General features: G+C 34.5%; 2 protein-coding genes across 2 annotated transcripts in view; both read right to left on the bottom strand.

The window, feature by feature from the left end:
• Window positions 1-9596: 9596 nt before the first annotated feature.
• Window positions 9597-35551, bottom strand: LOC129226719 (uncharacterized). The gene is made up of 3 exons (XM_054861348.1): window positions 35422-35551; window positions 33506-34356; window positions 9597-9767 (listed from the first exon to the last, which is right to left on the bottom strand). Exons 1-3 carry the CDS (start codon window positions 35549-35551, stop codon window positions 9597-9599), a joined length of 1152 nt encoding a protein of 383 aa, XP_054717323.1.
• A 36256-nt stretch (window positions 35552-71807) lies between these two features.
• LOC129226434 (HAUS augmin-like complex subunit 4) overlaps window positions 71808-72089 on the bottom strand; it is a 35297-nt gene continuing 35015 nt past the window's right edge. The window contains exon 8 of the mRNA XM_054861037.1: window positions 71808-72089. This exon is cut by the window's right edge and continues 94 nt beyond it. Within this exon, the coding sequence (XP_054717012.1) occupies window positions 71988-72089 (102 nt within the window). The 3' untranslated portion in view covers window positions 71808-71987.

Here is a 72089-nt window from a genome sequence, read left to right on the forward strand (position 1 = left end):
TTATGCCCTGAAAATAGCTCATTACGAGAAGCAACTTTACACTTGAATGCCACTTGGCTAAATTTCCATGTAAATTAAAACTACTTTTTTCCCCAATATTTAAATCTACATCCATTTTATGAAAAATGTTATTCAACAGTACAAAAATGTAAAACATGATCTAGAACGCTTAAAAATCAAAGAAGTTATGGGCTCTCTTTCCTTAGGCAAAAATGCACACCATAAAACGGGATGAAGGTTGGGAGGAATCAAGAAAGATTTTACACGGAACAAAAGATTTTGCTCTTAAACTTTCACATAACAGAATGCAATAAATAATATCGTCTGTATCTTTCAGCGAAGAGGAAAATATATCTTTTTTTATCACTCATTCTTTGCATTTTCTTCTCTTTCAAGGGGCACTTGCAGAAGATTTCTTATATAGCGAGATTTCAAAAAACACTTGATTTATGCAAGGTTGAGTTTCAACACAGAAAAATTCTTGATGGGTGCACAACTAAAATTGATGGTTTTGGAAGGAATCTTTTAAGAACAACCATACACAGAAATATGCTCGTAAAAACAGAGTATTTCTTGTAATGTTTCTTCAATGTTCAGTCAAACATCACTTTGTTCTGAAATAAATCTCACTCTGCAACTCTAAAAACCTTATAGAGACTCTTAAGAAAGAAGTGTTTCGAAAAGACACACGAAAGAAGTAAAACTTTTATGTTTTCGTTTTACTTTTTTTCTTTTTTATATTCTGAACTATTACTTCACCCGCACGTTCTCTAACGTCACGCTCTTGTTCTTTCTGCGCCTGACTTTGGCACATTCACAATAAAATTGTGTATTTTAAGGGAGAAATTTTGTTATAAACAATGAGAGAACTAAACAATACTAGAAATCCGCCTGTTAATTGTTGCCTAAAACAATGAAAAATAATAGTAATTAAAAAGTTAGTTTTGTTAACGAAAGTTATAAAACTAATTTCAATGCTGAACTTAAAGCAATTTGGATTACACTTTTAAACTGATAACTTGATTTAAAGTTTAAATCCAAAATATCTTCAGAAACCTTTTTTTTTTTAAGTTTAAAATTCCCAAAAGCTACAAATATCTGCTTGCTTAAGTTCAGCCTTTGAAATTAATTTGTTAAATTAATTTTATAACTACTACTATTTTTATTGTTTCTGGCAACAATTTAAAAAAAACTACGTCACTTCCGTCACACAAAAAGGTTGTGGATCAGAATTTGAAAGCCTTCGCATATAAAGGTTCACTTCAAAATGATTACAAATTGGTACCGATGTTATCAAATGATTATGATAGTTAGAGTCACCTATTATATGGTTACTAGCTGTGTCGCCCCGTTTTGCACGGTCTACCTCGAAAATAAAAGTTATGTCATGTGAAGCGTGTTCAACAATCAGGCTTGAACAAAAAAAAAATCAGTAAAATTTTGCGGAAGATTGCGGAAAAATAACCAAAGAGGAAACATTTAAAATCCTCCGATTACAGGAAAATTCTCAACATAAAAGCCAGAATTTTATTTGTTCGTATTCTAGAAAAAAATAGCAACAGATCCTTCTTCTTAATGATTTTCTTCACACTACAAATTTTAACAAAAGCATTGTTACGGAAAGTTGAGATGAAGCACTGAATAATAATTAAAATGGAAGAAAGCTTTTGGAAAAATAGAGATTTTCTGTCGAAATCTAAGTATCATAGTTAATAGTTTTTAATTGATATATCCGCTAATTATTATCAGAGAATTATGTTAAATAGCCAAACATAAAGACGAGAAAATTGCAAATCTATCGATACCTAGTTCGATTGTCAATTCACTGGCGTTCGGGAGAAGTAACTCGAACATAAATAGATAGATAGGTACATACACTCAGTTTTAAGTTATGTAAGATGAGCAGGTTCCGACAAGAGTAATAAAACCTTAGAATCTGGGAAATATTTTTAGGTTTGAGAAAAGTTATTTCTCAGATTTTGTAGGAAAATTCAGTGTGAGAATGACTTGTCTACTGTTCAACCACGGATTGCATGGAATTTTCAAACGTCCTGATAAGACGAATCTATGTGAATAAGGGGGGAAAGTAAAAATTTGATGCGCGTATTCCGCTCATTTGAATGAGACTCTGCTTCTGCAAAAGTTGACATCGGTAAAAAATAATAGATTCGTCCATTTCCAGCAGTAAAACAGATGTTTGTCTTTCCATACAATCCGTGGTCAGACAGTACACATAATTAATTGTGTGCTGAATAACTTCAACTCTTAAACTTAAAAAATTAGATTAATTAATTTTTTCAAACAATTGAAAATAAAAACTTAAGCACAAAAATTATCAACATTTTCAAGAAAAGTTTTTTATGTTAGCAGGAATTCTATATCCATGTTCACTCAGCTTCATCACGACGACTAGATTTTGTACCCTCACGACTAATTTTTCATGTAATACATCCAATGTCTTCCTAACCACTTAGGCAAATTTTGATTAGCATATGTTCCTTTTCCCGCATTTTCCTGCAAGTTCTAAAATATATGAAGTAAGGAAGTTATACCGACAGACCCATGAAAAAAAGTTCTTATGGAAGCCAACTTACGAAGACTCCAGTTGTTTTCTCTTCTATAACACTACAATAGTAGTGAAGCAAGTTTTACAGAGAGTTTACGGGTAGTTCGAAAAAGTCGATTTTTTTATTTTAGAATCGCGTTACCTCTCAATAGTTGTAGTTTGGTATTCTCACACAAATGGGGAAAGAATAAAAAGAAATTAAAAATTAATTTGAATTTTGTTATCTGGAATTCAAATTATGTTTTTCGCAATCACGAGTGTGTGTGTGTGTGTGTGTGTGTGTGTATGTAGGCGTGTGTGTTTGTGTCTGTGTACAGGTATGAGTGTGTGGGTAGTTGTGTGTATGAGTGTTTGTGGTAGGGGGATGTGTATGTGTGTGTAGGCATATGTGTTTGTGTCTGTGTGCAGGCATGAATGTGTGGATAGTTGTGTGTAGGTGTGTGTGTATGTGTATATGTGTGTATGTGTTTGTGTATGTGTATATGTGTGTATGTGTTTGTGTGTGTAGGCGTATATGTGTGTATGTGTTTGTGTGCGTGTGTGTACGTGCGTGTATGTGTGCGTGTGTGTACGTGCGTGTATGTGTGCGTGTAAGTGTAGGATATTGACGCAACCTGGAGATGGCTTTCGCTAGAGGAGCAGCATCGTGAGGAGCCGGCCGACGGTGATGCTGCAGAGGGTGCTGGCGGGAAAATAAAATGATAGCACATCAAAACATTCAAATGAAAGCAATAAGCAATCGTTATTGCTCAAAAAAAATCTAAGTTGACATCTTCGGTTCGCTCATGAGGCTGAAAGTTTGAAAAAATATGTTAAAAATTGAAATTTTCAGAAAATAATAAAATTAGTTTTTTTTTTTTTTTTTTTGAGAAATCACGATTGCTTATTGCTTTCTCTTCACCGTCCTTGATGTTGTGGTTCCTTTTTCAGCTTGAACCAAGGACACCAGCACCACCGCTCACCGGCCTCTGCAGACGCGGCTCCGAGCACTGCTTCCTGGAATCCGTTTCTTCTGGTCGGGGGCATCCATGTCCTACACACACGCGCGCTCACACGTACACACACACACACAAAAGCCTTTGCAACCATACACACACGCCTACGTGCATACACACAGGTCTAGGCACCACACAAGCCTACACATGCACGCACACGCGCCTACATATGCACGCACGCGCGCCTACACATACACACACACGCCTGCACACACACACAACTATACACACGTAACCGCCCAGGAGGAGGGGTAGGCTTGGGGGGGACAGGAGCTGTTTCTAGAAACAATAGCCCCCAATGAGTAGGGCCTTGTGATTGTGAAAAACATAATTTAAATTCAAGATGTCAAAGTTCAATTTTTTTTTTTTTTTTTTTTTTTTTTTGTCATTTAGCAACAGCCATAAACTGTCAGTATATTCAGCGTAGTTCGAGCCTAAAAAAATATATTATAGCTTTTAAATAAGATCTTTAGTTTATGCATGCGCCATAAATTGAGCTTCCAATTTCAGGAGATTTTAGCCCAATTTAAGGCGTACGCGCAAACGAAAGATCTTACGTAAAAGCTATAAAATATTTTTTTAGGTTCAAACTACGCTACATACTGAAAATTTATGGCTGTTGTGTAATGACAAAATACTAAAAATCTAATTTTATTATTTTCTGAAAACTTCAATTTTTAACATTTTTTTTAAACTTTCAGCCTCATGTGCGAACTAAAGATGTCAACTTTTTTTTTCCCCCGCAATTGAGGATATTGAATTACAACTTTTGAGAAGTAACGCGATTCCAAAATTAAAAAAAATCTTCTTTTTTTTTTTGGATTACCCTATTGTGTACGCAATCAAGATAGAGGTTTATAATCTTCACGGCAAGTGGTACAACAGAAAGATTCGAGGAAAGGTCGCCCCGAACTTAAACTTTTTTTTGGGGGGGGGAGTGGAAGTTCTCAATTTGTGAATGAGCTCCAAATTTGGCCAAATAATCATACTTTTGCCGTATGGAAGTCCAAGTTTTGCCGAATGATGATAATTTTGCAGAATTAAACTTCAAGTTTTGCCGAATGATGATAGTTTTGCCGAATAAAACTCCAAGCTTTGCCGAATGATGATAGTTTTGCCGAATCAACTCCAAATTTTGCCGAATGATTATAATTTTGCCGAATCGTCACACAAAATTTGCCGAATAAGGACATTTTTGGTAGGTCAGTGACCTCTTGTGACCTCCGATCGGAGCATCCCTGGCTCGAGAGATACACAGACAGATTTGATTGCAATACGTATAACGAGCTCTCAAAGTAAAAACATGGCCACACATGTTTTAGAAACACCTAACCAATGACGACTTGATTTATTGCCGAAGCAGCATCGGTGTTTTTTTTTTTCCTCCTTTTCTTTTTTGACCAGTTACTATTTGCTAATTGATATCGCTTTTGATGAGGTTTAGCTGTCAATCCATTCGCTTTGTGATTGGTAGATAGTGTTTCTCATGAATCTTTGCTTCACGGGGCGAGTGGACATTGGGTCGATGTCGTCTTGCTTACCTAGATACAGTAGATGCGGTAAGTATTGTTACAAATTCTGTAAATAGTAATTACTTTTATGATAATTTGTTGTGATCCAGATAAATTTGGCGTTTATTCCATTATTTTTCATCTAAAATTACCTGTAAATAGTTTCTTGTAATGTATATACAACCCCCTAACATTCGACTGAAGTATATGGTCCCCGGATAACATTTGTGAATGGAATAAAAAGAAAACATCGAGAAGCATTTCGAATTTTGTCGAAACTTCTCTAGGATTTACAAATAGCCTCCGCGCGTGTTGAAGTTTTAGTTTTGCTTTTTTTAACTGTCTGAGCCGTTAGCTCTGTTATTGTGCCTTCGCACTGTGTTTTCGCGTATTTGAATGTAAATACGTGTGTAACCGTAGAATTTACGGTGTTACTTGATATTTTCCTAATTGCTATGGTTGATTTAGCAGTTGCAACTACATTTCCTGTACATAGCTGTAAATAAATCTCCTGTGCTTTTCTCAAGAACTGTGTCGTCATTTAAAGGAAGTTTGAAATTGTATCACGAACTCTTAACAGTATGAATGACTCGTCTTTAAATCATTATCTAACTGTAACAAATGTATTTAAATTAATTGATTTAGAATGAGATTTTCATTTTCATAAAAATGAATAGACATATATTTTTTTAATCTCCATTTTTTTCAATAGTATCTTTTATTTTTCAACATCACAACTACGCAAATTTTATACTACATAGAAAGTTTTTTTCTGATGATTGCTATTTCGTGATACTCTATTGGCTAAACCCACCGTCCGTACCATTGAGAATTTTACGTATTTTACCCCCATGATGATGATGCAGGAGCTTTCCTGTGTCCCCAAGGAACACTTATAAATTTATCAACGACCGTATGTGAAGTGAATTCAAGTGTAAGACCTGGTCCGGTGTCACACGTTGCCTTCCTAATTTACCACCCACAAACCGCTGACTTTTACATATCTAGCAAAACATTTAGGACTAGTAGAAAAATGCATAACTTTTGAAGCATTACGAATTACTAAATAGTTCTCTTTTTGTGATGTTTTATAAAAATGAAAAAAAATCTGAAAAGATGAACTGAAATTTATGCAAAATTATAACTTTGCTTTATGTAATTTGTATGTAATTTTGTAACTGTAATTTTTGCTACGTGATTGCTTTATGTGACTTTTAGAAACATAAAGCAATCACCTAGCTTCAATTTCTTGGGTAAACGTTAAACTTATCAAAAACATATTCATTTTCACTTTTTTTTTTTTTTTGATCGGGGGGGGGGGGCATTTTTGTAATTAACAGTTAAACATATGAAATATATGTGTTTCAACCTCACATACTTAAAGGGAACAACAACGGTGGGAATATGGAGCTTTTAATGTTCTCATAAAATCGATTGTTGTGAGTGACGACATTTTTGATGTTGTCTAACGGTCCGGAACGGAGTTTTATGAAGACATTGTTTTGGAAAGATAGTTTTCCAGAAATGTTTACGATCAAAGGAAATGTTCCAGTATAAAAAAGAAAGTAAATATTACGGTAAGTCCAATCTATATTTGTGCTTCAGACAATTTGAAGATTTTTCATCGTTTGAATTCTTATCAACTCTTTATTTTTCATGAATGGGGTTGTTTCTTTCAGTCAAAAGTAATACTTTTAGTCACTGAAATTGATAGAACGAGTAAAAAAAATAACAATGACCCAGAAAATACTTTCATTTCCCAACAGTTATTTTTTAATTTTTTTTTTTTAATGTCCGATTTTGAAAACAAGGCATGATCTTTATGACGTCACAAATGATGCAGAATTGGCGCATCTTTCTATACGTTTATGATAATCAAGAAGCGAATTAAATATTGCGCTCTGCACTTGCTATCAACCATATCGTTGCCAATACACGTGAGTAAAGATACGGATTAAATATTTTTCTCCGCGAATGGCAATTCTGAATGGCATTTCATCATTTGTGATGTCACACGACAGAAACGTAAACAATAAAAGCGTACCGATTTAAGTATTTTTTTTAAATATTAAATTTGAACAAATTATTTAAAAAATGGTCAGATCCTATATTTTTAAGCTTGCTCTTTCAGGAAAAAATACTTTTAAAATTTTGGAAACGACCCCATTATCTGTTTCAGGAAAGAGCAGAATAAGAAAGAGTACATTGGCGATTGGCAACATCTTTACTTTCTACCTTGGCGAAAACAGAAAAATATCATTTATATCGCAGCCATGTTTTTGCCATTTAATAGAGCTTCTGTTGCTTTTAATTAAGTGATAAATTTGTTTTGTGGACTATTTTAAATTGAATAGAGCTTTTAATATTGTTCCATTTAGTTAGCTAATTAATTTATGTTTTAATGGAGCTATTACAATGGCCTATTTTAGTCTTTTAGTGAACTATTTTACATTTAAGACTTCAATTTACTCATTTGGCTAATTATTTTATATATAATGGAGCTTTTAATCTTTTTTAACGGCTTGTTTTATTTAAAAGTAACTTGTAAGGAAAATAATGCTTGTTATCTCTAAACAAGTAAATGCTTTCCTTGTAACTTGACTAAGCATAAGGCAAATAATTTGGTTGCCATGCAGTTGAAGCATGACCACTAGTTGAGGCAAACCTAATCTTCATATTTAAAGACCTAAATTGCTACATGTCTCGATAAAGTCCCCTCGCATATCAGGTCCCTTTTCTTTCGTTCCGGTTCATTGAGCAGGAATTCAATGATAATGAATTATTATTATCGGATATATGGTGAAGTTTTGAATATAGTAATCGCTTCTAAGGTCACTTTTGTCTGACTTTCTTTGGGTAGTTTCATTGTCCCACTGATTCAATTCCAAAGAATTTTCCGTGGTGCGCGATCTTTCATAGGTAAAAAATTATTTTTTCCACTAACGTAGTGTAATTTGCAGCTAATGCAGTGGAAGATGGATATAACAAGTGATACTAAAAGGTGAAGACACAACCACAAGCATTTATTAGGTCCAAATGTCGTAGGACATTTTTTTAGTACTGATAAGACCTGAACAAATTGTTTCCAAATAGATGAAACTTAAGAACGTTGTACAAACATTAGAAAAATTGCTGCTGTCCTGTACTATGGATTATTTTGAGTAAATAAAGTTGTTTTTGAATACTTTGCCTGAGCATACTTAAGTACAACTTTATTCCGAAACAAAAAAAAAAAAATTTTTTTTTAACTAATTTTATTTATTTACCAGAAAGTCGCCCGTCATGGTATGACGGGTGAAAATTGCTTTTACATTTGAACGAAACCATTGCCTGTTTGGAGATACTTTGATACTTGAAATTGTAACCCTACCTCCAGTGGATTAACCCTTAACTCCAGTAGGTAGCGTTCACTGTTGACCATTCTGTCGTAGCTTCATTCCCCTGAAATGACACAGTCTTACCAGTAAAACAGTAAAGTTACCGGATCCCGTTCAGCCTTGTCACAATAAAGCCTTGCCCTGCCAAGTTAAACATTATCAAAACATATTATCAAATTATCATGCTGTGGCACGACTTTCATTGTTGAAACTCGCGGGTTACTCGATCATTGGCTATTATATATATATATATATATATATATATATATATATATATATATATACATATGAAATAAGCAAACAAAATTTCAAATATTAAACAAATTATATAAAAATAGTTAAAAAGGAAAATTTCAAATAGCTATTAAATAGGAAAAGTTAAAGTATGAATCCAGAGCTCATCAGCCGTGGAGGATTCATTAATTATGGTCAAAAGACCAAAAATTTAACAATTAACTAAAAGAGAATGTTTAAGCTCCAGTACATGCAATATAGAGTAACATTGGGCAAATGCACCACTTGCTAAACTATAAACAATAAACAAGAGCTCAAACTTTAAAACTAAAAGCAGGGGGTTTCGCCTCGACTAATTAGGAAAACAAGTTCCGATAATTAGCCATCCACGGGATTGCAATTTTCTTTTTTATCATCATTATTTTCATATAATTTGTTTAGTATTTGAAATTTTGTTTGCTTATTTTATATTTACTTATATATATATATATATATATGTAAGGATCTCGGCTGGTCTAGGGGTATTCTTCACACAACAAAGCATGATGAAGGCATCGTACACTAATAAACATTTAATAATTGACAGCACAAGACGAATACAGGAACATAGAACAAGAAACATTAAAACATCGAGAACAACACGTCTTCCACCACACTTCCCATCATTCCTTCTCAATCCGCCAAAACTGGTCGCGTCACGCACAATCTCACTCCGCGCGTAGGAATACACAAGAAATCAAGTTCTTAATAAAGTGTCTTAGAAAATAATACATCACCACACTCGTCCATCCTGATTATTCACGTCCTCGTGAACTGGTAAAATTTCGATGAGAGAAAAAAAAATTAAATGTTCTAGTTTCTTGGAAAGAGGTAAAAAAAAAAGGTCTGCAAATCCTTTGGAGTCGAGCTGGCATCAAGTCGTTGCTCCTCCATCGTCGTCAGCATCATCATCGTTGTCGTAATCTTCATTACGGTAGTCATCAGCATCGTTGTCGTCATCATGGTAGTCATCATCATCGTTGTCGTCATCATGGTAGTCATCATCATCAGGTGGAGTTGAAGGCAGCACGACGTCAGTTGCACGCTCCGATCATCATCAAAAGCAGGATTTAAACAGGAACACCGAAAAAAAAAAAAGAAAAAGAAAAACACTAATATTTTTTTTCTCCCCCTTTTTTTTAGGGACAAAGTTAGTCGGTTGGAGTTGTCGTCCATTTTTTCATAAAGTCAGCAGCAGATGAAGTCGAGTAAGGGCCTTCGTGTGTGCCAACTTTGGTGACCTCATACCGATTGTTTGGGTTGACTTTCGTTACTCTGTAGGGACCAAGAAATTTAGGTCGTAACTTCATACCTGTACCAAACTGAGTTCTTTGTATGGCAACGAAGTCGCCTATTTGATACTGAGTAGCAATTTTTCGTTTTTTATTAAAATTCTTCGTATTTTCCCCTTGAATTTTAAGTATGTTTGTTTTTGCTGTGTTACGAAGCAATTCTCTATCATCATGAAATTTTTGTTCATTTTCTTCTTCAAGTAAACTAAGTATTTCTAGATCTTCGTTCGAACGCATTTTTACACCTGTCAAGAGTTCGAATGGTGAAAATTTCGTGCTTCTGTGTTTTGTGGAATTCAGGATTTTCTGCAGTGCTGGAACAAATGTGTACCATTTTGTGGGATTATTTATCGAAAGTTTTGCAAGAACGGGGATCAATGTACCGTGGACTCGTTCGACTTGTCCATTTCCCCTAGGTATTCCAGTTGTGATTTTTACATGTTGAATATTTTGTTTTATACAATAATCGCTAAAGTCTTTTGACGTAAAAGCTGGGCCTTTATCGGTAACTATACGAGAAGGATTTCCAAAAATACTCTCCTGAAATTCTAATTTTGAAATAACGTCATTTGTTGTAGTTGATTTTGTCGGGTATATCCATGTAAATTTTGTAAATGCATCAATAACAGTCAAAATGTGTTGATAGTTCTTATTTGTAGACATTAAAAGTCCTAAGAAATCGACGTGATAAGTGCTTAAAGGGCGATCATCTTTTGGAATTGGATTCAAAAATCCATCTTGCTTTCCACGTTTTTTATTTACCAAAATACAATGCACACAATTGGAAATAACAGTTTCGACAGCTTGTTTAAGGTTAGGGATAAAATAATTTTGTTGTACAACATCAACAGTTTTGGCTACTGCAAAATGACCATTTTCATGTACATGTTTGATAATCTCTGTTTGCATACCTTTGGGTACAACGAGCAATTCGCGATCATTTATCAATTTATACAAAACACAATTTTTAACTACATAGTCATTTACTTTATTTACCTTGACTAGGGCAATTACTGTTTTTAAATTTTCATCATTTTGTTGAGCTGCAGCGATTTGATCTGTCAAGCAATTTTGAGTTATCATCATTACAGGATATCTACTTAAGGCATCTACATGGTTCATTTTTGTTGCGGGGCGATGAATTATATCGTAATTAAATTCTTCAAGCAACATGGCATATCGGGCAATTTTAGGTGATATATCTTTCTTAGATAATGTTTTCTTGAACGCGTCACAATCAGTAACAATCATAAATTTAGTATTCAAATAATGTCGAAATTTTTTAATTGCTTCAATGACTGCTAACATTTCAAGTTCATAGCTTGAATAATTTTCCTGCTGAGGGGTCGTTTTTCTACTAAAGTAGTAAATTGGGTTATAGTTGTTATTCGAAGACTCTTGTAGGAGTATAGCACCAAATCCGTGTTTACTTGCATCAGTGTGTAACTGAAGTTTTGCGCCAGGACGAAAAATGTCGAGAACAGGATAAGAAGTTAACTTTTCCTTCAAAACAGAAAATGCCTGATGTTGTTCTGGTCCAAAAACAAATGGAGCTGATTTCCGAAGCAAATCACTGAGTGGTTTAGCAATTAATGCATAATGCTGAATAAATTTTCGGAAGTAACCAGTAAGTCCTAAAAATTTTTGTATGTCTTTCACATTCTTCGGCAGGGGAAAATTTTGAACTGCAGAGGTTTTGCAAGAAGAGGGCATTATTTTTCCATTTTTAATCACATGACCCAAAAATTCTATTTCTCGCTTGAGAAATTGGCATTTCTTAATATTTAGGTCGAGTCCATACTCAGAGGCAATTTGAAGGACTTTTCTCAACTTGTTTATACCATCCACTTCATCAACGGAAGGAATAAGAATATCATCCATGTAAATAATGACGGTCTGATCAATTAAAAGTTCACGAAAAATGCAATTAATATATTTCTGGAATAATAAGGGGCTTCCACTTAATCCGAAGGGACATTTCTGGAATTCATACTGGGCATTATGAGTGACAAATGATGTATACTTCTTACTGTTTTCTTCAATATCAATATGAAAAAATGCATTTTTCAAATCTAATGTAGTAAATGTCTTTGCTGAACTTAAAGAGTCTAAAATTTCATCAATTAAAGGTAAAGGATAGTGATCTTTAATTGTTTTACGGTTTAGTTTGCGGTAATCAACACATAAGCGATATGAATTATCTTTTTTCTTACAAAGTACGATCGGTGAAACAAAGGAACTACAACTAGGTCTAATAATATCTTTTTCAAGCCAATCAGCAATCTGAGAATCTACGATTTCTTTTTGCAAAGGGGATAACCGACGGGGTTTGCTTACAACAGGAATCTCATCTTCTAAATTAATTGACATCTTTAAATTGGTCGTTTTAATTTTATCAGGCTTATAACTCTTAATTAAATGACTAACTTCTTCACGTATTTGAGGGGTTTGAATATGTGCAAGGTCTAATTCAGGTTCATTGGGCACAATATTTGCGACATTCAACAAAAAATTTTCATGTTTTCTCAAGTTACAACCATTTTTATCAACACATAAAATACCTTGATTAATAACATCAGTACCAATAATTGCATCCACATTTAAAATATCATCATCAACTACATAAATCAATGTCGAGAACATACAGTCATCAATTTCAATATCAGAAAAGAAAGTGCCAATGGGGCAATAGGTTTTGTTTCCCAAGCCGGAAAATGTTGCACTTGTAGGTTTTAAACTTATATTTCGGAAATTTTTAAAAATTTTATTTGAAAGCGCGGTTAGCTGTGATCCAGTATCAATTAGAGTAATTATCACTGAATCATTTATTTTAGCTGACTTCAGCATGTTGGAGTTAATTTGGAAAGAATTACAAGTTTTATGAGCATAGTCGGTCGTTTCCGTGGGTGAAAATGGAGTCGGATCGGCCTTGCATTTCGAAGAATTCGAAAAAGATCTCTTATCAGTTGTTTTCTTTTCACAATCTTTACTAACATGGCCAAAGCCTGAACAAAAAAAACAACGTTTTCCTTTGTTTTTTGTTGGACAGTCATACTGCAGGTGGGAATCATTTCCACAAAGAAAACAAAATTTGTTCATCTTTCTTTCGTTATGTTCGTTATATCTGGCTCCTAGTGAATTTTTTTCCGATCGAGTTGAAACTGGAAAAGGTTTAAACGCTGTATTTTTTCTCGAATGTGCATCAGCAGACATTTCAGAATATATCTTCAGCTTATTTCGAAAGTCATGAATATTCAAGCAATTATACAAAACACTTTTATTAAATGGCGTATCATCTATTCCGTTTATTATATAATGCATTAATGATGAATCATCAATATTAGCCGTCGAACCAATCTGACGCATCTTAAAAAAATATTCTTCGACACTTTCATTATAACGCATTTTTCTGTTCGAAAGCAATTTGTGTACCTCAGCCGGACAACGACTGTCGGAGAATTCCGCAAGCAATAATTTTTTTAACGTCTGCCAAGACGTTGGCAAAATTTCGCTATCAATGAAAAGTTTTGCTTTTCCTACTAGTAATCGTTTAGAAAATAACAAAGCTTGCAAATCACTGAGATGTAGAAGTATGATCGCTTCTTCAACGGAATCTATCCAAATGTTGACGTCAGACATTGCGTCGCCATTGAAACGTTTAACTAGAGTTTCGAAATCAGAAAATGTAACGTACGGTAATGCGGTGTTTGGATTATCAACATTTGTTATTATATTTGTTTCGTTTTCGTTAGGATATTCGGTTTCAGTTTGCACTGTAGCAGTTGCAGCGCCTTTAGGTTTTTGATCTCTCTTTTTGGACTTCATTTTTTCCACACCACGTCTGTATGTTTTCGAAATAAGGAATTGAAAATTGTGAAAAGAGTCACTCACCGCTTAAAGTTGAAGGAACAGCTACACGTTGAAACTTTCAAAGGGGCGAGGTTTCGGAATCAAAGGCCGTGCCCCCATTTGTAAGGATCTCGGCTGGTCTAGGGGTATTCTTCACACAACAAAGCATGATGAAGGCATCGTACACTAATAAACATTTAATAATTGACAGCACAAGACGAATACAGGAACATAGAACAAGAAACATTAAAACATCGAGAACAACACGTCTTCCACCACACTTCCCATCATTCCTTCTCAATCCGCCAAAACTGGTCGCGTCACGCACAATCTCACTCCGCGCGTAGGAATACACAAGAAATCAAGTTCTTAATAAAGTGTCTTAGAAAATAATACATCACCACATATATATATATATATATATATATATATATATATATATATATATATATATATATATGTAATATGAAAAATCCTTTGCTAGGCCTTTTCCATATTAAGTTCTGTTCACTTATAAGTCAGCTCGTATGAGTCACAGACATTATTTATTACACACTTAAATGCTTCTCATACCATATATGGTTATGTTCTTGGCTCAGATGAGATTCCGATTAAAGTACCTACCAGACACTTTTTTTCTCTCCAGACTTAAGCCAGCCTCTGTCTGCGGTGCAAAACCCAATAATATTTCGTTATTGCAATCTGCTCCTCCTATATAGATCACGTGAGATCACATGATCGAGGGATAATTATCTGTAATCTTTTAATGATGTTCCCTATATGAAAATCGTGGCGCACAACTAAACAAGGGGGTTAGTTAAGAGAAGTTCCTACTGTTATATTCTATGTAAAAATAAAGATGTGATTTGTGAATGTAGAATTGTCCTCTTCCTACGTGGTGGATTATCACGGCACAACACTGCAACTTGCGAAAACCAAGATTCGTAATAAGAACCGAGCGGCGGTTCTTACAAGCCGGTAGGATGATAAATGAGGGCAGAGCTGTAGCATTTTAAAATTTTTACAGCATTGAGTGATTTGCGTAAGATAATACCATACTTCATCCGCAAAAGAATTTTTTGCTTCAAGACATCGAAACAGTATCTTTCGGAGTTAACCGCTAACAACAGTGAAACCACTTCAGAATATCCTAAGAAAGAAAAAGAAAGTTTTAAGTGCCAGATGGAGACCAGAGATCATTTCAGTGGAACTCCAGCGAATATTTTTCCGAGTGTTGGTGCTCAGCGCATCTGCTGAATGTGTGTGTGTGACCCATCCAGTGTGCGAAAACATCATTAGGATCCACTTGCTGGTGATACATTGTGCCACCATATGGTTTACTGTGCTGATCAGATGAAAGGGGCCTCGCTCATTGAAAGTTCGATTTACAAGGATCTTACGGATCTCTCTGATGTGTTTTTTTTTTTTTTCTTTCGTTAAACTGAAATCTTGAGATCAGGCTGGTGGTTGAGTTACATTTGTTTTTAGATTTCGGAATATGATACTTTTACTTTCTTGAAATAAGTATTTTCGTTTATATTGTGATTTCTAGGGAAACGTTTTCATGATCTCTTTGCATTAATTATGGCTAATATGTATAATATTTATCGGCCAAGCTCTTTAAAAGGCTCATGCCGTTATGGTAGTATTTTGTTTGGTTGCCAAAAAATGTTTCATGCAATGTAAATGTGTTTTCTGTTCTGATTTAAAGTAAGATAGTCTCTTTTGTGATACTATTTTTATATGTCTTTAATTTGTAGCATTTGTTAAAATTTTACTACACTGTTAAAAAAAAACTGAAAATTCAGGTAGTTTTCTGACTGATTTTAACAGAATATTTCCGTAATGCTTCAAAATGTATTTTTTCCTTACAAAAACGTAAACATCCCGACGAAAACGGAATTTTTCCATTTCTAGGGTTGCCGCTGTGCTGTACTTTGCTCCGATTAGTCTTCAAGTCATGATAAACATCACTTATTGATAGTGCTTATTAATCGCACTGTTACATTTTGCTAAAAAAGCATATTTAGAATAACAAACTCAGATGCTGTAGACAAAATAGATAGCTTGCTATTTCATGTCTGGAGAGTAATATACTCGTATGTCGAAATTGTTTATACGCCTTTGAGCTTTGTAGGTTTGGAAAAATGTTCGCGCCATTTTTAGACTGGCAGATGTGTTTTGGTAGCCCTGGTGATTCGATGTGGGTTTTACTGAGTCAGTATTAGAATATTTTTGTGGTTTTAATATTTTGCTCAATACTTTGAACAATTCTATTCGTTAGTCATATTGTGTGCTCTATCAGTGAGAATAGTTTAAGGATCTCGTGTTATCAATTTAAAATAAAACCTATTGGATTAGCTGTATCCAGATGCATTTAGCACCGCTGGTCATATGTAAGTGTTGTTGAATATATTTGTACATGTTAATATACAAATGTATTTTCCTTGTTAATATGCATTTGATAGAATTCCGATGATAGTTTATTTAGAATTTATACAACTATTATAGAGTTACTTTTTATTGCTCTTACGCATTCTTGAAAGTCATTAATACGCTAAATACCATTTTGTATCTATACCGGAGATTATCGTGGTGTGCGAGCAAGATAGGAAAAATCACTCAGTTTTTTTTTGGGGGGGGGGGATTCGCTTCACAGTTTGGAATACTTAAAGTAACTATTTTAAATCTCTAAATAAAGGTGTATTGTTGATCTTTGATATATACATTGAAAGTTTTGGCAACAATAAGTACTTAATTTAATTTATTAAGATCTTATCCAACAACTTATTTGAGATTATTGCAAGTTTCTTGGAAAAACAGTTCGGGTAAAACGAACTGATTGATATTGATATGTGCTTAAGTAATAATGATTATGTACCAAAAATTCTATGTTGCGATTCCAATGAGTGAAAAATTTGAATATCATTGGGGGGGGGGGGGGGGGGGGGTAGCATCTGAACCAAAAATTCTTCACGTGCATGTCAATGATTCTGTTTTTAAACACAATAGATATGCGGTACTCTCTATCAGGTATATTATTATTAACGTCAACCTGTTTTAATAGCATTTTATTTGACATATTCTGCAAATAAAAATATCATATTTTTCATGTATGTTTTTCCATGCCACCCCAGACAATGTACGACGAAGGGAATATCGAACAGTATCAGCAGGGATAATTGGTGTCCTATTCAAATCCATCAATTTTTCTGCTGTTACTATTTGATTAATTTGACTCATCTGAAGTTGATATAAAAAGTTTTGGTCAGCAAATGGATGCTTGATATGTTAGGTAAGTTCTCTCTCCAGATGTTAATTTAAAAAATCTTTGAGTAACAAATGCAAATAAAAAAAAGTAATAATTTTAGAACAGTTAACTATCTCTGTATTATATATCATTTTAAAGAACTAAATTTTTAATGAAACGAAAAGTCAATACTTGACATAACTTTTTAAATATTTTTTGAAAATAAAATCTTTTTACTTAAATACGGGAAAGTGAGAAATGGAAAAAATATCGCAATGAAAAAATAAGGAACGTAAATTCTTTAAAACACAGAAAGATCGTAAATGAACGGAAAAATAAGAAATGGAATTTTCGTTCAGTCACGAGAAATTTATAAACGGAAAACTACAACTACGGAGAAATAAGAAATGGAACTTCTGTTAAATCACGGAAAGTCATTGAACGTAAACGTAATATTTACGGCAACTTTGCTGCCGGTACTTTCTCCGTTATTTTCAGGAAATTTTTTTAACAGTGTAAATAATTTGAATATGAATGCGGAAAGTAGAAGAAATGCTTTAAAGTTTGGTGAAATTAGAGATAATGATATTGCGTAGTGGCAAAACTAGTCAAAACCTTGAAATAGAAAATGACCCAGAAATAGCCCCTTCTAATAAAAATAATTCAAAAATGGAAAACAAAGAGTCAAATCGAAAAGATGCAGAAACTCAAGCTGAGGTACCTCCTGAATTAAACGTAAATAACACAGATGCGGAATGCCAAACTGTTACTGAGAGAATACAAGAACTAAATTTAGCCGGGATTTCTGCTTCTGAAAATGAAGCAAAACAAACAAATACGGGTAGTAATCCAGAAATCTTATTGTTTGAGCCAGAGTTGAGAATAAATTTTTTAGCTTGGTTAGCTCATTTTAACCAACAAACGAACCTAAATAAATTAAACGAAAGCTGGAAATTAAAAAAATTTCAGAAATTTATTCGCGGATCCGCCTTAAAAATCTATGTTAATCAATGTTTGTGTTGCACTTCTTTTCGCGAGATAATAGACATTTTTGAGGAACATTATTTCACCCCGATGAGTAGTTTCACAGATTTCCAGAACTTAAGATTCTCGGAAAACGCCAAAGAATTATTCTTTATTTCACTGAAAAAGTAGAACTGGGGAAGAAAATAAATCTCAGTAACAAACATATTCTAGAAGGGCTCTCAGTTGGGTTACCGCAACAAATTAAATCTTTTCTGCTAATTAAAGACCCGCAAACTCCCACAGAATAGCTTCAAGTGGTCACTAAGATAATTAACGAGGTACCACATGAAATGTCAAAATATGAATTTAAGACCAAGACACAACAACCAAGTGCTTATAGGGGACCTACCCAATTTTATCAAAACTGGGTACCGCAAAACCAAATGCAAAACAATTTTCGGCAAAACCCTATTTACGCTTACCAAAGTAGAAATAATTTTCCACGAAATAATTTTAGTCAACCACAGGGCAAACGTCGTGTTTTAAACCAAAACGAGGAAAAGAACGCCCGTAAAAACAAACAACACATTATACACTGGAGCTACCTCCTAATCCTTGTAAATTCTGCTCACAACAAGGAATTATTAACGCATATCATTGGGTACAAACCTGCATAAATAAACCAAATACCTTGACGGTTGAACCATTACTAGAGTCCCCGAATAAGGATAAACAATTTAGGGAAGGAGAGGAAAATTCAAATGCAGCATGACAATTACTAGTGCCCGGGTATATAGGAGGCGAAATAATCTACAAAAGTGAAAAGAAATTATGTAATGAAAATAAATTATATAATGAAGTGTACACTAAAAATAAAAGAAACTCGAGTTTATTACAAAAGATGTGTTTAAATTTAGATACAGGATCAACCTTAAACATTATTCCTAGTGTGATTGCAAAAACATTAAATGTCTCGATTGAAGAAAAAACAATCGTGAATGTTAAGCAAAGCCCAATAATATTTCGTTATTGCAATCTGCTCTCTCCTTTACCGGGTCGACTTCTTTAGCAATATTCAAAGCATCAGAATTTGCTATATCCTGATTCGCTGGGCTCACGGCGAGGATAAGACTGTTTGGTTGTTCGATGTACTGTAAAACCATGTTTCGCACTTCCGCAATACTAGTCTCTGCCTGATCTCCAACAACATTTTTGATCAATCCTGGTAGGTTCACGAGAGTAAGTTTCAAAACTTTAGGTGAATAAATCTTCAACGAAATAGGCTGAGAACTGAAACCGGAAGTTCCAGGATCTCGATTAGTTTCTCTTTGGATTTCGTTTTTTACGTCCTCAAAGTTCGTAAATTTTTCGTTTTCCTTGTGGAGAAAAACTGCTACGCTCACGTCAGCCAATCAACGGGGACTCGGAAAACGGAGAAAATGCGGATCTGAAGGAAATGCTCCAAAATTATGACGATATATTTCGATAAATAAGTATGATGTTGGAACTATTAGAATTGAACCACAACGGGTAAGGTTAACATCAGACTTACCGGTGACATTAAGGGCATATAAAACGTCCCCTAAACAACAGGAAGAAATTGACAATCAAATTCGAGAATTGTTAAAAGCAAAAATAATAAAAGAGAGCTCAAGTCCTTATAGTGCGCCTGTTACCCTAGTTTTTAAAAAAGACGAAAATAAAAAAAGTCGATTATGCATAGACTACAGGAAATTGAACCAAATTACAAAATCAGATGCAGAACCATTGCCCTTAATAGAAACATTCATAGATAAATTAGGAAAAAGCCGATATTTCTCAAAATTAGACATGGCGTCGAGATATTGGCATATACCCGTACATCCCCCAGATACAGAAAAGCTTGCATTTGTCACTAACAGTGGCCTATATGAGTGGAATAAATTACCGTTTGGTTGGAAAAATTCCGGAAGTATTTTCCAGAGAACTCTGCGCCGAATTCTGACAAAACAAAAAATTAAATTTGCAACTAACTATTTTGATGATACAATTATTTTTTCTGAGACTCTTACAGAACATTTAAATCACCTTAAACAAATCTTTGAAATGTGCAGGACAGAAAACATTAAGCTAAAAGCTTCTAAATGCTCTTTTTTACAGACAAAAATTGAATTTTTAGGTTATGAAATTTGTAACGGAATTGTTACCCCAGATAATAGTAATATTGAAGCTATTAAAAAACTGCAACCACCAACCAAATGTCAAATCTCTTCAAAGATTTTTGGGGTCAATAAATGTGTATCGCAAATTTATAAACAAGTATGCGACTATTAGAAATTTATTAAATCGGTTGCTGAAAAAAGACACAACTTGGCAATGGACTGATGAATGCCAGGAAGCGTTTGAAGTTTTGAAAAATTCATTAATTTGTAAACCTATTTTAAAAATATTTGATCCCAGCAAAGAATGTCATATTTGTGTTGACGCGAGTCAAACTGGTGTGGGAGCAGTACTAAAACAGCCTGATGATTCTGGTACCTTACATCCTATAGATTTCCATTCCCGCTCTTTAAAAGATTATGAAAAAAATTATGGAATTACGGAGCTGGAATGTCTGGCTGTAGTCGATTCTTTAAACAAATTCCATCACTATCTTTTTGGTCGAAAAATTACCATACATACTGATCACGCCTCGTTAGTTTGGCTCAAAAATGTAAAAAATTTAAAAGGACGTTTGTTCCGATGGTCCTTGTTATTAAGCATGTATGACTATGATATTAGGTACACGAAAGGTACCATGAATTTTGAGGCTGATATGCTCTCAAGAGACATACCTAAAAGTAATCTAAAAGAGGAAGATGCAGTAACAGTTACTGGAACCCAAGCTTCACATCTACTGCAATTGGAGGAAATTAAAGAGGCTCAAAAAAATGACAATTTAACGGGTAACTTCATTGAAATTAATAATATTTTATGCCTGCGTAGAAAGGGTTTTACAAGAATTGTTGTTCCATTCTCCTTAAGATATAAACTACTCAAAACTGTCCATGAAAAATTTGGACATCCAGGAATTCAAAAAACAATTAATTTACTTAACTGGCGCCTGTTTACTATTGGCAAAATATAACAATAGACATAACTAATTTTAACAAGCATTGTCATACGTGTCAGGTAAATAAAAAACCTCGGCAAAAAAGATTTGGCCTGCTACAATCCATGCCTCCGGTTGAAAAAGCATTTGATCTTGTTGCAGTAGACAGTGTGGCTGATTTCAATTACTACAACTCCACTAAAAAGTATATGACATTACTCATTGACCATCATTCAAGATATATGTGGTCTTTTGCGTCAAGATCAATTACTTCTGAAACATACATTAACTTTCTTAAGCAAATCTTCAGCGTACAAGTGCCTAAAAGTATTTTGAGTGATAAGAATTCGGCATTTACGTCTTCCCATTTTAAGAAGTTTCTAAAGCGCAATAAAATTAAACAATTGTTAAATACAGCACACAGACCAGAATGTAATGGCAAAGTGGAAAGACTAAACCAAACAATTGTCACTCGATTAAAGTGTAAAGTAAATGAAACTTCTAAAAAAGTTCCTTGGCCTAAATTACTGGAGCAGGTGACTCAAGAATACAATTTGACTCCACACTCTGTAACAAAGTTTCCTCCTTCATATTTAATGTATGGTATTGTACCTTTTGAAAATCCAATAAAAGAAGATATATATCCTCCGGTCGAACAAGCAAGGAAATTGGCAGTTGAAAGAACTAAAGAATACCACGAAAGAAATAAGATATACTACGATGCAAGATTTGTGGACAAAACTTTTAATACAAATGACACTGTCATATATGAAGAATTAAAATACCCTAATTCTCGAAAACTGTCTCAACCATTCAGTGGACCATATAAAATTCTTCAAAAAATTTCAGATGTTAATTATGAAATTAACAAACCGAATGCGCATACCAAAGAAAAAACACAAACAGTTCATATATCTAAACTGAGGAAATATAATATACCGAGCAACTTCAAGTTATCTCACGAGTGAAATAATATTATTGTTCATCTTTGAGCTAAAAGAAGAAAAATGTAGAGTACATATGTTGAATTATGTAAAGAACTTATAAAAAGTATTGAGTATTACATAATTTTACCTCAAACCACAATGTCATTTTAATTGTACTTTGTTTTTATTAGTAACTGTAGTGTTACTGTATGTGTAATGTGTAAATGTTATAACATTTCAGATTGTAGAAAAAAAAAGGAAAGAGGTTGCAGATAATTTCCCGTCTTCATTTTTTTCCCCTATTCAATCCTGTCGTATTCTTTAGGAGAGGGGGGATGTAATATGAAAAATCCTTTGCTAGGCCTTTTCCATATTAAGTTCTGTTCACTTATAAGTCAGCTCGTATGAGTCACAGACATTATTTATTACACACTTAAATGCTTCTCATACCATATATGGTTATGTTCTTGGCTCAGATGAGATTCCCCTTAAAGTACCTACCAGACACTTTTTTTCTCTCCAGACTTAAGCCAGCCTCTGTCTGCGGTGCAAAACCCAATAATATTTCGTTATTGCAATCTGCTCCTCCTATATAGATCACGTGAGATCACATGATCGAGGGATAATTATCTGTAATCTTTTAATGATATTCCCTATATAAAAATCGTGGCGCACAACTAAACAAGGGGGTTAGTTAAGAGAAGTTCCTACTGTTATATTCTATGTAAAAATAAAGATGTGATTTGTGAATGTAGCTTTGTCCTCTTCCTACGTGGTGGATTATCACGGCACAACACTGCAACTTGCGAAAACCAAGATTCGTAATAAGAACCGAGCGGCGGTTCTTACACACACACACACATATATATATATATATATATATATATATATATATATATATATATATATATATATATATATATATATATATATATATATATATATATATGAGGATTCCATTATTTTAATTAGTTTATCCAAACAAAAAACAATTTATCCTATCATTTGTGTGCCTCCACATTTTTAATTTTGACACTTACACATTTTTGCTTCTGGGTACTTCATTTTTTTAATAAACGTAATAAATTTTCCTGACATTAAAAGTTTTCATTCCTGAAAATTGAAAGCATTAATTTCAAAAACCAAGTTTCAAGCCACAAACGGAAGAGATCCGATCAATCTATTTTCGGTATCTCTTGATCCTGACGTCATGATGGAGGACGTGTCACTGGGTATCATTCTTCATTTCTAACAGCGAAACCCATTCCCCAATTCTCCGCTGGATTAGCCTAATGGAAACGAAGATAATCAATTCATCTCTCTGCAGTGACGGATTTTCAGTCATGTTCATTGGACAAATTAGTTTTTTTTAGGTTAATTTTTTATATCATATATGTATTTTTTAATTTTTTAATTAATAAACTTACCTGTTGTGGCAGAGATAGTGTCCAAATAGATTGCAATAATTCTTATTTTTATTGTTGTGATTAATGTTGTGGTTGTGATTTTGGGATTTTTAACCCCCGACGCAAAACGAAAGGGGGTTTTGTATTATTTTTTATGTGTGGTCTATCTGTGGCATCGTAGCTCTTAAGCGGATGAACCAATTTTAACCATTCTTTTTTTTTTTTTGAGTCTATGTCTCTCGCAACCAATCTTTTATCTATTTAACAAAGAAATGTACTTGGCCTAATTTGCATTTATCAGTTACAAAAAAAAAAATAACTACTTGCAATTAGCCTCAAATATAGACTAGCGAATGATCGAGTAACGCTCCTGATATCATCAACCATGAAACTCGCTGAAGGGCATGATAATTCGATAATAATTTTTGGTAATATTTGACATGCAGGGAAATGCTTTATTTCGACAAGGTCGAACTGGATGCGGTAACTTAACTGTTTTACTGGTAAGACTTATTTTAGGAGAATGAAGAAACGAAAAAGGGTCTATCTACTGGATTATAGGATTAATCCACTGGAGTTAGGATTAAAATTTCAACTATCAAAATATCGCCAAACAGGCCATTGCTTCGTTCAAATGTAGAAGCGATTTTCACCCGTCATACCTTGACGGGCGATTTTCTAGTAAATAGTAATTAGGATGAAATGTAATTATGGAAAAGTTAGTCATTAAATGTAACCACATTTGAGCGCTCTCACTTAATGGATAATTATTTCATTGCCCTATATGCGCGGCAGAAACAATGGGTGATTAACCAGAAACCACGGAAATAACTTTAATCGTAACGAACGGTAAACGAAAATCGAGAGAACTAAGGTTAAAGCTATCTAACAATCCAATGGAACAGCGGCGCCCAATCTGTGGCCCGCGAAGCTGATTCATGTGGCCTGTTATTCTGATAAATGTTACGAATCGAAAACAATTTTCTGGAAAGTTACAAAACAACCAAAGATCTTCAATCGGTAGTAAGATAGATTTCTGCAAATTGGAGCCAAATGGTCAGAAATTGGTTTCTAAAAAACCGATTGAAGCGTGTTGATAAAATAAGCATATGGTAATGATGACTACAGTTCTTGGTTTGTAATTTTTCTTTCTGTGCTTTTCTATGTTTTCTAGAGCAAAAAATCAAACATATTTAAATTTTGAAAGTGATCTGACCAGTGCCAGTCATCTTAATATGAGTTGCTGACCACGGGTAAAACCAAGTTGAGCAGCACTGCATTTGAGTTTCATCAGGAAAATTAATGTTATGAAGCAAAATTTGCAATAAAAGGCACGTTTGAAAATAAAACCATGCTTAGAACGAACTAATTTCTTATACTCCGTCTTTAAAAAGGATAAAAATGCAACAGAATCTTATCTATTGCTACAAATACCATTGATATCCTAACAAAGGTAACGATACCTACAGGCAACTATAGTTTCCGAACGTCCCTTTCTGTGATTAATGCGCGTTAGATTATTCACGTAAGTAAACTTTTGAAATGATTTTGTGCTTACAGTTTTAGCATCTTGATTTTAGTAAATGACCTGTATCTGAAAGTATCTGCGCCATTATTTTTCTAGGAACAGTCTCAATCTTAGTGCTTCATATTTCCCCAAGGAAAAGATCAAAAGCTCCAAATCATTTCATTCATAAAAGATTTATAGTAAAGTTAACGATTCTAAACGATACTAACAACGATTTAATTTAAATAAACTACTTTCTAACAACGACTCTAAAGCTTAGAGCTGGAATTAGTAAATGGAAGAAGCAAGTCCAATCACGGGTTTAGCAAAAGCTGTGTCAATGACGCCAAGTCATGTGACGCAACAACCACGAATGGCGCATCAGCTTAAGTTTTTGGATCAGATTTTTCCTTGTTGCGAAGCTAGGGATACCAGAGAAAAGTTTCGGGTTTTGTCCAATTGGACAAAAATGATATTGTATTTAATAAACAATTCACGTGCCGCTAATAATTGTTCGCAGTGAAAACTCAACAAGCGCGATAACGTGCCAAAAACCACTCCAACACGCGCTCCGACCCAGAATGGCTGACCTTAGGCTGATGCATCGGTTCTTATATATAGGGGCCTTAGCTTTGCATGTTTTGCGTGAAACTAGCGAAAGAAACCGGATTTCTTCTAATGCTTTGCTTTAAAATCCACCACGTGACTTGGGATCTTTGTTTCACGAATGAAAGGCTTCATTCCCTCCATTTTATCTCTTCTCAATGTTCTAAAGTTTAAGGTAAAACTTTCAAATAATTCATTAGCTTCGTTCTTTACTCATTTTTCCCAGAATTAAGATTTCTTGACCGAGCGCTGTTTTGCATAACGGAACCAATTTATTTCTACATGCAGCCATTTAATTAAACTTCATTTTCTTTCGATCAACCTTTAATCCTCAAAGCAAATCCTCATTAAATGCGTAAAACTTCGTTAGAATAGCTCTTCTGTATAACTTATCTGTTTAAATGCTTCTCAGAAACAGAATTTCTCATTCTAAACACTAATTCCCTGAGGTGATGTTAGCTTCCCCTTATCAGCGCTGGTGGAAGGTGAGATTATGGCTTGAGTGTTTTCTGGGTTAATCTCCCTTTTCACCTTTCCGCCATGTCGTTCAATGTTCAGTGTTCTCTCTAATTACCCATTATCATGCGCTGGAGGCTAATTAATCATGTCTGTTCTGGACTTTAAAGTTTAGCATAATCTAAGTAAAAGAGTTACTGTCTTATAGAAATCAAAAATGGATTAATCTTTCGTATCACATTGTAGGGATTCTCAAAATGAATGAATGGTTGAGTTTTAAAAGCTTTCAACTTTATGAAAATTATAGGATGGCAGAACTATAGAGTTAAACCTTAGGGTTCAACCATATAAGATTGAATTCTGCCCGCATATAATTTTCACGTGACAATTGGAATAAATCTGCAATTTAGAAGAAATAAACAAGAAGAAGCCTTTTTTTTTTAATTACACCTTTTTTGTTGTTAAAACCTCAATCAATGCTTAATTTTCTGGAAAATGACTTCAAGTTTCCCGTTTCTACTAAATCTTACACCGAGTCAATAAGTTCAAAATCTGAAAGGCTACAAACGTTGTTCAGTACTTTTTGGCTGCTTTAGTACTTTTTTTTTCAAGCGATGTTCACTCTGTTGACACGCAAATCAAAAGGCTGCATGTTCAAATCATGTCCAAGTCACCAATTTAGTAGCTAACGTTTACACGTCAACCTTTGTTGCATCTGGGGTTGAAAAAAAAGTGACCTGTGAACCAAAAAATAATCCAAATTTGAGCTTTATGGGTGCAAAGATATCCGACAAAACATTTTGTCAGATGTGTTTGCATCCAAAAGTTCCCACTATTTTGCACTGAAAAGAGGGTTTTATGCAACCCAGAAACATGTGTCTGCATTTTGCAAAAATTCGTACTGTTTTGAGCTTTGCTGTTTCTACTTTTATATAATTCACTTAGTCCAAAGCTATTTGAACTAAATTCAAAATGTTTTAAAACTTTGGAATCGAATTGAAAATTAGAAAAAAAATCAGGCACGTAAATTCTGCTATAGGTTTACTGATATAGCTTTTAAACTATTAAAACATTATTGCCACGTAGTAACTAGGTACATATAATTAAAAAGTTTACTGATGTAGAGCGTCAAACTACTTTAGTAAATTAGTATCTCTAAAGGCCATATCACACGTAGCGAAATTCGTTCAACCTGACAATCAACTACGGTTCGACACAACCGCGAGAGCGAATTCTGACCGGAAAATCCCCGTGTGCTATGCTTTTCCAGGTTGAACGTATTCCATTCAACTTTTTATCTTCTCGGCAAAAAAGTTGGATCAACCTCAACTCTCAGCCAATCAGAAGAAAGCAATCCCTTCACCTGATGATGTCAAAAAACAACATGGCAGTCTATCGAGATATCAGCATGCATGTGGAAACATCGCAAACCATGGAACAAATCGCTAGATATACTTCAGGTGAGTAATTAATGATATATTTTTTCATTATAAAGAACTATAAATCTTAATATTCTCATTATTATTGTTTTTTCCGATTTCCAGTTCATTAAATAAGTTGAGAAGGAGTCTACGCCAATTCGTCAATCTGGGAGCATTATCTCGCCAAATCTATAAATATTTGTAAACAAACTTTTATTGAAAGAGAGAAACGAAAATGTTTTTAATATATTCATGTGTGATCATGTAAAGTTAGTCATTATTTAAAGAATTTAAAAATCTCCATTCGTTCTGATAAATTTATGAAAGATTTATTGAATGTAAAAAGAAACTAATGCTTGAAACAAACATTTTATTTCGTTACTGTATTTTGTTCCTTTATTGCCCCTTGTAATATCAGTATAATATTCCTCTTAAATTCCGTTAAGGGATTCTGGAAATTTTTGCTAAGTATAAGAGAAACCTTATTTTTATCAACTGTAAGTTTGAGCGTGCATACGAACAATACAGTACCTTACTAATTGTCCTTGAACTAAATATAAAGTAAAAACTATTTCAGCCATGTCATACCTTATTGTGTGCAAAATGTTGTAATTAACTGTCTGTAAATTAAAATATGCAGACTTTAATTGCAGTAATTATAGCCTAAATGTGATTAAAACTCATACTACATGACAGTTTTTGTAATTTATGAAAACATTAATATAGCATGGAATGGAATGGAATGCAGAAGTTTTCGAACTTGCAATAAGTAAGACTACAGAGAATTTCTGAATGAAAGAAGATGAGACCCTTTGTAAGTCACTCACTATCAATAAGTGAACCTAATCAGAAAACTTATAAACATTTTGTATTTTTTATTCCCGTCTTTTAGACCAGGGTTGTCAGATGAAAAATTTTGAAAATAGCCGAAACACTAATTAAAATCAGCCAAAAAAAGCTGGCATATATGAGAATTGCAGCACCGTTTGATAATTTTAAACGCTTCGACTGTACAATCACGCTTGAATGTACATTCCCTGGATTTTAGCCCATAAAATTGTAAAGTGACACACTAATTGCTACTTGTATACTCTTTCAATTTGCCAAGTGTGTTTTACATGAAAAAAATTTAATAAATAAACAAATATACGAATATTTGCCTTGGTTTTACTGGATCAGGTGCTAGACAAGTCATTAAGTTCTTCATGTGAATCATTTCTCTGTTGCAGAAAACATGGATATCCCTCCCAAAAAAAGAAAACTCATGAGCAAGAAGAAAGTGAAACCGATAGAGGAAGTCTGGACCACAGAAATGGAAAGCTATTTCATTGATCTCATAAGAAACAAGGAGAACGTGTGGAATATAAAATCCGACTTTTACAAGAATCGTACTTTGCGAAGAATTAGTTTGGATGAAATTAGAATGAAAATGGAGCTTTTTTATCCAATGAGTGCACCTTTGTTTTCTATAGGTGAGTCCTGATTTTTTTATAAAACTAATTAGTTTTTTTCGTGTTGAGATTTTTTGCCCCCGAGGAAAATGACTTTCCATTGTTATAAAAAACTAAAAAGCTAAAACTTTCCTAATGTTCTTTCTTTATTATAATTTTTTTGTGTAATAAACACGCCGCTTTTCAGAAATACAGTGAGAACTTGTACTAAACTCAATGAGGGGTGCAGGTTCAATAATAGTTAGTGACTAATTTCCTTGGGAGGGGGGGGGGGGTTCCACCACACTATGAAGATATGTTTTTTTTTGGAAAATCGACTTTTATATTCCAAAGTTAACCTAAGTTGGAGTGATAAATCATAAACCCTGAGAACAAGTGATGATAACACTTTTTTAAATTTGTGGAGTAATGAAACATATAAAAATTACATGTTCGGAAAAGAAGTAATGTCAGTTGTGAATGAGGGGCCTGCTCCATGTCAAAATTGCCTAAATTTTGGCACGATTCTGCCTAAATCAAAAATGTTCCCCACCATTGGCTACCTGCTGAAAATAATGAAATCATGAAATTCTCAGATTGTTAAAATTTCTGCGTAAGAAATTCATATTCAACTAATTCGTATTCAACTAGTATCCAAATCAATTACGAACTGCATTGTAACTTATTTCATTAAATTGAAAATTTTCAGTAGAGAACTTATTGAAAGAAACAAACTTTTTTTTCTACCCATATTTTCTATAAAGATTGAAAATTTTATTTCAATTAAGATTTTAACTGAGCATTCGGGCCCAGATCAGCGTACCCGCATACCCCACAGCTTGGGAGGACCCAACTGCCCAAGAAATTGAAAAAAAAAAAAAAAAAACTCTAGCACTAAGATTTATTGAAGTTAGAAATATACACTGCTGGCCTCCAGGAAGGGGCCCTACAGATTTTGTTGCAGGGCGGCCCAAACTTTATACATCCGGGCCTGTAAGCTTCCAAATACTTACAAGTGCCACTGTGTATTTTCTTTCGGAATTCGAACATTGCATTTTATGATAGAGTTTGCAGCTCTTACATATTGTAAATCATTACTTTTTCCTTTTTTTCTAGAGAATCTGCAAAAAAAAAATATACAATTCGTTGAAAACCATATTTCAGCGAAACATGAAGAAAGTGCAAAGCCAGCCAAGTGGCTCAGCCTATGAATTCAATGTGCCGTGGGTGCACTTTGGTGCCTTGCTTTTTCTACAGGATACAGTGGAAGCTGAAGAGAGCACATCAAATTTGGACGACAAAGAGCCCTCACTAAGCCAGGTATGGATAGATATTTTGAAGATATTTAAATCACATTAGTCTCATTATTGGGGATTAAGTTGAGCTCAAAAGAATTTCAGCAAAAAAGTTAGAATTGGAAAGTTAGCTTTAGCAGAGTGCTAAAATATTGAAGATCGATCAATATGTCGACATTTTTTTTTTTTTTTTTGATACCTCAATGTGTTTTAGTTGGAATCACCATGTGTATTTCTTCTCTCATGCATGGTTTTTGGCCACTATTGATTAGGTATTCGAGCAGAAATGCCTTGCTTGAGTTTTGTAATCAAGATAGTATTTCGGCATTTCACAAAGTAGGAGAGCATAATCCAAGGTATTCAAAAACAATTACCGCAAATTCGGTAATATTTTATCTTGCACCAAGAACCTGCAATCAGAGCCGGCCTAGGCCGATCAGAGCAAAAGGGTCCAATCGGGTCCCGCGATAGCAGGGGCCCCGCACCAAAAGAAAAAAAATCATTAATGAATGAAAAAAAAAAGTTCAAATTTAACATTCAACTGATGCTGAACAGAAGTAAAATTGATGGGTTTTCTTTTTCCAAAACTACTTGTGTCAAATAAATTTCTGGAAAAAAAGTTACACTATCCGCCCAATATCCAGTTGAACATCTGAAATCATTGGCAATAATTATACTTACCGGTTAGTTTGTTACCAGTTAGCTTGTAGCATAGAGGTGTGCACCTCGAAGCGATTTTTCGAAAATTCGATTTTGTTCTTTTTCTATTCCAATTTTAAGAACATTTTCCCGAGCAAAATCATCATAAATGGACGAGTAAATTACAAAGTTATCATAAAGTGGGACCGTAACATGGGCAAGTCAATTCGCAAGAAATTCACCATACATTATTTGTAAATATACAGGCGAACCAAAAGACTTTTTAATTATCTACTACGGGCAAAGCCGTGCGGGTGCCACTAGTAATAAATAAATTGCAAGTTTTTTATCACTTTTTTGAATTCTATTCATTAAAAAGGACTATATAAAAGTTACTTACGTCATAATTTTTGTATCCGCTAATTATGCTGCTTTATTATCTGCTAATAAGTTAAAACTATTAAATAGTTATATGTCCTGCTGTAGAAAGTTAAAACTATTAAATAGTTATAACTTTCTCGGTTTAGAAACTAACATTAAATTCTAAATTGGGATAAAGTTCTTTATGAAATGAAACAAAAATGATGAATAACAAAAATTATAAATGCGTATGAAATTTTAATTTCAGTCTCTGCTTGGAGTAGAAAATGACGTTTGCCCTTCCGAGCAAATTGAGATGTTTTCCCAGTTTGAAGTGGAGGCAGAACAACGAGGGTCTACGCCAATTGATGCCTTGGAAGTAAGCATCTGTTCTGTAGAAGAATCGAAACAAAATATATGTACAAATTCACCCGATGTTGAAGAAGTGGTATTACCGAAAAAAAAGATTGGGAAGAAGGTTCAAAAGCCGAAAAAAGTGACGGAAAAGAATGACCCCGGAGAGCTTCTTCTTACAGAGGCAGTTAATGCCCTAAAAAATGCCCTAATAATGCAAATAAAGATGACCAAGACTGCATTGAAGAAGCTTGCGGACGATATATTACGCAAATTTTGAAAAGTATCCCGGATATGGATATGAAAAAAGTCGCACAAAAAAAATTGTAAAAGCTGCATTAAAATTTTTATGATGTAATAAAGTTGGTTTTGAAAAATTAGCATTTTACATTTCTTGACTTTGTAAAATTAATATTAATGTTTGAATATGGAAATACATTTCTTTCAATGTATTTGTGTTATGTTGCTCTACATAAGTGCCTACAAATACTGCGCATCTAACTTTTTAAGTGGATATATAGAATGCAGCTTTCGTAATTTTGGCAGCAAAAAGATTTTGCCGGGACAGTAGAAAATACAATCGAAAAAAAGGCAGAAACCCAATCGCAAATCAAGTTTTATTGAATTTTTTTTATTAAAAGAAAATTACTGATAAATAATACAATGTAAAGAAATACTTCAACTAACAATTTTATTATTAATTGAAATTAATCATATAATAGTAATAGCAAGTAGTTTTAAATCTCCGCTACAATATTATGTTTTTTTTTAGTCCAAATCTTTTAATATTTAAACAAGTTATATCTTTGAGATTCATCACTCGTTCGATTCTAGTTACAGAAATCGAGACTTTACAAAAACTATTCAATATTGAAACATGAAATTTAGCATGCCTGTCTTGTAAGTACTTGTGAGTGTAATAGACTGCATATTATGTAAATGATAAAATATTTTTTGATTTATAGCCTATTTGCCAAAAAAAGAGGTGACTAATATTCCAGAAATTTTTGGATAAATTCACGTAATTTGTTATAATTCTTAAAAATTTCATTTACCCGCAGTTTGTTACATTTATACATGTGAAAAAATCTAAACAAATTTAATGAAACTAGTTAATTGTTTTAAGTACAGCTTTTCTTCTAACTGGTAATTTTCAATCATTTTTATCGAAAAATCACACTTTTTTTAAAAAAATTGAATGATATTATGGATATTTTGATATGTCAGATGTTTTCAATCAGACAACTAAATTCTTCAAAACAGTAGATTCATCCTCAAAATTAGCATTTCTTTCCTCATTTATATTTAATATTCCATTTTTATCAGTTTTAATGGAGTTCATTTAGCATTTAGTTGTTTTACTCATTTACCTTCTGTTAACTTCTTTCACACGGTTATATGATTCAGAAATAAAAAAATATGCATTAGTTGGTGCACAGACATAAGACACTTTCTTTTTTTCTGACCAACATTTACTATTTGATATGAATCTAAAATTGTTACAGTACTAATATTTTTATAAATATAAAATAAAAAGAATATTATATTTATGATGTATTAATTCCATCATAAAAATATAGTACACAACTTCGCCTATTTTTCAATATTACTATGATTAATAATTTTTATATTGAAAATACCGCAGTTGAAAAAATAAATATTGAAGTATCATGATATTTTCAAAATAAATATGGGATATATATTGTGATATGCATCATGATATATATCGGCAAACCCTGGTAATTAAGCTCTGAAACTTATCTAATAGTTTAGTTTTCTAGAACTGAAGTGAAATAAGTTATTTAAATAAAATGGCAAACAATTGATAAAGTGAAACATAATTTATTTACAAAACACTTATGTACAAAATATAGCCCATTAGTGTAATTTGGCCATGTCTTTTTGCCAGGGAACAGCCCCAGGCCCATTTACATAATTGGTAAACCTCACCCTTACCTCTTTGGCCACAAAGGACCCTGATCGCTTATCAGTTTTCAAAGGAGGTAATGCATTCGTATTGTGCCTCCAGCTTCCCTTGAAAATTTTCTTTATCACTACTTCCTCCCTGTCGAGGCTCGGTAAAGGAGAGTAAAGCTCCAGGCATCTTGACCGCAAAAAATTGTGAAGGCTACATGCAGCCATGACTATACTTATTGCCTTGACAGGGAGAGTCAAAATTTCGCTTTGGGAAACCCTGAACCTGTTGGCCAAGATGCCGAAAGCATTTTCCGTTACTCTTCGAGCCCTCGACAGGCGGTAATTGAATATTATCATCTCTTCTGTGAGGGGTGTTCCCTTATAGGGTTTGAGGATGTTCTCCTCAAACGGGAAAGCATCGTCGGCCACTATTACAAAAGGAGCAGGAACATTTGTGCTAGGAAGAAATTGTCCTGCTGGTATGTTCAGTTTATGGCCTTCAATGTATTTCTTCAGGGTGCACTTATTGTAAACCCCTCCATCACTGATGCGGCCATTTGTGCCAACATCTACAAATAAAAATTTCATGTTGGCATCGATGAGTGCCAGCAGCACAATACTGTTGAAGTGCTTATAATTCCAGTATGTTGAGCCGGAATTCGGTGGTGGAGCAATTTTAATATGCTTCCCATCGAGAGCTCCAATGCAGTTTGGAAAGTTCCACTGCATGAAAAACTCCTCAGATATTTTCAACCACTCTTCTCGAGTTTTTGGCACTCTCATCTCCTCCTTCAGTACTTGCGTAATGGCCTTGCATACAACAGGTATAATTCCGGATATTGTATTCTGTGCCACCCTGAAGTTGAAAGCGATGGAGCTCTGTGTCTCCCCTGTTAATATAAAAGCATATGGTATAATTTAAATTTACATATAACAGTAGATTTAATAATTCAAGGATCCAGTTTATCTCCATCCATTAAAAAGAATAATGGAGAACCAAACATATTATAAACTAGTCATTCAGGGTAACTTAGATTTACAGCTTCTCTACTGAGAACTGTCCTGCTCATATTTTGAGTTTTATTGTAATTTTTGGTACGAAAAGGATGAACACTCTTAGAGTAACGTCTGAGGTTTTCCAAAATTAAGAATTAATAACTATAAGCTCAATTGAAAATGGATTATTAGCCTGGTTTTTAGCTTTCCTATCATTTAGGGCAACTTTGCACCATGTCATGAATGGGATGCAGAATAAATTACAGAATAGTTGAATGATGCAGTTAGCAGTGCATGATGTTGGAAACATTTTTTTTTTGTTAAATAGAGAACATTAAGTATTTCATAACCTTGCTCGGTGCATGCAGTAAGTACTGGATCTTCTAGTTTTTTAAAGTAAAATATACTTAAAAATTATAAGTGGAACAAAGTTAATCATAATGGCTCAAAATTACACTGAATGGTTGATTGATTGCAATATTACACAGAAGTGATAATTTTGACTTAACTAATGTTTAATTTCAAATATTTCTGCACTCCACAAATAAATTTAAAAAAAAAAAAAAAACATCATCACTTCGCATTGTTTATGGCTCATCACTAACTTTTGGTTGACTTTAGAATGCTATAATATTTTTTAAAGAAGGGATAAGCTGAGTTGAAAGTGAATAGAAATTTAATGAATCACAAAGCATTGCTCCCATTAATCAAGGGAAGAATCAAGGGGTTAGAAACGAGTTTTCCCCCCTAGACTTAACATTGTGCGAACTAAGTACTCCTGATGTATTAATTAAACCAGGGCATGTTATAAGCCAGTTAGTTTGACTGTATGTATTACCACTAAAAATTGCTAAATGATCTAAAAGTGAGTGTTGATTAAGATAAAAATTTAGGCCAAGCAAATAGGTTTTTACTAGTGAAAGAAATATGCAAAATTAACATTATTTTAGATTTATTACCTGTTGCTAAGTATCTGAGGGTGATGGCAAGTTTTTCACCAGCTGGAATAGCTTCCCTCATCACCGTATTTTCTTTGACTATGAGGGGCTCCACTTTGGCCAACAAATATTCAAAGGCATCGGTATCCATCCGAAGAAATTTCCTATAACTCTCTTCATCCTAAAAAATATCATGGGAAAATAGTACTTATAATTTTGCAATAAAAGTTATCAGCAAATTCATTTTTCCAGCTGGAAAAGGATAGTGAATACATGCAATAAAAATTATTTTTAAAAATCACGCATTATTGTCAATTAAATTTTTTAATACCAAATTCCACAATTGAATTGCTTGCTACAATTTGGTTAGCAAATTATTTTTTATTTCAACAATTTATGTCAAAATATTACCAAAATTAAAATAAAATTCAATGTTTACCTAAATTCCTCAAATAAAATATCAGTATGTAGCGATAAAAGAGTTAATTATATTTTAGCGATATTTGTAAACAATTTTTATGTTCAATTTCATATTGTTACGATATCATATTAAAATTTCTTTTGTTTATTCCAAAATAAAAAAATATTGAATGCACACTGACTGAACAAAACAAACAATACTTACTTCTAGGGCTAGTTCTCTCATTAAGTTTTCATAACAGCCTAATCTTTTTCTTCTCAAAAGCCATTTCCTGGTGTCCTGGTCCATATTTTCCTCTTCTTCTTTTCTTTCTCTTTCTTTTTGATTAAGCTATAAATAATTATGCCTAGAATGGGAGCGAAAGATGGATTGTCCATCGTTATGCAATTTCTTTCTCGGCCACAGTGAAAAAAACACGTTGAATAGTAGTAAACACGGTGATAATTCAGTGCGGTGTGCTAACTCGCCTAAAATGGTACACAGATGCCCACGCATAGAATCAACTCTCCCTTTGAAAGCCTGGCAACCCTGTTCAACTTCTGAAAGAGAAAGTTGCATGAGAGCTTGAAGTTGAACTGGTAGGTTGAGCGAATTTCGCTACGTGTGATATGGCCTTAATTCTAATTATATATGACAAAGTTTTGCGAGCTTAGTGACTTCTAGGGAAACCCCTACAACATTATAAGGATGAAATAAACAGTGTATTTGAATTTGAAAAGTTTAAATAATTTTTATCGCATTGAATTTTGTTTACAAAAGAATTCATTTGAATAACAATTTGTATGAATTGAAAAAAATAAAATGTTCTAAATCTATACAAGTGTAACTACTATTTCATCCAATTCGATTCAATCAGCATTATTTTCTTGTTCTAGATCTGTGTATGACATTTTTTCAGCAAAGGATAAGCCTAAGGCCAAGAACTTTTTTTTCTTTTCCAACTCTTGTAACTATTTCTTCTTTTGCTTTCTGTTTCTTCGAGCTTTGGAATGCGTGATGGAAAAATCAATTGAGTGCTTGTGGTCGGGCTGTTGCGTTAAAAAACTAAAGAATCTGTTCATTGTTATCTTTAACCTCTTTTTTATTCGTTATGTAAGGAAGTAAGATCAAGAGATTTTTTTTCTTTTCTTTAATTGAAAAAAGATTTTTTTAAAGTGAAATCGATCATTTAAATTCTAAATTAAAGCTGTTTTTTTTTTTTTTACGATTTTAAACATATCTTACTTTTGCTATTCTAAACTCATGTTTCACCTTCAGTGTAATGGTAGAAGAATATGTTATAAAAATGTCAATTTAAACATTACGGGTCTTTATTTTCAACTAAAAGTCATAAGCAACTAATTTATGGACACCGAGGGTCACACCTCATATTAGGATGAACATAGTTATATATACAAAATTAAATCCTCATATATATATATAATAGCCAATGACCGAATAAGACTCCTGACATCATCAACAATCAAACTCGCGCCACGGCATGATGATTTCATAATATGTTTCGGTAGTGTTTGACACGAAGGGAAAGGCTTTATTGTGACAAGGCAGAACTGGTTCACGTAACTTAACTGTTTTACTGGTTAGACTGTGTCATTTCAGGGGAATGAAGAAACGAAGAAATGGTCAACAATGAACGCTACCTACTGGAGTTCAGGATTAATCAACTAGAATTAGGGTTACAATTTCAAGTATCAAAATATCACCAAACAGGCAATGGCTTCTTTCAAATGTAGAAGCAATTTTCACCGGTCAAATCTTGACGGGCGATTTTCTACTATAAATAATAAAATTCAATGAGGTTTTTTTTACATCTTGATGGAAGCTTGGATTATATAATTCTGCTGAAGAAAAAAAAAACATTAAACGCTACGTTTCGGCCCGGATTCGATCTCAGGTCCCTCCCATTAATAGCACGTCGCTATATCCAACCAAGCCAATGCGTCTTCTTTTTTTGGATGCTATTCATTGAAGTAATCTCCAAATGTACAATAAAAAACTTTTTTTTTTTTTTTGAGCAATCGCGATTGCTTATTGCTTTTATTTGACTGTTTTTGGCGTCCTATCATTTTATTTTCCCACCGCCACCCTCCGCACCATCACCGTCGACCGGCTCCTCACGATGCTGCTCCTATAGCGAAAACCGTCTCCAGGATGCATCCATGTTTTACACACATGCACATACATACACAACTACACACACACGCACGCACACACACACATACACACACACAAACACATATGCCTACACACACATACACATGTCCCCCCCCACACACACACATTCATACACACAACTACCCACACACATGCCTACACACACATCACATATCCCCTACACACAAACACATATGCCTACACACACATACACATGCCCCTCCCCCACACACACACATTCATACACACAACTACCCACACACTTATGCCAGCACACAGACACAAACACACATGCCTACACACACATACACATATCCCCTACACACACATACACATATCCCCTACACACAAACACATATACCCCCACACACAAACACACACGCCTACATACACACACTCGTTATTGCGAAAAACATAATTTGAATTCAAGATGTCAAAATTCTTTTTTTTTTTTTTTGAGCAATTACGAATTGCTTATTGTTTTCATTTGACTGTTGAATGATATCTTTTGATTTTTCCCCCACCTTCCTCTTCAGCACTACCGTCGACCAGCCCCTCCCGATGCTGCTCCTCTGGCGAGCACAGTCTCCAGGTTGCGTTCATATCCTGCACACACACACACACACACACACACACACACACACACACACACACACACACTAGCCGTCACGATAAACTTTAAAATGAATGATAAACTATGGATTTTGCTAAAGGAATGAGAAAGATCTCTCAGAGTGACAGAAAAACAGGCTACGGAATAATGTATAAGATAGCTCTATTTAAGATCGATTTTTCGTCAAATATTTACGAAATTTCAGAAGAATATAAAACCGATGCATTAAAAAATAAGTATTGATTCTTTTTTCAATTGAAAAAAAATTATTTATTTTTAACTTGTTTATTTTTCATATCAATATTCAATTCAATGCCAATAAAATCAAACTAATTCAATAAAATCAAATAAATAAAATGACACTTTAAGTATCAATAGAGATGAAATAAATCAAATTAATTTTATGAAATAAATCAACGGAATAAAGTTTTCATTAACAGTATTCAATGAAACTTAAATTTCACCATTCATCAAATGACTTCGTGTGGCTGTTATTCAATCCCTCTACTAACATAGGCAAATATTTGATGTCCTATTTCTGTGGCTGACTTAGTTTTGTTGAAAATCGGGCAAAATTCTGAGCCTTCGCCCACTTTTTAATTAACAGCTTCGTCAGAAACGATCAATGGATAAAATGCCGCACACTGAGTGGATTCACCTAATTATATCCTGGCCGAGCTCGATATCGATTGGCGATCGTGGATACTGATAGAGAAAATCTCATAAGTTAAAATGCATTGGAGCGTTTTAATTCGTTTCATTGATAGCAAAATATTAATTATTTTTTAGCCTTTTTACTTCCTTTTACAAAAAAGGAAGTATTGTATTCGCAAAAGAATTTTCACTCAAAAATCGACCTTAATTTCCATTTTGCTCACCTCCGAAAGAATATTGAGTTTTTTTTCAACCCGACCACACTTGGATAAGCGCTTAAGAACGTATAGACACACGAAATATCCATTTTGACGATTCCCGAGTTAGTTACAACGAGTTTTCTCGTGACGTCTGTATGTACGTATATATGTATGTGCGTATATGCAAGATGTGCGTATGTGCGTATGTATGTCGCAAGAACGGTATGTCCTAGAAAGTTGAAATTTGGTACGTAGACTCCTAGTGGGGTCTAGTTGTGCACCACCCCTTTTGATTGCATTTGGGTGTTTCTAAGGTGGTCTTTTGCCCCTTTTTAGAGGGAAATCATTGTTAATTTCGATGTAAACTCAAGTGGTGTTACAATTTGGTGGACATTTGGCGATATATCGCCAATCTTTTGGTCGCTAAGTTTTGTCGCTAACTTAGTGACAAATTTGGCGGTTTTTTTTTTTTTTTTTTTTTTTTTTTTTTGAGCAATCACGATTGCTTATTGCTTTCATTTGACTGTTTTGATGTCCTATCATTTTATATTCCCCCCGCCACCCTCAGCACCATAACCGTCGACCGACTGCTCACGATGCTGCTCCTACAGCGAAAGCTGCCTCCAGGTTGCATCCATATCCTACACGCAAGCGCATACATACACAACTACACACACACGCACACACAAGCACATACACACACACACGCACACACAAGCACATACACACACACGCACACACAAGCACATACACACACACAAGCACATACACACACACACGCACACACAAGCACATATACACACACACACACGCACACACAAGACATACACACACACACGCACAAACAAGCACATACACAAAGACATACACACACGCATGCATACAGACACCTACACATACAAACACACAAACATACACACGAACACATACGCACAACTACCCACACATTCATGATTGCACACAGACACAAACACATATGCCGACACACACATACACATACCCCCCACACACACACACATTCATACTTACAACTACTCACACACTTACGCCAGCGCATAGACACAAACACACATGTCTACACACACATACCCCTTAAGCACAAACACACATACCCCCCACACACAAACACACACGCCTACATACACACACTCGTGATTGCGAAAAACATAATTTGAATTCAAGATGTCCAAATTCATTTTTTTTTTTTTTTTTTTTTTTTTTTTTTTTGAGCAATCACGATTGCTTATTGTTCTCATTTGACTGTTGTTGATGTTCCGTGCCTTTTTCAGCTTGGACCAGAAGCCTCTGCAGCACCACCGTCCACCGTCCCCTGCAGGCGGCGCAGCGCGGCTGCTCCGGTCCTGAGCTATCCGCTTCTCCTGGTCGGAGGCGTCCATGTCCTACACACACGCACACTCACACACATACACACACACTCCTACGTGCATACACACAGGTCTACGCACCCACACAAGCCTACACACTTACACACACAACTATGCACACATAACCGCCCAGGAGGAGGCAGGCTTGGGGGGGGGACAGGAGCCGTTTCTAGAAACAATAACTCCAATGAGTAGGGTCCTGTCTCAGTTCGTGATTGCGAAAAACATAATTTGAATTCAAAATTTCAGAATTCAAATTAATTTTTTTCTTTTTTTTTTTTTTAATCTGGTTTCAATTTGGTCACTGTTGGTGATATTTAGAGAGTAAACTATTGAATCACATTAAAATTACCAACAATGGGAAAAAGACATTAAATTGGTGTAAAAGGAAGTCATGCTAGGCACAACATCAGCTCGTTATTTTAAACATAAGAGGAAAAGTTTTTTTTCCGAATTTTTCTTTAAATATATTCATAAAATATCTCTATTCAGTACAAATTTCATCTAAACTATATGGGGGACTGCCGCCCCCCGCTCGCTATCGCTCTCCAACCGTCGAGAACTTCAAGACGTTCCATTTTAATTGCTTCACGTTGGGGGAAAAAGAAATAGGTGGTGTACAATTTTTTTACGAATAGCTTTTACTATACCGCCTATTTCTTTTCACAAATTTTTAGTTTACATTTTATTTCCCGCTTTAGAATTTATCTAAATATAAAGCTGTTGAGATTAACTGCAATTTTTTGAGTCTTATAATCAAGAAATCACAGTTTATTTCGTACATTTTAGTGCGAACCAAGCACAAATAATATAATAAAATAAACAGTTTTTAGAATTGAAAAACATTTTTCATATTTTATTATTAACATCAATAAAAATGCTTTTAATGTCATTTTCCAAACGTTAGACTTTTTGACAATACTTCGAATTTCTAAATTTGAAATAGTGCTCAGGTGCTCATTCACTAGTCAAACTAAATTATAAATTTTCAGGATGTTTATAAAATCTTTCACTGACAAAGAAAATTATTTTTTTTTAAAGCTATTAAGATTTTTGCGTCAGATTTTTTTTTTTTTTTTTTTTTTGGCCTTTTATTTATTTTTTTATCAAATTCTCTTCCCCCATTGGTTCAATATTAGCTAAAGGAAAGCTGAAAGTGCCACTAAAGTCGAAATTTTTAGCGTCTACGAAGGGAAAAATTCTCAGGAGTGCCGCGGGGAAGGAAGGTTGAGGATCAAGTGCCCAGAATCTTTAGTTTTAACACATATTGCCAATCCTGATACTACAGCTTATATCCATATATAAGAACTAATATGACCAAACCCTCACTCTCAGAAGGTAAACTCGGACTGCACTAGTGCCCGGCAAAAAGTTGAAAATCGCAAAAATATTCTCAGAACTGTGAAAGGTGATCACGTAGAAGTCTGATGCTTAAACCTGATTTTTTTTTTTTTCCAGTTACTTTATTGGGGCGAAACTTTATACATATACACATGCATACAGCCCAGAGACTCCTGTTACCTGTCGAGGTTAGGACTTAAACGGTTTGATGAATCAACGGTTTGATGAACATTTTTGAAGGTTTATGCAAAGTATGAAAATGACTCCACCACGCAGGGTAGGATGAAAACATTGTAGCAAATAAGAATAATAACAGTTCCAAGATGTCTTATTGGACTGTTACAGTACATTGATACAACTAACTTGAATGATAAACATGTCACAGATGAACAGTAGTTCAACCACGCACTATAGGAGGAAATGCGTTTAAAGGAAATTGAAGAAATATGATTGCTATGTAACGGATTGCAAACTTAATGTACAATGATATTTGAATAACAAAAGAGTAATTAATGTTACAAAATGCATATAATAAGAAGTACAATACAGCAAAACTTTATAAACACCCTGTATGTAAATCCTAAGAGGGGTGGATATTTAGTTGTTTTTTAATAAATGTTAAAGTTTTATAACTTATAGTTTTTTGACTTTGAATTCATGAACTATGCTACTGTATATGCTTGTGCTATTTCTTTCTTATGACTACAATAAATAATGACTTTCCACTTCCTTTTTTTCACTTTAACCCCTTTCTTTTTCTCACTGGGGTCGTTTCCGAAATTTTAAAAGTATTTTTTTCCGAAAGAGCATGCTTAAAAACATAAGATTTGACTGTTTCTTAAATAACTTGACTAAGCTTAATATTTCTTTAAAATTATTTTAATCTGTGCGTAGATTCAATTTTATTTTTTCCGCTTCTGTGCATGACATCACAAGGGATGAAATGCCATTCACTGATTGCATTAGCGGTGAGCGCAATATTTAATTCGCTTCTTTACTCACATGTACTGGCAACGATATGGTTGATAGCAAGCGTAGAGCGCAATATTAAATTCGCTTCTTAATTTTCCTATCGTGGAAACGCTGTAGACAGCAAGAGTAACCATTCAGCGCGCCAGTGGAGTAACATACCAAAGTTCATCACTTGTGACGCCATAAAGACCACTTCTTATTTGAAAAATCGGACATTTTGAAAAAAATAAATAAAAATTAAACGTTTTGAAATTGCAAGATTTTCCTCGCTCCATGTTTTTTTTTGCTCATTCTATCAACTTTAGTGACTAAAAATAGCACTTTTGACTGATGGAAACAACCCCATTCGTAAAATTAAGTATACACAAGAAGCTACCGGTTTCTCAACTTTCTCCATGAGAAGCCGTTAAGCCGCTGCATTGCAGAGAATCCGCACCTAACTCCCTTATCGGATTTAGGGTCTCCATCTGCAGCACTCACTGCTATTTCGGAAAGAGCTTACCTTAATGAAACCCAGAGGTATCCGCCGTCGTTAGGATGAGGGTCACATTCATATAGCTCGAAAGCAGCCCAACGACTCTGCAAAAAGAGACATCATTAGAGAAGGATAAAGGATGAAGAGAGTTGGGATGAGAAGATGTATCCTAGTGGCGTTGATTTATTTCTCACCCCATCATTACTAAGCTAAAGTTCCTGTATTTCCTAGCTGCAAAACACAAAAACGTTGATAAAAATACAGGGTGTCCGAAAAGCCCTTGACACATTTTAAAAATTTATAGAAAAGCAACATATTGTTGTATGAATATGAGGTTCGCGCCATAATACTTCCCAGTTTAAAGACTTTTTTTATGGCATCGTCAAAAAAAAAAAGAAAAAGAAAAAAGTAATGATGAGTAATTAACATTGACGACTGTATCGTCACAGTAGGAAAAAGAAACGTCATATGAGATTTTAATCTGTTATTAAACATACCCTTCATTTTCAGGGTTCAATGTGTGCCTCGTATCTTGATCGAACCACATCTAAACGATTCTCAAGTTCATCTTATGTCATAAACGGTGCACACAATGAGTTCTGGTAATGAAAGGTATTGCTTTACGAATAAAATGGTTAATTATCTCGCATTACATTTCTTTTTCTTGCTGTGGCGAAACAGCCGTCCATATGAACTCAATTCTCGAACCTATGGAGCATTTTGGTGCAAACCGCAGATTCATACTACAATTTGTAACTTTTTTATGAATTTAAAAATGTGTCAAGGACTTTTTGGACATCCTGTATTTTAACGAAATGTGCCATCCACCTCGGATCCACATTCTTAATGTTTTTGTTAGTGATGTTTTTTGGTTTGGTTGGTTGTATTGAATTTACTGGCGCAAGAGCCTTAATAGGCTGTACTGCGCCAAACAATTGTCGATAAATAGAAAAAATGCCCAAAAAAAGGGAAATTTCATTCAGAGTAAAGGACACAAAACTTCTAGGATTGTAAGAATTTAGCCGAAATAAACACATAAACGAAGTTTTAAATTTTGAATAACAAGTCAAAAGGGAAAACAGAAGAATAATATTGAGCAACTTTAAAACATTTGTAACAGAACAAAGATCAGACAAAAACAAGGACAAAAGGACGAACATTAAATTACTGAAAGAAATCCAATCTCCTGAAGGAAAGGGAACAATTTTGGATGAGTGAAGCTCCTTCAATGTGATGTTTTTTTGACATCAAATAGCTAAACAATGACATTTTTAACGAATAAATACCTCTGTGCTTGAAAATTAAATGAATCCATTAACCAACGTTTTGATGGACAAAAATTGCAAATTAGTGCAGACACCTCGGATGACTTTTCATCCAACAGCTCACACTTCTTTGCATTGAAAAGGGTGTTCCTTGTAACGCCGAAACACGTGTCTGCTGAAATTTGCAAATTTTGTGCATCAGTTGATTTATTTAATGACATTTTAGATAAAGATGTCAATAAAGTTGAACCTTTGTGCTTGAAAAGTAAAACAAAAAATAACAACGTTTAGTGCACAAATTTGCAGAATAATCTGCCATTTTGTGCAATCAAACATTGTTATTTCTTATTTTAAAGATGTGAATGTTTATTTCTTTTCACACGATACTTAGTAGTGGGAAATAATGCACTAAAATATTAAAATCTACAACAAGTTGAAAATAATATTCGACATAATTAAAGCACAATTTTAAAATAACCAACTAAAAATAGAATTAGGTAAAGCAGATATTATTTTATAGAGAAATGAAAACAAACTTAATGTAGAATCCATTGTACGGGGATGACATTTTTACGCGTGTTTTTACATTTTATTCCGGGAATTTTACGCTTTCGTTTTTAGAGTCTAAATACCTGAGAACAAGGAACCATATGCATCCTAACATAAAGTACCGACGTTCTAAAAAGAATTCTGTACTTGAATATTAATGTTTGATATGAAATGTTTGTTATTTATATAAAGTTAAAATTCTGTAGTCATCCGTGTAGCGGGTGCGGCTTTTATGTCACACCCACCCCACGTATAAGATGCAAAATTTCTTATGAAAACTTTTCTAAACATGAAACGCTCTTTGATTTAGAAAAAGAGGAAACTATTCCAAGGAAATATGTCATTTAATTAGGCGGTAATACAATATTGTGGAAAAACAAAAATATTTTAGATTATTTATACCGTGTTAATATGTAATTTAATCACGAAATTATTGATATTTCTAACGATTCTTTATTCGGTTCTAAAAATTTACAAGCCTTCAGGACGTCCAATTTTCGCTCCTACACTGTTAAAAATTTTCCTGAAATTTTACGTTAAAAGTTACTGGCATCCATGTTGCCAGTAACTTTTACTGTAAAATCCTATTGTACTGTAAAATTTTACGGTAGAAAAAACGGAGCGCTGTGGCTAGTTGTACAGAGTAAAAAGAACAAATTGCACGCAGTTGTGTCCGAACGGCCGTCGTAATTCGAGACCGCTTCGTTATCCGCCATACCAAGTGGGTATGGGAAGTAAACGAGGGATTGAGAAATATATGCCTCGCACCATAAGTCACGTGGTGTACAAATTGGCGCTGCAATCGCTTACTTTTTCCCGCACAATTTACGGTACTTTTTTTCTGTTCTGCAAACACTCCGTTTTACCGCAATAGTTAATGTAGGGAAATGTCAAGTGCTACACTTAGGTCATGGAAATAAGCGTACGAGTTATTGTTTACAGGGTTCAATCATTAGTCAGGCAGAAAATGTTATTGATCTGGGTTTTCTAAATAAATCAGGACTTCAAATTCAGTCAACAGCGCAACATTGCAATTAACAAAGCCAACAGAATGCTTGGGCTTATCAATTGATCTATTTCAAACAAATCTAAGAAGGTTCTGCCTTTATATAGGAGTTTAGAAAAGCCCCATTTGGAGTATGTTGTGCAGTTTTGGTCGCCTTATGTAAGGAAAGATATTTCTGCATTGCAAAGGGTTCAAAGAAAGGTGACTAGACTAGTTAGGGGACTTTCAGATTTAGATTGTTATACTAGACTTAATAGGCTTAATATGTACAGCCAGGAGCAAAGGAGGGTCAGAGGGGACATGATTCAGTTGTTTAAATTTATCAAAATGAATGATGTTAATGGATTAAATTTTTGCACCGAAAGCAGGATGAGGGGTTATTGTTTTAAGCTATTCAAATTTTAGGCTGACCTGGAAATTAGGAAAAACTACTACTTTAGTAGGGTTGTGGACACTTGGAACAGTTTACCGGAAGAGGTGGTAATGAGCAAGGGGGTGAATAGCTTTAAAAGGGCAATTGACCTTCATTGAGGACTAATAAATTGACTGGGACCAGCCTAGCTGGGCAAAGAGCATGTTGCTGGTCATCACATTTGTATGTGTATTTCTTACCTGAAAATTTTCCTGAATTTTTAACAGTGTAGTGACACAAACAACTGGCCACATGGAAGTACTGTCCGTTCTGGAAAGAAAAGACTACCACTCAGGATAGATTCCATTTTAAAAATTGGAGATAGATTGAGGATGGGTACTTTCCGCTCGCACTTGCTATCTTTGCTTTTTTTGACGCTGCTTTGGGGGAACTGCTGAACACGTTATTTTGCACCTTTTACTTCTGGATTTACAAATACAAATACAAATACAAAAGTGACGACCAGCAACAGGCTCTGGGCCCAGCTAGACTGGTACTAGTCAATTTACAATCCCCAGTGAAGATCAATGGCCCTCTTAAAACTATCTACTCCCTTGCTCATTACCACCTCTTCCGGTAAACTGTTCCAAGGTTCCACTACCCTGCTATAATAAAAAATTTTCCTAATATCCATGTTAGCCTGAGATTTAAATAGCTTAAAACAATGACCCCTTGTCCTGTTTTCAGTGCTAAACTTCAGCCCCGTAACATCTTTCATTTTAATAAATTTAAACAACTGAATCATGTCCCCTCGGTCTCTTCTTTGCTCAAGACTACATTTTAAGCCTTCTAAGCCTGGAATCATAGTCTAAGTGAGCAAGTCCATTTATTAGCCTTGTAGCTCGCCTTTGAACCCTTTCCAATACATTAATGTCTTTCTTAAGATAAGGAGACCAAAACTGAACAGCATACTCCAAATGAGGTCTTACCAAACTTCTATATAAGGGCAGAAGAACTTCTTTAGATTTGTTTGAAATAGATCTATTGCTAAATCCAAGCATCTTATTGGCTTTGTTACTAGCAATGCTGCACTGTTGGCTAAACATTAAATCCTGACTTATTAAGACCCCCAGATCAGTAACTTTGTCTGCCTGACTAATGACTGAACCTTGCAAATAATAACTTGCACATTTATTTCCATGCCCTAAATGTAGCACTTGACATTTCCTAACATTAACAGCCATACCACATTTATCAGCCCACTCCGTAATATGATCTAGATCTTCTTGCAGCTGATTTGCTTGTTCTTCATTATCTACAGTCCCCATAACTTTGACATCATCAGCAAAACAATTCATGTTCCCAGAAATATTTTTGTGAATATCGTTCATAAAAACAATGAACAAAACAGGCCCTAACACTGATCCTTGAGGAACCCCGCTTAAAACCTCACTCCAATTAGAATAATTTCCCCTTACAACTACCCTTTGTTTCCTTCCGGTCAGCCAGTTTTTTACTCAAATGAAAATTTTCCCTCCTATTCCTATATCAGCTAATTTGCTAAGTAGAGCAACATGCGGTACCTTATCGAAAACTTTTTGAAAATCAATGTAAACAACATCTACAGGCTTCTTATTGTCCAAAGCCATGGTAACTTTGTCATAGAAATGTAATAAATTAGTTGCACAAGATTTGCTTTTCCTGAAACCGTACTGAAAACTAATCACAAAATCAGTATTTCTGAAATTGGGCACAAACCTAAAATTCTCTACTTTGTGCGTATCAAATTTAATCCCAAACCTAATACTGTTGTGGTCACTGTCTCCAATGTGTTCCCCTACACATAACCCCTGAACAGAACCTTCCATATCACAGAAAACTAGATCCAAAATCACGTCCTGTCGAATACCCTGAGTTACAATTTGATCTAAAAAACAGTCACCAATTACTTTCAAAAATTCCTCTTCTCTTCTATTATATAGTAAAAATTATTCCAATCAATTCCTGGAAAATTAAAATCTCCCATTATAATGACTGACCCCTTGCTTGAAATGTCACTAATAATACTAAACATCTGTTCATCTTGACCCTGGCTTAAGTTGGGTGGCCTATAAATGTTCCCTAAACGTAGTTTATTTCCCTTATTGCTCATCAACTCCAGCCAAATCATATCAATCTCCTTAGGTTTATCATTAATTACCAATTCATTGCAAGTTAAAGTGTCTTTGACATAAAATAAAACCCCACCACCTCTTTTACCTACTCTATCTTGTCTAAACAAATTATACCCAGCAATAGATAATAAATCATCATCACTTTCGGTAGCCCATGTCTCGGTAATTCCAATAATATCCAACCTCTCATCTATAATTATACTTTTCAATTCTTCCATCTTGTTCCTAATACTACGAGCATTTGTATAAAAAACCTTAAGTAAGCCCATCTTACTTTTATTTAATGCTGCACGATTATTTGAATCCCAACTGTTAAAATCTTTTCTCTTATTAGCCACCCTAATTCCGTTTCTACCAAAATCCAAATAGTTAATACCCTTTCGAATTCTGCTCGTTAATCCCTCCCTATTTTGATAAAATAAGAGCAGACTTGACGCATGCGCAAATTGGCGCTCAGCTAAGGATAACAGACAGTACTGGTAACAAAAACACGCATATATGAAAGCCCCTAAACTGTTATCAACAAAAAGTATAAAAATAGTGCTAAGAAATCACAAGAAAATATGAGTACAGTGGTATCAGTAGCAAAGATCAGCATTTACTCCTTTTTACAATGAGAAGCAGTCCCGAAAATATTCTTCCTCTTGCTTCAACATTAACTCTAGAGATAACGCTTTACATAGATATTTTTATTTATCTGAGACGCTTAAATTGATTTTGGTTTCTTCATATTTACATGAACTCGAAACACGGACTGTTCAATTGAAAGCCTACTCTGAACTCTACCAACTTTGCTGTCCAACTTTTCAACCGACGTTTCCGAACAATTAAATTATATTTAACCGAACGAATATATTCAGATTTTTCAGTGTATTTTTTTAAAAACGAGCTGATGTGTGCACCACATAACTTCCTTTTACTCCAATTCAATGTCATTTCCCCATTATTGGCAATTTTAATGTGATTCAACAGTTTACTCTCTAAATATCACCAACAGCCAAAATGAAACCAGATTTAAAAATGAAAATAAAAAATGAATCACCAAATTTGTCGCCAAGTTGGTGACAAAACTTGGCGACCAAAAGACTGGCGATATATCGCCAAGTGTCCGCCAAATTATAGCACCACTTGAGTTTACATCGAAATTAACATTGATTTCCCCCTAAAATGTGGCAAAAGATCCCTTTAGAAACACCCAACAATTGCAACCAAAAGGGGAGGTGCACAGTCTACCTACCAAATTTCAACTTAATAGGACATACCGTTCTTGAGTTATGCGACATATATACGCACATCCGCACATACATACATACGTACATACGGACGTCACGAGAAAAGTCGTTTGTACTTAACTCGGGGAATGTCAAAATGGGTATTTCGGGTGTTTATACGTTCTTAGGCACTTATCCGCGTGTGGTCGGGTTGAAAAAAAAACTCAACATTAATTCACGGGTGAGCAAAATGGAATTTAAGGCCGAATTTTGAGTGAAAAACTTTTCGCGAATACAATACTTCCTTTTTTTGGAAAAGGAAGTAAAAAAGGGAATAATACGAAGTGTCTGTTTAATTTTCGCCGAAAACGGGGAAAAAGATCTTCAAAATGACACTTTACTTATGAAGTTTGATGACATAAAGGAAGTTAGGGGGCCAATCATTAATTACGTAAGGGTCCCGAGGGGGGAGGGGGTTGAAAAAATCTGTACATACCCTTATTTTGGGGAGTGAAGGCTCAAACCCATTCTTACGTTATACTTTCCAAGTTGATATTTTACATTTGAAATCGCGCGGTCAAGTGATTTGCCAGGGATCCTATTTCATTTGCGTCTGGAAGGTAAAAAACGCATTAGGATGAGCTGTTTTTTTTTTTTTTTTTTTTTTTTTTTCTGTTTTACAAAAAAGGAATAGTGTAAAATATAGCAAAAGAATCGCACTAAGTATGGCATGTTTTATTTTTAATTAGGATCGCATCATATACAAAAAAATATCGAAGAAACATTCAGTCAGAGTTTCCAACTTTTTAGATAATATTTCATTACATAAAAAGATTTAATTTAATAATAGGGAATTTAAATTTCAATTCCAGTGATGAAAGGTTCGTTGTTATCCTATTTTGAAAAACGAATTAGAATCTTACATAAGAATAGAGGGGAGGGTTTTGAAAAATCTTACGCACTCTTACATGGGGGGAGTGGGGGGTCAAAAATCGCTAAAATGATCCTTACGTAATTTAACTTCGAGAAATAACCTTTATGATATGTTTAAAGTTTTAAAAAATGAGTTATATTATGACAAACATAAACATTATATCACGGTAAATTTTATGAATATACCAGTAATGAGGTATAGAATTAGTTCAATATTGTAACTTCTGCTATACACTAGAACAGCGAGAGTTGCTTCTTCAAAGAAGTTTGAACATAAAAGTATTGAACATGAATTTTTCGACGGTTTTGCAATGTTACCTGCAAGCTTCCGATTACGATAGATCTTCCTGCTCACAATCGATAACTGAATGTTTTAAAAGGATCATTAATTAATTCTCCGTTGGGAGTAATTACAAAGGATTCCATTCCACCTGGTAATTAAAGGAAACATGTATCGGAGCAAAAGGCCATTAAAATGCGCCAAAGACCCCTTGCCGTAACTTTTCCTCCCACTTGATTAATATATTCCGAGCACAATCTTCTGGCATTCCAAATGAAACGGTCGAATTTACTGAATACGTTGAAAGCTTGTGCCTCAAACCTCCAAAATAAAACTTCAGTTCCAAAAACATGCAAACAACGGTTTCAGAAACGAATTTTTTCATTTTCGACTGTTACCGCTAAATTTATGTGAATATCTCAAATAAAAATCAACTTTTCGCATGGCAGAGTGTTTTAAAAATCAAGCACTTTTAAACTGAAATGAAACAATAAAAACCAAAGAAAACTTCAAAGCTAAATTTTATTTAATCTGATACATACTTCAACTCAACAATGAAATATTATATCTATCAAATCACTCAATGGGAATAATAGTGTCCCATTTCATAAATTTTAAATAACTTAACAATTGATGTTTTAAAATGTAATGTAATTAAATTTTAATTTTCTACTGTCACAATGTTTGTTTACATAACTGGTTTTGGTAGCGTACAAATGATGTAATCCAGAGGTTCCCAAAGTGGATATCGCGGTACTCTAGGGTGACATAAGGAGATGCGAAGGTTACTATTGTGCGTTCATGAGGAGAAGAGACGTCGGAACGCCTTCCCGAAAGCAAAGCTAAGTTGAGCGCGGGGGTGATCGCTACTGCTTTCAATTGAGACAACCCTAAATTTGGCGGGCATTTAAATTTGTAAAAATGTCTTTGTGTTCTTTCCTTTCGTTTCTAGCTTCGCGTAATTGTCGTCTACGGGGAATCTATACTTTTTAAACTGAAAATTTCAGAACAAAAATATTGTATTTACAAAAAAAAGTAAGGTATTTTGTTTTCCGAATGAAACATTTCTATTAAGGATAGGCTTTCTGAATTTTGAACGATATCCTTATATCCTTTTAAACACTAACGTCCTATATTCGAAATTGCAAGTGCGCTGATGAAAAAAAAGGGGGAGGGGGGCAGGAAAACTTCATTGCCACACAGACTGTGGCATTGAAATGCTTAAGGGTTGCGTTCGTTTTGAAGACTTAATATCTCTCTCCATCTATCTCCCTCTCCCTTTTCTTGAGGGGGGGGGTGACTCAGTAGCTCTTACGGGTTGGGTCTTTTTGATGCATCTGTACGGATTGTACAAAATTTCAGATCATATAGAGCGGATATACAGTCAGTAGATCTACAGTAGCAGTTATTTTTGAAAAATGATGAAAACATTATTCGAACAAAAGTTGCCCCCCCCTCTCTCCCCCCCCCAAACAAAAAACTTGGTTGAACCAAAGGCGGGGACTGGGCATTGTTCCAGAAAGGATTTACATGTGAGAAATAAAAGTAAATGAGAAAACAATAAAAAATCATTCTAAAATATTTGAAGCAATTGACTATTAAAATCAAGGCTATTTCTCTAAGTATTGCATGAATATTAATGTTTAGAAATATGTAATAATTTGCGATGCGTTGTAAAAAGTGTCTTTGGTTTGAATACTGTTTTTAAATTATAGGTTCATCGGTTGGGTCCGGCTTAAGAGATGACGACTACCCTCAGGGCGAGTATTTTCAAGGCGGGGGGGGGGGGGAGGTAACCAACTTCGTTTCTGGGGGGGGGGGAGGCAAAAACGAAGTTAGTTATAACACTTCAGTACACAGTAACCTAACGTAAACACGGATTGTCCATAAAGGACGTTACACTTCACCTTAGCCTCTCCCCTCGTCACATCTCACGCAATGTTCGATGAACATATTGCTATAACGAACGCTTTTATTTGAACCAAAATATGTGAAGTCATATTTCTTATAATCCCCTCCTTCCCCCTTGAGACTAACTGTCCGAAGTTCATGAACCCCGAACCCTCTCTCCCTACCCCTTTCAAGCGTGACATCATTTGTGAACGACTCCTTAGGTTTGCTCTAAGTCACCAAAATCGCAGAGTAACAATTGTTTTAAGGGAAAAGACCGGCACCCCCCTCCTTCCTGGATAGCTCTAGTCACAATTTGTTTATGATCATGTATGTTTTTAATAAAGAATCATATCGCACTCCGGCAAGGAAAGTGACACAATTCAAAATCTGGGAAAACCGTACCGGCTATTGATTTAAAATCTAAATTTAGTGCTTTTTCTCGACACAAAAACCGCAAAGTTAGCTCACCTAAATGGTGCGGGGGGGGGGGGGGGGGGCGTAGAAACGATTTCATCAATAATGACACATCATTAAAATTTCATAATTTGGAAGAATATTTTTCGAGCTGAAAGTATGCATTATGTATCTATACTTCAAAAACTAATTAATAAACATCACATAATAAGTTGACTGCGCATATTGTAATGTTTGAGACTAAATCACTTAAAATTACTATTGCGTCAAACCTTAATTTTCTCCATTGCTGTTTTTTTTTTTCTTGTAGTTGAGTCAGTTTCCTTGCCAGTGTGGGATATGTTGAACAACTGAATAGGTTGACTATAGCAACGTTCCTTAATAAAAATAACGCATTTTACATTCAGAGCCAAGGACGGATCCAGAAACTATTCAAGGAGGGGGCGATTGATTTCACACCCTTACCCTTTTATAAATTCGCAAACCTCCGCCCCCCCCCCTTTCCAAACACCATGAAAGATCGTCTCATTTAAATTATTTTGGGAAGGGGAGGGACTTCCTTTTCTACAAAATTGCGGAGGAGTATACCAAACCCCATCCCTTTCCTTAACGCCATCAAAGGTGTCCCATTAAAGTTCCTCTTTTTTTTTTTGGGGGGGGGGGACTTCAATTTTCCAAACTTTCCTGAGAAGAGCCCTTGAACCCTATAACCCTATTTAATATCATCTAAAATCTTCTAAAATTGAGTTTTTGGAACTTCGAAATACTTCCTATACAAAGTTCAGATCTCTGTAATGTGTTAAGAATAAGATATGTGCTACACTTTCATTTTCCAGACAGCAAGAGCTTCGTCAAACTATTGAAGATAGGCTAAAACAATTTTCAACTTCAGTATCAATGACATGCCGTGGAAGAGTTCTGCATCTCGACTCAAGGAAGGGGCGGTCGCCCCATCGCCCCTCCCTTGTGTCCGTCCTTGTTCGGATCTGTATTAGAATACGGGCAACAAACTTTTGCCTATTTTATGATCCCCACACGTAACGCTGTTCCGTAAAAGTACTGGAAGAACTGAATTACTTTTAGAGTAATCGAAAAAACTTGAATAAAAAAAGCATGTATATTTTCTCGTATTTACAAAAATAAATAGGTTAAAACAGTAACATAAAACGTTGTTTCAGGCACTTATTCAATTATTCTGTAGATAACCATATTGGCATGTGAAAAGCTTTAATTTTTGTTTTGTTCCTTTTTTCATTTCTGAAGAATAAAAGCCATATTGGGAAAAAAAAATAGTCCTAAAGTATTGAAATGTGTCACACAGAGTGCAACTTACCTACTGAGGCTTCCAAAATTGCTCGTAGGCTTTAAATGTGTATGGTTAAAAATGAAGTGCCTAGGAATCGAAATAGTAGTTCAATACTTTTTCATACTGTCTCTACATGATTACATCAATTCAACATTTTTTTTACAAAATATTGACTGTTTGAAATGGGCCAAAAATGAGGTGACAGAGAAATATTTTCAGAAAAATTCGAAATTAAAGTTATCGTCTGTCGTTTTCTTTCTTTCTCTTTTTGTTATTTTTTCAATGCGGTGATAGTTAAAAAATCTTTTGGCGTTAATTTTTGCTTGTTCACTTTACAAATCTACGTATTATTTTAAAAATGACTCGTATTCGCAAAGTAACAACAAACACAATTCGAAAACGCATTAATTCTTCATTATATTCGAAGTAAAACAGTTCGAAATATTGCAAAAGTAGTTCATTTATCCCTAAGCACTGTGTAATATTTAATAAACGCTTTAAAGAAGAAAATCGGATCGAAAATAAGGTGAGAAATGGTTGACCAGCAAAGTTAACAATATGCGATTAGAGGTTTATAATTAGAATACCTATGAAAAACCCACTTTTGAGAGCTGTGAAAGTTTCAGCAGAATAGAAGGAAAAATTTTCCTTCCAATTTCACCTGCAACTGTTCACCGTGCTTTCAGAAAATGTTTACTTAGCGTGAAAGACAGAAAGTTTAGGATTTCCTTCGCAAAATCAATGATAAATTAACCCAAAACGTATAGAAATACACTGCAAATCTTAAAATACTTTTAAGTCGAACAATTGTCTTAGTAGCACACCTTTTTTTCGGGAAAGAAGGTGGGAGGTAATTTCTTAGAAAATTATAGAACACTCGTCTTCTTACAGCGCGATAACGATGGCCAATTGCAACCTTTCTCAGTGTTGGTCTGAAGCCTCATCCCCAAATGACGCATATAGAATCTTCCGATACCACGTGTTGGGGGCGTGGCCAAGTCTCAACTAGTGAAAAACGGACAATACCAAGCCGCGGTATCAATATATGTACGTACGTATATATAACTAGATAGACTTCTCTCCGCACACACCCCACCACTTAACTGTAAGCCTTAGGTTCCACCGTCCGGGGGGTCCGCGTAGGGGGCCCCCCGCACGGCTGGGTGCGACGGTCGATAGTCGTCTAGACCACGGACGGTCTTGGTGCTTATTGCGCCGGGGAAGGTCCCCCGCGCTGGGCGTCTGCCCAGCTGGGAGTTTACTCCTTAATGTGTGAACCTTGCTCGCCATGAGATACGGGATAATAACTAGATAGACTAGGGTGCTGGAAGAAAGTTCTAATTCTTCAAAAGGTGCCCCGAGTCAGAACAGTTTGGGAACCCCTAGTGTAATCTATAGAGTCATCTTTGAAAAATTTCTCCCCATTTCAAGGAGAAATGTTCCTTAATTATACACTTACATTATTAATTTATATGGAAAATATAGTCCAGTTATCATAACTAATTTTACCTTTTTAAGTATTTTGTACTGAAAGAGTATAAATCAACTGAAATAGTAAAACTTTAAAGCTTGATTTCTCCAATGCTGAGCCCCCTTCTCTCCTCAGACGGGCCAATAGTGTCACGGGTAGTGAAACTTTATTATCACAGGCCTGCAAACAGATTTCTAAAGTAAATTTAAGCTGGAAAATACCCAGATTTTTATTAAGATAAAGATTGCTAGATCAAATCTTAGCAATTGGCTGCAGAAGAAACACAATACACAATCTGAGGGAAGAGCAGCGCAAAAAATGACAGCTTCCTTTTACAGTAAACCCTCAATAATCTCCGGACCCTATTACACCAGACTTCGCTTTATCTGGACGGCCATTTACATGTATGTACTGTATAAATAAAAGAAAAGGTGAGTTAGCGCAATTTTGGATTTTTGTAGGCCGTATTTTTCGTGTTTCTCCAATGTATTTTTGTAATTTTCTCTTCTGCAGTTTTATATTTCACTAGCAAACATACCCAGCGTTACTTGGGTCAGTAATAATATTGAGAAACAATTTATGCTTTCCTTTATTTATATTTAGCTGCGCCCCGCGGTTTTACCGGCGTTAGTAAGACAACAATGTGATAAAAAACGATTTTACGTACATCTCGCTATGATATATATATATATATATATATATATATATATATATATATATATATATATATATTACACACCCTTATCCATATCGATGTTTTCCGTTAAATAAGAAAATCGAAAAAAAATCAAGAAAAAATAATTGAAAATCATTAATTAATAAATTAATCAATTTTTAAATGAGCTGGGTAATAAATGCTGGAAATCTTCCCGCTCATAGTCCGGTTCGAACTATTGATGCAATAAAAAATGTATCATGATTATTAATGATTTAATTTTAATTTATTGCTTCTCCTCTTCAGCTTTGTATTATTAGTATAGATTCTCTTGAATTTATAATACAATTTTTACTGCGTACAGTAGTTTATTTGTGTAGTACCTTAGCTTAACTGATAGATTATTTTGTTTAATCCGTACTTTCATTAATTCAGCCGACCTGAATCCCCTATTAGTTCAGATTAATGCCTTGGTTCTACTAAGGCCCCTATATATACGAGCCGACGCATCAGCTTAAGATTAGCCTTTTTGGATCGGAGCGCCTGTTTGAGTGGTTGTCTTTTCTGGCGAGTTATCGCGTTTGATGATTGTTCACTGCGAGCAAATATTAGCGGCACGTGAATTGTTTCTTGAATGAAATATTATTTTCTGCAAATTTGGCGAAATCCGAAACTTTGTTGTGGTAACTCTAACAGCGCAACAATGAAAAATCCGATCCAAAATGGCTTAACTTAAGCTGATGCGTCGGCCTGTCTATATAGCGGCTTTTAGGTTCTACTGTATTCCGCTGACATCAGCACACTATGTGTGCTACTAGAACTTCCCAATCAAACCTTTTTTCATATTACAGAAAACTAAGATTAAATTGACCCCTTTATCCTTCCTGCTGAATAAATTAAATGCAACATTAGCATGCAATGAAATCTGATGTAATTCAACTTTCATAATCAAGCACTCAGTTGAAGCAACTCATAAAATAGTTTCTTCTCCCTAATAAAATCGAATGTTTTCGCATTAGTATAAAATTTTTCGGATTGAAGAGAAGTTAACAATGGATAACGACTTATTGGATCGTCATAAACTGCAAGGATAAAACTGCAGTTAACATGATCGTAAACAATTTAATGTCTCTCGTCCTGCAGATGATTCGCTCGTCAAAAGATGTATGTTTTATCTCTTGTGTATACAACATCGCCTGAAAATGACTGTCATATAACTAGGTTTTATCTTTTTAAGAATCGAGAGAAAAGTTTTTTTTTTTTCTCTCCTTTCGCGTACCTAATTTTTAGTGCAGGTCGTAAAATATAATCGTCTTGGTAGGATATTGATCTCCAAACTGTATTTTCTCTATCCTGCTGTGTTTTCTCATTTCTGCTAACTTTTTCGGATTTTTTAGATGCTCTTTTTGGCGGTTTTATCAATTTGTTTCAATTAAATCAAATGTCTCAAACATGATTATTATTACAGTAAAACCTGTGTATATCAATACTATCTACAGTGAAACTTGTGTATAACGATACTGTCTATAACGATAACCTGTCTATAACATTTTTTTTTCTTTTTTCTTTTTGGCATCAGCAAAATGTCAGCATGAATAATCAAACTGTCTATAACGATAACCTGTCTATTACAATATTTTTTTAGGTCCCAACAGTATCGTTGTAGAAAGGTTTTACTGTGTAACGATAAACCTGTCTACAACGATATTTTCTTTGGTTCCAGCAAAATGTTAGCATAAATAATCAAACTGTCTATAACGATAACCTGCCTGTAACAATATTTTTTTAAGTCCCAACAGTATCGTTGTGGACAGACTTTACTCTATCATTATTTTGTATACTTTTTCAGAAGAAAAAGTGGAATCTAATACATAACTACTACCCAAAATCACCCAGCGTTACCTTCAATAATTATAATATTGAGAAAAACATAAAAATACACAAACATTGCAATAAATCGAGAAATACGAAAAAGTTCAAGAAATCAATTGAAGCAGCGAGAAGCAAAAGGATGTATAGCCGAAATTAAAAAATTGTAGGTAACCAGTACAAATGATAGGTGAACCTCCTCTCTGTTTTGGTGCAAGAGATAGTACTAGTAGTCCTGGTAGGTGCTGCTGTACAGCATGATTTAGAAAACTCTTTAATGTGAAGCCTACCTAGGAGCAGACCTTTAAACGCGTTTTACTCAAAACTTGAAAATATCCACTTACAGTGGCGTAGCCAGGATTTTATTTCGGAGGGGTTCAATCAGTGGCGTAGCCAGGAAGTTATTTCTGGGGGGGGCGAGAACTTTATACAAATTGATATGGAGATCTTCTTCAAAATAAGCAAAATAGGTTTTACAGATGAAAATTTTATTTAATTGTTTTTTTCTGACATGTAATAATTTTGAATGCATTTGAATTTAAAACAGGTAGCAAAATTTAATGCAAAATAGATTCCCCACTTTCTCCAGGAAACCCACGCAGGGACAAAATTCTAAGAAATTCGGAGTTAACTAAACAAAGGAGAAGTGCCTTTTGTTAAATTCTAAACAGGTATATTCTCAGAATTTGCATCTACTTCAATGATTCAAGGGAAACCAATATTTTGGAGACTGCAAAGAGGAATATTTTCGCACACTAGCGAAAAAAATGGAGAATCATTACAAAAAAACTCAACGCCTTACAGCGCTCCCTCATTTCGTCCCCCCCCCCCCGCCCATTTTACTTAATCAATTTTCCCTTCAAGGATTTTTTTTTTTTTTTTTTTTTTTTTTTTTTTTTTTTTTTGTATGTTATACATTGTACAAGATAAACATATATGCATATTTTTCTTGTTCCATTTTTTACTAACACAATGCATTTTTTTCTGCTATCATATATTTACACTTAGTCATTTCGGAGGGGGTCCGGACCCCTCCCCCCCCCCCCCCCCCCCCCCCTTGGCTATGCCAGTTTACTTACATCCCTTTGCTTCTCGCTGCCTCAGTTAAACAAAGAAACATTCGTATTTAAAGAAAAATTAATACGGTATTACCACTATTGTATCAACAAATCTGCACAAAATTCGTGCACTTAATCTAATATTTTTCCATAACCCAATGCGGATGCGTATTACCTCTAACGTATTAACGAACATACGTGTATACAATAGAACTCTACTACATTCAACTCAACAAGTTTAGAAATTTGGAATTCCCGGATTAAATGTGTTATGAAATCATACTTAATATAAAGAGTTCGTGAATTATTTCAGTAAAGTTGGAAAAACTGTAAAATATACTCTCATTAGCTCAATAAACACGAAATATTTTGCTTATTCAAACCTTGCCTCTCAAAAAGGTAGCAAGTGAAGATAATTCCTGCTCGATTTACTAGATTTTTAAACCGAAATTCATTTCACTCAGTGTCTCTTCTCATGTTTAAAACGTTGCAAAATTTTAAAAGTGTGAACGTTATCTTCGATTTCTTGTTGTCAAAACATTCTTAAAAACGAAATAAATAAAAAGATTTGTATACTAATTTTCGAACATGATCTTGTCATCATTTCATTCTTTGGTTTGATTGAAATTTATGTTAAGTTTTACACGAATCCATCAAGAGGGGTAAATTTGTACGGTGACCATGTACACAGACTTAAGAATTCTTTGACATTTAAAAATATTATTGTACAACCTATGCATTCTCATGCTCCTAAGACATTCATTGTTCAGTCTATTGCTGTAGAATTTTTTTTTTTTTCTTTTTAAGGAACTTGAACAAAACCGCTTTATGACATTGAAATTTGTTTATCAACGTTGAAGTCTTCATTTTTAAGAAATTTAAGATAGTTTTCAAAAACCGAAACAAAATTTGTCTTGTTATCTATAAACTATTGGTTCCTTTACTTGGTGGGAATCTGAAAATTATATTTTTCCTAATAATCATCCACCAAACTTTCATGAAGAGACAAAGCTTAATTATGAACTCGTGTCGTTCTGAATCGATTTTGCAGATTATTTCCGGAAATCAAATCAAGAAGGGAAATTGCGATTCAAAAATTTAATGCTTCTCGACTTATTTTTTCTACTTTTCTCTATAATTCTGATGATGAATTTTCTTTTGGAAAAAATTCAGATTTTGCGCTTTACTTATATTTTGTACACGTTTTCCTGATAGTACATACATTGATTTTTTTTTTTTTTTTTTTTTAATCAAGATACAAAGTGGGTTATAAACTAAAGCAGCTTATTCTCTTTCGTTCAGAGGTCAAAATGGAATTATTGATTTCTGAACATAATTAATTCGAATTTTTATGGAATTTCCTGTTAAATTCATTTTACAGATATACAGTTAAGTCGCGATAACTCGAATCTAAAGGAACCGACGAAAAACTTCGACTTATCGTAAGCTTGACTTACCGCTAGTTTTGGTTTTCGACGTTTCAATATTAAAAACCATCGAATATTTTAATTAATATGTACATATAACAGACAAAATTACAGAACTTAAAAGTTTTTAAGCACAGCAATCACAGTTTAATCAAAAATATTGAGCGAAAAAAAATCAAAAGCATAGTTTTGATTTCGATACTGCTGGAACCACTGAATAGAGCTGATTCTACTTCAGGAAAAGTGCACATCTTCATTCGTTTCAAATTCGGATTCATGGCTTCTACCGCTTTAGAAGTTTCTCTTTTTCTTTTAATATTATTGACAGAGTACTTGCCTAGACATCTTTAAAAATAAAGAAAACTCACTCTCTCTCTCTCAGGAATTACCAGCAAATGATTGAACTAAAGAATGAAGGGGAACGCACCTTAACTTAGCTCAGCCTTTGAATAAAGGTACAATCAGTTGACAAATAGCTTAAAAGCAGATAGCTTAAAAGCAAATTCGTAGTTCAGCCAGGTGTCAAAGTGTAAACAGTACAGTACAACAAAAGGAAACAAGCTAACTCATTTCCGCAACTGTAACTGCTTTATCGCACATTGGTTCAACAGGTGCTCTTCTTGTTCTAGAGGTCTATTGTGCAGGAATTGATTTTTCTCTCATAGTCACTTCTTTTTCTTTTTTTTCGTTCTTTCAAAATAAATTTCGAGTCATCTTTAAAAAACTTAGAGTTAAAGGAAGTTAACTTCGAGATATTGAGAATAATTAGCATGGAAATAAAGACAAAAATGTCGGCACTTGATAAAAACTTCGAGTTATATTATAGTTAGAGTTGTCAGACTTCGAGTTATCGCGAATTGACTGTGCATATATAGGACAACCATTGTGCAACAATTCAATAGAGTTCGCGCAAGGCTTATACTTTAGCTGCACACATGAAAGCGATTTTGACCATTACTAGAGTCCTACTACTTGGCAAGCGGAACGTTTTCATTTTCAGCAAAGTTCGCAAACTTAGTACAACCCCTTAGATATAGAGGGAAAGACGCCAAACTCAGAACCCCCTCTCGCCTTATTTGACCATCATTTTAACCCCCTCTCTCCCTCATATTTTTTTTCTCTCACTCTCTTCTTTACTTTTTCTCTTCTCTCTCTCTCTCTTCTCTTCCTCCTTTTCCTCTTACTCTCTCCCTCTCTTCTCTTCCACCCCCTCCCCTTCTCTTCTCCTATTCTCTCTCTTCTCTTTTCTTTTTCTCTTACTCTCCTTCTCTTCTCCCCCTTTTTCTACTTTTTTCTCCCCTCTCCCTCCATTTCCACTTACTCTCTCTTCTTTTCTTCCACCTTTCCCTTCTCTTCTCTTCTCTTTTTCTCCTTCTCTTCTCTCTCTCTCTCTTTTCTCTTCTCTTCGCTATCTCTTCTATTTTCTCACTCTCTCTTATCTTCCTCCTTTTCCTCTTACTCTCTCCCTCTCTTCTCTTACACCCCCTTTTCCTCTTACTCTCTTCTCTTTATTTCGTCTTTCCATTCGCTCTCTCCTTATCTTCTTCTATTCTCTCTCTCTCTCTTTCTCCCCTTCTCTTGTCTTTCCTTTATCTCTTCCTCCTTTTCCTCTTACTCTCTCCTTCTCTTCTCCCCCTTTTTCTCCCCTCTCCTCTTCTTTTTTCTCCTTCTCTTCTCTCCCTCCATTTTCGCTTACTCTCTTCTTTTCTTCCACCTTTCCCTCTTACTTTTTCCTTCTCTTCTCCTTTTCTCCTTCTCTTTCCTCATTCTCTCCTACCTTTACTTTTTCTTTCTTCCCTTCTCTTCTCACTTTGGGTCTTCTTCTTTCTCCTCTTCTCTTCTCCTTTTCTTTCTTCTCTCTCTTATCTTCTCTTTTTCTCTACACATTCCTCTCTCATCTTCCCTTTTTCTCTATATATATCCTTCTCTCATCTTTCCTTTTTCTCTATATATATCCCTCTCACATCTTCCCTGTTTCTCTCACTCTCTTTTTCTTTCTCTTTTTTTCCATTCACTCTCTTTTTCTTTCTCTTTTTTTCCATTCACTCTCTTTTTCTTTTTTTTTTCATTCCCTCTCTCATCCTCTTTATTTTCCCTTTTTTTTTCCTTACATCTTCTCTTCTCTCTCTCTCTCTATGGGAGGCTCAGGCTATGGGCTACTGGGAAAAGTGAATTTTCTCAAGAAATAACTCGATTTGTAGTTTGTAAATTTCTAACTGCATGGCGTTAGTAGTACTGCACATGGCTGTGTATGAGCCATTTTTTTCTTTAACTGTTTGGACAGCAAAGGAGAAAACTTGTTCAAGTATTAAAGAAATATTTTTATCACTTTTGTTTTAATATTGCTGTCACTTTTTTTTTTTTTTTTTTTTTTTCACAACATTAACAGCTGCTATTTTTGAGCTTTATTATATGTTACAATTCACATTTTGGGTTATATTTAGATAGTTAACTGAGAGTTGGCCTAATATTTAGGCAATGTGGCATGAAGGCTAATGCATAGGCGGATTTAGGACTGAGTTCCTGGGGGGGCAGGATTTTTTTTTTTTTTTTTTTTTGAAGCAACATTTTTAATTCCCCTTCCCCCCTCCCATGTTTTTGTCTGTTTTCTGCGATGTGTAAGGCCATTCTTTACTTTTTATGTGTCGTTTTCATTACTGTGTGTAATCATGCTGTCCTTTTTAAATTGACCTTAAAAGAGAGGGGGCTGGTATTAAGAGAGTAACGCAGTGCTTCCTTTTAAGTGGGATATAGAATATCCCCAGTTTTAGGGGGCCCGGGGGTTACTCCCCCGGAGGAAATTATCTAAAATGGATATAAAATTCTGCATTTTGAAGTCTTATAAGGGTTAATTGGAAATAATAGGCAAATAATTTTTTTTAAAGATATATTCTTTAAAAGTGCTTTGTGATGCAAGTTAATACTTTAAAAGAAATGGTGCACAGATTTAGAGAATAGGTATCAAGAGAGTAACATACTACCCATTTGAACAATTCTTAATTTATACACTTGATAAGAAATAAAATTGAAGCACACTTTGCTTAGGAGTTTCAAAGACTTGTCTAATTATTTTCAAGGTTTGGTTGGTTAGATTGGGTTTTTCATTCAAGAGCCCTTGTAGGCTATACTGCGCCAATTCTTTTCAGGGATTTTAAAACCTATCAATAATTTGCACTTTCCAGCCTCTGAAATTGAGTAGTAGATTATACACTTGTACAGTAGTGTTCAATCTTTGTAAGAAACGGCTATTTTAAGTTTAAAAGAAAAAATAAACTTTAATTTCCTATTCAAAAAAGAAAAAAATCATGATTTTTTTTTTTTTTTTGTAAGATTTTGGAAGATAAGTTGTTACTATATAAACTCTTCCCAAAACTGGGGAGCATTGTCCCCTTCCCCCCCCCCCTATAAATCCACCCATGCTCTTCTAAACTATTCAAAAACGAAAAAATAATGATTTTTTTTTTTTTTAAATTTTTGGAAGATGTGTTGTTACTACATAAAGTCCTCCCAAACCTGGGGTTGCATTGCCCCCCTCTGACCCCCCATAAATCCACCCATGGGCTAATGTCACTTTTCATATGCAGTATAGTAGGACAGTTTCTACTAGATTTCTAACTAAAACTAGAGAAAATATAAGATCTAATATTTAATTTAACGTTTTTATTTTGTAAAATAACATTATTAGAGTTTTAATTTTTTCTTTATGTTAAAATTGCATTCCTTTCCAACCATATTAGTGTTACAAAAATAGAGTTTTAGGAGTCCTTGATATGAAATGCTTTTATTTATGCATTGATGATTTAGTAATACTTCTTGACATGGATATTCTTTTTAATGCTTCGAGTTCTGCAGATGTAATGAAAACAGCATTAAAAAAATGAATTGAATGCCCATGTCCCCATAACAGTTGCTGTTGAAAAATAAAGCAAAAAAAAAAAAGAAAGACATTGTTTGGACACTTAGCTTATCTTAAGAAAACTATTGATAAAAAGAATACTTTATTTTGAACCGTAAATGTGTTCCAAATCAGGCATTTAGATATGAACAAGAAAAATCTTTAATTGTTACGTCCAAAATGCATCACGAATTAACAGCTGTTGAATGCAGGAAATAATTCTTTACATTTGTCTCATTAGACCAGGCATTCTAAATCTTTTTTAACTTTTGGCCCCCTCCTGTATGATATACAGGTTCTGATTAAGAAGTTTCAAGACTGATTTTTTTTGAGAAAGAAAGCGGGTGCAAGACGAACTGGGGAAGTAGTGGGAGGGGGGATCGGTGAACAAACGGAAGATGCGGCAGTTGGATTCGGAACACTAGAGAGTGCGCATCGCTTTCTGCGTGAGTGCGTGTCATTGACCTCAGTCGAAAAATGGGAGATACGAAAATGGAGCAGCCCAAGGGCACCCATATGGGTGGGGGGTCAAGTGGGGCTCAAGACCCCCCCCCTTTTGAAATTAGAACTTCCTTGCTGTCAGTTTCTTTGCAAAAATGTAAAAACATTTCTCCTGCAATTAGTAAATAAGTTATTACAAATGTCAAATTTTAATAACTCTAATCTGTACTGAAATCTGTTTCTATGGGGAAAATATCCTGCTAAACCATGGGGAAAATATCTGAGACCCCCCCTCCCCCTTAAAATTTTGCATATGAGCACCATTGAGCAGCACTTGGCTTTTACGCTGGAGTTCTCCACCGCTTGAGGGATCAAGTCTGCCGTGCGCACCCAGCGATTGGATTCTCCACTGTTAGCATACTTAACGAATTATTCAGAAATGTCAGCTGCCCAAATGCATGTGGATTGCTAAATCAACACATAAATCTTTTTAAAATACAGTAAAACCATTTATTAAGGCAAAAACATAACAAGGTGAAAATAAACACTTAGTTAACAGAAAAAATGACTGGGCTTATAACACCGGAATTCATTTGTAACTTAACATTCAATGAAACCAATTTAAAAAAATCATTTATCTCACGATTCTGTACAAAATATAGAAATATGGTTTGAACAACAATATGCAGATACAACTACCCATGATGGGATAAACAGCATAATGAACTTTTACTAGGTAAGATAAAAACCGGAAAAACCTAACTCCCAAACCAAATCATTTCCATGGATCTATTGCTATGTTCATAGCTGAATTAACAGCTGAAACTAATATAAAATCCTGATATAATGCATGTGAGCAATCCTGATTGGTCACAGCGTAGATTGCTGTTGCTGAGCAAAAACACCCCCCCCCCCCTCCAACCCATCCAATGAGGAAACCAAAAACAAAATGCCAACAAGTGGCGAAGAGAGCAAGCTTTTATTACATCGATAGATTTGACGAGTGTTGTGCTAAGGCAGCGATAGCAAACTAGCGATGGTAAAAAAACGGCAGAAAGCCGTAAGTAAAAAGACTTCTAATAAACTTATATAATTCAGTACAGATAGCATAATGCTTTAACATAATGTTTTAAGCAAGTTACAAGAATAAGAGAAACTTAATAACTTAAAATAACATCCACCATGACATCGGGCCCGCTCACATGTTGCGCACCGATGATGAAGTTTTGGTCAAGTTTAACGTGACAACACTGCCGCAGCCACCCTACAACCCCGACTTGGCTAAAAGTAATTTTCCTCTTTCCCCAAATCAAGACAGGCCTGAAAGGGAAACGATTCGACTCTATTGACGCCATCCAGCAGGCTTCAATGAGAGCCCTTGACAGCATGTGACCCAAGGACTTCTAGAAGGGCTACGAACAATGGAAGACGAGCTGGCAGAGCTGTGTTGATACTGAAGGACCATATTTTAAAGAAATTTAGTCTGCTGTACTTAAATATCTAATAAATTTCTAGTTCTGAGATCAGTCTTGAAACTTTTTCATCATACCCTGTACAGTCAAGTCTCAACTCATGGGATGGATGAGCTCAAAGACATAACTCATGAGTCAACATTTCACGTTGTTTAAAAGGAATGTGTACGCAAGGACGCAGCCCCAAGACGTGGGTCCAAGGGTTCACCTCCCCTCCCAACTGGTCACTGTTGTTGGCTGATTCTCTCCAAAATAGACCAAATTAATGTCCCAAGCCTATAGCCGATATCATTGTTTTGAAAACAATTTTAACAGGCATGCATAATATGTTTAAAAATTATTTTAATAGCTTTTATAATTTAGATATTTATAAAGTAATTAATACTGAAATTCAAATTCATCATTTGTCACTCCCTCATGCTATCAAACACAAGATTTCTTGAAGTATGAAGGTATTTTTTTATTTTGTAATAATTTGATTTCATGTTTAAATAGAAACTATAATATGGCATTTTTACAATTAACTATTTAAAATATTAACTTTAATCTTATATATTAACGAGCTGATGTGTGCATCACATGACTTCCTTTTACTCCAATTTTAATGTCATTTTTCCCATTTTTGGCAATTTTAATGTGATTCAATAGCTTACTCTCTAAATATCACCACCAGGGGCCAAATTGAAACCAGATTTTTTTTTTAAAAATCGCCAAATTTGTTGCCAAGTTGGCGACAAAACTTGGCGACCAAAAGACTGGCGATATATCGCCAAGTGTCTGCCAAATTATAACATCACTTGATACATCGAAGTTAACAATGATTCCCCCCACCCAAAAAAGGGAAAAATACCCCTTAGAAACACCCGAATGCAACTAAAAGGGAAGGTGAATAACTAGACCCCACTAGGAGTCTACATACCAAATTTCAACTTTCTAGGACATACCGTTCTTGAGTTATCCCATTCAGGACGGCAGTCCGCAGAAGATAGCGCTCCCTCAGGACGGCAGCGCACAGGCCGGGGCAATTTCTCCCGCTAAGCCTAATACGCAATTTCGGAAAGTAAGCATACATAATAATGGATAACATGTACTTTAAGCAGAAATGAAACCATTGTTTAATATATGATAAAATATATCAAAATTTCAATCATAACAAAAAATTGGATGAAAATAATTGATATTTAATAATAAAAATGCAAAATATATTGTTTTTTACATTAACTAAAGGTACCAAAATTAAACAATATATTTTCTACAAAACAGGAAAAATATTTGCGCTTAATATTATGAAATACTTGAAGAATATTGTAACAATTAATATTTTAAAGCCGCATGAAAAATTTCAAAGCACACATAAATGCGCATTGAGCATTTTACACTCATAAGTACTGCAGTGTCTTTTATTCTGCTTTGAGCAAATTACACATCTCCGTCTAAGTTCTTTGCCTTCTTTTTCAGCGTATGATTTTCGAAAGTAACTACTGTATGAAGAACTCCAAGAAAAATAATTTATAGTTGTTTCAATGTGACCCGAAAGATCCATAGATGGATCAGTCGCAAGTTAAGATATTTCCTCCTCTGAAAGATAAAACGTGTTCACCATGGCTACCAAATGAACATAAAAGTGAAACCCCTTGCTAAAATATCTCCCCTCCAATCCCATTATAAATGGAACCGAAACTAGAATGAGCCACTTCAAAATGAGTATTAGTTTTTCTTCTCACTAGCGAGCACGTTTATATTTTCTTTCACAAAATCCAATAAATCACAGACACTTGACAGACCCCATTCTGATGTTAGACAGAGAAATACTAATGAAGGAGAGCAATCATTTGAACGGAACATGGATAAGTAACGCCATCTAATAGTAAACATTTCGTTCCAAATCCAAAACGCAGAATAGCGTCGTTAGGCCGGCTGGGTACTACTTATCGTAACGCACAGATGCGTTTTTCGTCTCTGAAGAACCACCTAGCGCTGACACGTCGTTCGTCCCGAATGGGTTATGCGACATACATACGCACATCTGCACATACATACGTACGTTACGGACGTCACAAGAAAACTCGTTGTAATTAACTCGGGGAATGTCAAAATGGATATTTCGGGTGTTAATACGTTCTTAGGCACTTATCCGCGTGTGGTCGGGTTGAAAAAAAACTCAACATAAATTCGGGGGTGAGCAAAATGGAAATTAAGGCCGAATTTTGAGCTAAAATTTTTTCGCGAATACAATACTCCCTTTTTTGTAAAAGGAAGTAAAAAAGGAGTGTATGAATCTTTGTGTTTATCTATATCAATCTAACTTCTTCCGAATTCCAGAGAATTGCCAATCGTAATTTTTCTGGCATCATGTTTAGGCAGTTTATGTTTTTCTTTGACTGTAATTACAGGAGATATTAATTAAAACATAAATTCTCAAAGACGTTTCTATCGCTAGAAGGAAAGCACACTGACACAAAAGCTAGCACTTTGCCAAAACCTACACTCGGTTCATCTTTCTTCATGGGTAATTTTTACTCGCCTCTACAAAACAAGTGCCTCTTTTTGTATGGCTTTTATTTTTTCTCTTTTTCTGCTTAAAGCAGAAGTGATAAAATGATTTGTGTTAATGTTAAAGTGGAGCAGTGCAGCAGATTGGGAATGGAATGGTTCTAGAAGTGCATGAGGCGGTAACTTTTGCACCTAATTCGTAGAATTTGATAAATATGCATTTCCTTGAACCCAAAATGCATGACCAGATGTCAGTTTCTATGACTTTTGAGCATTTTTTGCTGAAAATCATGACTTTCCATGACCATTTTCTATCATAGTTGAAATTCATGACTTTCCATATGCACCGACACCCTGTCATCACTTTCAGTAGCTCCAAGACACCAGGCTCCAAAAACGTACGGAATATCCATAGCCAGAAGTAGATACCACTAAACAGGAACACTCCACTCCTAACATTGCACGTCACCAATACAGTACTCTAGGACTCTTCACCATTCCTCATCACATACCGTCGATTCAGAACAATAAGACATCTAGTCCCAGGAAAAACACCAAGATATCCTACTGTTGCTCTGAGGTGACGATATACAATTATACTGCCATGCTACACACAAAAGTCGTATCTGCAGCTGAGCTCAAAATGAGAAAGACCTCTTTAAAGTTTTACGCCTCCATGTACTTGATTCAGATTTCACTTTTTCTAAAAAAATTTAATATTTCCTGTCCACAAAAGACCATAAAACATTGCATATAGGAAAACATGCAACAAAGAAGCATCTCATGATAATCACTCAATTTTGATAAAAAATGCAAATACCACTTTTGTGCTTAGCACAACAGTATGGTGCACACTTCGAAAAGTGTAAGTCGATAGCTGTCGAATTCTAACTTGACAAATGACTATCGATACTTTATAATATGTAGGGTAAATGGTGGTTTATTAATGTATGGTGAAATTTTCAGCAAAAGGGCTTTTGTCAATGTTAAAAATAAACTAAATAAAACAAGTTTTCTTAAGTCTAACTTCCATACTCAGTGTAGAAAATTTTAACACACGAGAGCATGCCACTCTCATCAACAAGCAAAACCCAAAACAACTCCCTGAGTAGTAAAAAAAATTGGAGAACTAGCAAATCAAGAGGAAAGGATCAAATTCATTATGAGCCATTTATGCTCTTCAAAGGTACATAACGTAACACCATGATGTAAACATAATTTGCATTCAACAGATGACAGTACAGATTTCAATCAGCAATGTTCGTGCAAATCTATTTCTGATTACTCCCAATAGCACTTAACATCGAGGAGGAGGCAAGTGGAATAACAGTAAGTTAAATACATTTTTAAACTTAAATTTTATTTCCTAGTCTAATGAAATGTCCTCCAAGAACATTAATAAAGGCCCAGCGCTCAAAAAAATTTTTAAACTACAATGAAAAATTAGTTATGCAAAATATTGGGAAATTTTATGGTGCAGTTAGGACTTGCCACCGAAATAAAACACATTCAAATTGCACAATATTTTACTTCAAACTTTTAGATAACAACTCTAAAAATCTAAGAAATACAGCCATAGTAAGATAAAAATATAAAGTATCAGCGCACATAACTCAAAACTATCTACAAGAATGAAAATCAACATGCAATGGGTAGATAAAATTTTTAGTAAAAAAATACCTTTTGCCTTTAATAATGTATTCGTGAAAGCAATAATGAACATTTTTAATTAATTTATCGTCAAATTTTGAAGATAATCAGTGTTTAATATGCATATTTTTAACAATTTTCGGTGAATGCACATCACATATCTACAGCAAATGTATCTCCAGAGCATGAAATATATCCGTGCATACGTGCGTCTTTATTATCTAGCTGTGAATATAGCATGTTGTATGTGCAGAATCTTTCTTATGAATATAATAGTTCATGAAATTATTTGTCAACATGAAATCGATTTAATGGGAAAAGTATTGCATTAATAAGATGCATCAAAATTATTAGCTTTAAAATTAGCAAGTCCTTTTATTTACATTTTTTTCCTTATTGATCATGTGACAAAAATGTACAAAGATAAAATTTTAAAAAATGGAACATTAATGAACTAATTTACACAGTTTTGCAAACATATAAAATTTAAGTCTTACACAAAATATCCTAAATCATCTATAAATGATTTTGAAATCATTCAATGAGAAATTATCAACATTATGAATCTGAACTCATTTCAGTCCTTTTTAATTCATTATAAGACACTTTTGCATTTGTAATGCACTTCATTAATTTAGTGTATTCTTCAACAAGAGATTC

The sequence above is a fragment of the Uloborus diversus genome, chromosome 7 (assembly GCF_026930045.1).
Source record: "Uloborus diversus isolate 005 chromosome 7, Udiv.v.3.1, whole genome shotgun sequence".
Taxonomy (NCBI): Eukaryota; Metazoa; Arthropoda; class Arachnida; order Araneae; family Uloboridae; genus Uloborus; species Uloborus diversus.

What these genes read in the sequence shown, in the direction of transcription:
- LOC129226719 (XM_054861348.1), bottom strand. Translation starts at nt 35,551, where the DNA reads ATGGATACCGATGCCTTTGAATATTTGTTGGCCAAAGTGGAGCCCCTC. An exon ending in CCTCAGATACTTAGCAACAG is followed by an intron (nt 34,357 to 35,421) that starts GTAATAAATCTA and finishes TTATATTAACAG; the next exon opens with GGGAGACACAGAGCTCCATC. An exon ending in GGTCCTTTGTGGCCAAAGAG is followed by an intron (nt 9,768 to 33,505) that starts GTAAGGGTGAGG and finishes TGATGATCGGAG; the next exon opens with CGTGCAACTGACGTCGTGCT.